Raw genomic sequence first — 72,089 nt, 5'->3', positions numbered from 1 at the left:
TTTTGAGCACTGCAGCCTCTACATGCTTCTCTCTCTTTCTTCCTGTGAATTTGACAGATCACACAGGTAACCACATTGTGATCCTACAGCAGTTGGCCAGCAGGTCGTATTTGATCTGAACACAAGGTTTCCAAACCTGTTACATAATGTGGAAACAAGTGTATTTGCACATTCAAATTCTGTGTGTGTGTGCGCATGTTTGCGTGCGTTCCTGCGTGCATGCATGTGTGTGTGTGTGTGTGCATGGTGGTGTCTGTAAGGGCATTGGAGGTGTAGTCTGCTCAAAGGTCATAGTAAATGCTGGTATCTAACCTTTACATTACACTCAAATTATACATATTAAAGAATTTAGCAAATTTGTGTTCTACAAAACAATAACAGTTATTCACAATGAATGCATCTCATCACAGATGTAATGCAGATGGCCCATAACTTCGAGGATTCTGTCTCATTTCATCACAGATACATGTTAAGAGCAGTGTGCCCACATGGGGCACCTAAAGAGCACACAGCAAACAAGTCTCATATGTGCGTATGTTATTGGTGGAAAAAGAAATAATTTCTTTACTTAAGTAAAAGTAGCAATACTAAAATAATTTAAAAATAATCAATTCCAAGTGATATTCCTGCCCTCAAAATCTTAAAAGTACTGAACAGCAAAGTGTATCACAAATGTCAAAAAAATTATAGTCTTATGCATAAATATGGCCCAACCAGAGTGTAGCATTATAAATACTGACACATTAAAGCAGCAGTTTGACATTTTGAGGAATAGCATTCTGCTGAGATTTAGACAAGAAAATTGATACCGCTCTGTCTGCACGCTAAGTATGAAGCTAGAGCCAACAGTCAGTTAACATTTTGAATAGAAAAATGTGAAACAGATAACCAGACTCTGTCCATAGGTGACAAAACTGATGATGATCACAAATTAGCATGTTATTTCTTAGAGAGGATGAATACATGTCAATGGTTACAGACTTGTTATCTAAATAGGCTCAAATTCCAATTCCTTGAGTCTCATTGTCACAAAGACTCTTGGAAGTAACCTTGTCTTGTTAAGAAATACAATATACAGTAGTCCACTCCCAGGGTGTCAAAATACGGCAGTATCCCCGTCGTTAGTACAACGACAGTGCAGGCACTCGTTAGGGTCTGTATGAGATGCACTGGGCTTTTGAAAAACTCCAATTTAAAGCCATCTGCATCTTAATTAAATGTACAGAGCAACAGACATTGCATATAGAGTGTGAAAGTCTGTCTCTCTCTGGAGGAAGGTGGATGAGCCCAACAAGCACAAGACTTTAACCAAGGAGAGCAAATTTTTTGTCCCATGTGAAACTTAAAGTTAACATAGAGTTATTTTGTCACATCAGTAGTTAATCACATGAGTGACTGACTATGTCAATTACAATCTTTTGACTCAACCAAGTAGTTTTGTTGCCTAAAGCTGACCACCAATGACCCTTTAGTCACATGAGTCAAGTCATGTGACTTAGCTGGGAGAAGTTTGCCTAAACAGCTTTTTTTTTCCCAAAAGAGATTTCTTGATTAAGATTATCTTTGGGTGGTTTTGGTAAAAATAAATAGATCTATACCAGAAAGGGTTTTCTGGTAGCCCTCTGGGCAGCCTTTGCTATGTGCTGTGACTTACTGCTGACCCCTTCTGGATCAAGATCTGCTGACCCCTTGCATCAAGATACAACACAAAAGGCTGCCCCACAGCCTTAAAAAAATATTACGAATAGGGATGAACAGGCACATTTCTTCCCCACAACATGTCGACTTAAGGCTTTGGTTTTCATTGAATAATTAAGATACAATGTGTTAATCATAGAGCTTTGCAGGGGCTGGTTTGTGGATTCAGTCACCTTCAGGCAGAGTCAGGCCAACTGTTTAACCCTTGTTATAGTCTTTATGTTATAAAACTGTTTGAGTAAATTAAGAAATTCAATTTAAAAAAAAACAAATTATTATATTCATCATTTATTATTAAGTATATAGTAGCATAAAATGAAAATACTTAGATCAAGAATCTTAAAACTTGAGTTAAGTAAAGTACTTGAGTAAATATACTTAGTTGATTTCCATCCCTGACATATGAAGAGTTTGGAAATAAAGGCTTTCTCATAACTGTCTACATTGCTAAAGACAGAAAAAAGAATTCCTTATACCATAGATACCAGTCTGACTACAAATATTATCCTGTTGCAGAAAGTGGATGAGTATAAAGGATGACAAACACACACACACCCACACCCACGCATGCACTAAGATAAATAAAGTATCATCAGATGAAAGCACACACCCATGCCCAGCAGCCACTAACATTGTCCTCCACCCTTTCATCAGCCTCCAGTCAGTCATATTAATAAAGGATCATAAAAATGCTTTTGCATATGGTATTTACATTACCAGCAGCCATTTTCCAAAGAGGTTAACATGGCAAACTTGTGAAATATAAAAGTGGCCATCATATTCATTGTAATGAGTACCCAACTCAAGCAATTCCTTTCATATTGATTTTCTTCTTGTAATCTTGTTAAAGAAATTCAGTGGTAACCTGGAAGATACAAAAAAGGGTAAATCTTAATACCACAATATACTTTGGCATACGTATTCAAGATTTGTACCAATAGGTTAAAACTAAAAACAAAAAAAAAACTGTTATGGTCCTTCAATATAAAGCCCTCCTCTCTGACATGCATTAAACTATTCTTGTCTCCACATTCTTTTCCAGTTTTCCATCTCTCCGTGATGTTATGATGATTTGTTTAATGGGTGAGCCATGCTATGCCTGCAGGAGGTTACTCTTCACCCACCCAAACCCAAACCCACACACAAACACACACACACACACGCACACACACACGCGCACGCACACACACACACACACACACACACACACACACACACACACACACACACAGAGTGTACATATGAGGACAAGGCAGTTAATTGGTAAAACTGTTTGTTATTCTCTAACGTCTCGCAAGTTCTCAAAGTTGCAGACTTTCTGTCCGAATAAGTAACTTCTTTAATCATCACACTCGTCTTTCCATGTTTGACATAAGTATCTTCTTACCTGGAACACTGTCAGTATGTTGTACAAACATTTAGAAGGGCATAAAGGGTCTGCACTTTTCATCTGCACTCTGTGATAATAAATTTTAACACACAAATAGACTACAGCAGTTGGAATGATACTGAATGGATCATTAAATATGCTTTTCAAATTCTGATTAACTGTAAGTTATGTTGCATGAATATCCATAATGTATATTATGTCATATTCTGGGGATAGGCTGACCTACTAAAAGTAATTTGTTTCTCTCGTAATTGTTGTCATTTTCTATGAAGGACTTCTTCATTGCTCATGTTCCTCTGCAGTAAGCAAATAGCCAAATTACATAGAAAAGCTAGCCTGCCATTGAAAAGTTTGACACCTTCAGTAGCTTCTTTCAGCCACTGTTATAGCAGTCTGTTAAGGGCCCCTCATAGAACTAAAGGCGCGGGCCACACAAAAGACAGAGACAGACAAAGTTATTTGTACATTATACTTTTACACCCATACTAGCTAGCTAGGTTACAGTAGAATAATGGCAAGACAAAAATAGTAGGCCTAAACTACAGGAAAGATAAAAACACTTAAATTTTGAAAATGACCCTGCTCTGTCTTCCTGGAATTATTATTTTTTCCTCAATGGAGTTCTGCAGGAATGAGTCCCAAAACCTGGAAATGAGTGTGTTTTTTGCACTTCCGGTTTCCTTGTCTCATTGTCAATGGGTTTTTTGAATGAGATTTTCGCTGGATGCCTAAAATAAGGTCTGTGGTTAAAACAAGCATAAGAGATGTAAATCTTTATGTGTTGTACAAGAAGGTGTACAATTGAGACTAGAAAGTGTCATCACACCACACAGCCTTGTTGTGGTGAGGTCACTGAAGTCATGCGACCATGGTGCTGTTGGTTCATAGCCTAACGTTAGCTTTTTACTTCTGGCGATTGCATTTACGCTTTAAAGATAATAAAAACTGTGTTCAATTGTAAAGATTATCTTGCTGGCCAAAATGTGTAGCCTAAGTAGGCCTTTCATAAACATTTGTTTGCCACAGATCTTCTGTAATAATCCAAAATCCCATCGGCAATTTGTTAAGGGAACCATAGTGACTCTATCTCCCCACGTTTTAGAGAGGTTGATACATGCCTTCATAACAGTTCCTCTGGACTGCTGTAAATCTTTATATGTTGGTTTGGACCAGTCGTCCATCCAGCATCTACAGCTGGTCCAAAATGCGACCACTCGCCTCCTAACAGGCTCTAAAAAGAAGGACCACATTACCCCTGTGCTGGGTTTACTGGCTGTCTGTTCACTATAGAATTGATTTTAAGATCTTTAAAGATCTAAATTTTAAAACACTTAATGGTTTGGCACCGCCTTATTTAAATGAACTGCTTCATGTTCATGCCCCAGCCAGAGCACTGAGGTCTGCTAAGCAGCTGCTCCTGGATGTGCCTAAAACAAGGCTCAAAACCAGGGGAGATCAAGCTTTCGCTATAGCTGCACCAAACCTGTGGAATAGCTTGCCACTTAAAATCAGATCCGCCCCGATGCTAGAGCATTTTAAATCTTTGTTGAAGACACATCTATTCTCCCCGGCTTTCGTTTAAGATAAAAATGTTTTTATCCCAACAGATTTTACTGTTTTTGTTGATATTGCAGATAATTTTGATATTGTTTTAGGTAGTGTGATGTATTATATTTGCCTTTTTACCCATGTAAAGCACTTTGATCAACCTGGTTGTTTTAAACGTGCCATATAAATAAAGTTGACTTGACTTGACTTGACTAACTTCAGTGTTGGCCAATGGTAGGGTCATCCCTACAGCCCTCTATTTTGTATTAACAAAATGGTAGACTAGGCTACTTTACCTCTTTGATTTAAATGTAATTAAAAGTGTTGTGTGTCACCATGGAGGACGATTGTTGATTGTTTATTCCTAGATTGTCGAATACAGGCACTTTGGATTGGTGGAATGATTTGATGACCCACCCAAGGTCCTCTGATAACCTGGGAATGAGACTCATTAATCAACTGTCTTTATCCAGAGTTGTATACAACAGCTTGAGAGAAAATTTCAGATGTTAAAATTATGATTATGACATAAACCAAAAAAGGACTTGACTGTGTTCCTCCAAATATATATTACATTACACCTTTCATGAATATTCATGTAAACATCTTGGTATAATGAGATTTTGAAAACTATGTTCAAGGATTCATTCAACAAAAACTTTACAGTTTTTGTTTTGTAGTTAGCACACAATTCTCTGAAACTAGAGGGAACACGTCAGATACAATGCAAATACATTTTTCATACCAAAAAGTACCGAAACAACATTGAGATTAGCAGATTAGCCTGCTAATGCTAGCATTACTACACCCCTCAGAGACATTACCTTCGGCTCGCAGATCATAACAGTCCCTTTGAGAATCTTCTGTAATTTACAGATGATATTTCCTACATATATGTTTAGGAAACTGTTTTTAGTTTTATTGACCATCTGAATGCTTGTTCTTCTGTGGCTCTGTCAGACTCAATTTTAGTGATTCTACTTTGTCTCCTTATCTGATTAGATAGTGATAGTACCCTCACTGAGGGATGTAATGACTCTCTGGAGAATAAGAATAGAAGCAAACGGTCAAACTAAGGCTTGTCGCTGTTTTCTGCTTCTCCTCTGTGTGTAGAGGAGGGAGGTTGGAGAGATGGGAGAGAGAGTGGGGGAGTGTGTTCGGTGGACAGCCATTCATCCTGAGCTGAGGGAAGGTTTCCAAATCTCCCCCTGACATTCTTCTGGGCTCAAAGAAGCCCCGGGACAGAAGTGGCCCTAAACTGGCACAGACCGCCTCAGGGTTGCCAGGGACAGCCACTCTGGCGAGGCGTTGCTGGGGCCCTGCGCTGTTTTGTCTTCCGTTCTCACCTCACTTCCTGGTTTGGAAAAAGAGGCTGTAGGATCATTAACCTCCAGAAGGACGCATACTACACTGTATGTCCTGACATAACCAGACCTCAGGACAGACTCATACATCTTCATTCAGTTAGTGATTGCTGTGTTCACTGGCACTCAGTGGCACAAGTTTTCTTTTTTTCCATTCTAAAGCAAATATCCCTCCAGTGCTGTCGTCAGGTAGAGTTCTTAACCTAAAGAAAAGATTATTCATCTGTAGTAGTTACAGAGACCTGTTGCCAAATAAGTAGAGTTACACTGTCCCATGTCCTCTCTCTGACTCTGCAGCTTACAGTGTAACTATTGGATTAAAGATGTTACATCATAGCTTCTCACTGGATGAATGTCTTACCGGCCATATGAGTTTCAACAAAAAGGAAATTATTTGACTCTGTTATTTTATCTCTCAACATCCTGTCCACAGAGAAATCGGGAATGTCCAGCCCATCATCAACTACTGCTGCTTTCACAGTGCTTTCGGCACACGATTCCAATGCCAAAAGCCCCGTTTCACGTCTGCATGATATGCCCTTGGATGGCATCAGCTGACAACATGCCCAAGTGGAACCAGTCTTGGGGTTATTTTATGTCTCAGGACATGACTAGATAGCACCTGTTGCATCCGCAAGATATGCTGCTGGATGGCATCAAGCTGAAATGCTTCTGGTAACAATATAATATAAAGAGCAAGAAGTTCCAACAAACCCAGGACTTTCATGCGGGAGACTGGTGTTTGCTTCCCACGTAAATGTGATTTTTTTTTTCACCCCTTACCATTTGCCTTCTTCTCCTAATCCTAACCATCTGTGCCAGCTGTGCATGTCTTGACATCCCAGCATTGGTTGCCATTCACTTTTGTTGCCTAAACATAACCAAGTGCTTGTGTTGACATCAAGGTAGCAAGATCCAGGAATTCAAATAGCAGGCGCAGAAGGATATCTAGAGCGAAATATGTAGATGCTGAAGTCTACTGCAAAGCAGCAATATGTGACAACTTGGAATAAGGACATGTTTGAGTGTCTCAGGTTGTTTCATGGATGTCTGAAGAGAACTGGATAAAGCATTATAGGCGGGGCCCTGTTCATTCCTATGAAGCTGGTCAGTGACGCATGAAGCCAGAAATGTTTAGCTGCCACTTATAAAATGATTGCTTTGGCACTGTGTGGTCAGCACATTGTCTTTCTAAAGTTATTAAATACTACTGCTTTGTCAGTGAGTTTGGTGTCAGACACAACACCAAGAGCCATCTCTTGCCGTGGTATGATGTGCCTATCGGGCAACGTCAGTTTCACAGTATTTTGATATATGATATGCCGCCAGTTAATTTGGAGGCACCTGTTGTTGCAGTATGATATGTGGACAAGCGGCCTCAGTTCGTAATGTGGTCAGCTGGAACCTGTCACGGGGTATGATCAGTTTGAAAAGCTGAGAAGCGAAGCTGGAAAGTCCCTACAATATTTCACCCAGGGACTCTGGTGTTTGATCCCCATATGAGTTTAGAGCCAAACCTAAATTTTACCACATGCTTTCGCTGATATCCCAGCATTGTTTGTGGTGTCCCAGAATGGCAACTACCTCTAGATTTTCAAAATGTTTTCATACCGAATGGATCAAACTCTGAGTCATTTTAGATATGTCTGTAATACAGACATCTTTTTTTACCATGTAAAGGTATGCAGGTCTTTTTGGGTCACATAGTATCACATGACGGATGGAATTACAAAAAAATAAAGACTTAAAAACCCATCGCACTTTCTGGGGGCCTGGGTTGTTCAGGTTGACATCTGCTTTTACTGTGCAGTTTAAAAGACTGAAAGATCCAGAAGACAACAAGAAGCTTGCTTTAAAAGTGGCACAAAATATCACCCTTTTAATCTGATGTTTGTGGTGGATGTGGTGTTATTTGGCCACTGGACCTCCTAAGAAATGTGGATGTGTGTTCCCAACTGAGAATTATAGTGTGTGCTGCCAACAGGACCACGACTTTTGACTTGTAGTTACTGTAGCTGAAGTTACGAGAAACATAGAAAGGGAACAAATGAAAAAATGTGAAGATCTGCCAAATCCTAGATAATCTTGAAAACACCCAAATAAATGTCCCAATTTAATCTCTCGACCAGGCAATTTCACAGTGTCTCAAGATTTTTTACAGCTCCAATACATTAAAATCTAAATTCAGACAAAGCACCAAATGCAACTAATAGATGTGCTCTTAAGCAACCTGTAAACAGTTTTATTTTTCCCAGGTTTGTAGACAGTTGTCCTGGTGGTGTCCTGGGAAATCTCTGAAAAACACTTAACCCTCTATGGTACAGCGTTGCCACATGGCAACAACACCATTTTAAGCCTTCTACACACAGATAATACATACCAAGTTATGATGCAATGCATTAAAAAAGAGATGGGGTTCTTATTAAACCAATAGCAGTGTTTAAATTTGTCACATTACTTTCTATAGGCCATTTTGAAACCCTTTTCTGCAGACATCATGGACGGGAGGAGCCTCACCATTTGACGCCTAAAAATTCAACAAAAAAAGTGTTTTTTGAAGTTTTCAATGGGAAAAAAAATATACACTCAACAATAGGTTAGTTAAGTTCATTATCATGTAGTTTCTTGCACTGTAGTCGATCAATAAATAATAGAAAATGTTAAAAATGTGTACGTTGCCATATGGCAACACCGTACCATTATGGATTGCTAGCCTGGCATGTTGATAACATTTTGTATATAGGCCTACTTTGCAATTGCATTGGTGTACACTGATCTTCTATAGTCTATAAACTATAATAATGCACTTTGTGAGTCCTTTCCACATTGCATATGATGATATTTGACACATCTTTCTTCCATTTACAGAAAGAATGCAAATTTTTTTTATGGTACATCGCGGAAAAAGGCTGAACTAGCCCTCCCACTAGATGATAGTGAAGATGACAAAGAATTCAGTGACGAGGAAAATGAGCTGCTGGAAACACAGAGTGAGAGTGATGAAGACAGTGAGACAGATGAAGATTATGAGCCAGAGAATGAGGACAGTGGGGACAGTGAGGACAGAGACAGTGAGGGCAATGGAGACAGTGAGGAGAGGGAGGACAGTGAGGATGATAGTGAAGTGACAGGTATTACCAGAAAGAGAGTGTAAAATGGGTAACACTTTACTTTATGCCTGTTCAGGCTACTGGGGATTGTTTATACTATAACATGAGTTTTAAAATAAATGTTACATACAATTTTAAACAAAACTCTCATGTTTTCATTACTTTCCATTATGGTACGGTGTTGCCATATGGCAACGAACCCTAAAAACTACTAAAAAAATAATATTTTTTGAAAATGTCTCTTAATTATGTTTATTTGGTCTATTTTAAGACAAAAAAACACCCCAAACATTTTTTTACCAACTGGGATCATAGTGCGTACCATAGAGGGTTAACTGCCCAGTATTTGTGCTTTGCACTGGAAAGGACCATTGTCCCAGGATTCTATAGCTGTTGAAAACAAAATAACTTCAGTATTCCAAGACACAGTCACAACAAAATGTGCAAGCAGTCCATAGTCCATATGTACATGCAAGCACAAGAATTACATCTTGAAGAGACTCAAAGACTAAAATTTCTTATCATTTATGGTGAACCATACTTTAGGACACATCTTTTACAATTACAATCACATTATCCAATTGTACTTACTTGCTAAAGATACAAATAATGTCTTGTTAGAAATGCTAGTAATAAGACTCATTGAAAGACATCTCATCTAGGAAATACTGTATCATGTGTACCGAATCCAAGAATGAATCCTCTTAGCTCCTGAATCCTCTTAAGGACAACCCGTGAGTTTCCAGTCTCCTTGCCTGCATTCCTGCAGAAGCACAGTCACTGTGCAGCACCAAGTCATTATAGTACCTGAAAACACATCTGCTGAAGACATCACATGGGAATACATTTGAAAATAGATCAATTTTTCATGATAATTTAGTGATTTAAAAAGATATTTTGAGTGTTTGTAAATGATACAATGAATGATGGCTGAAGTCCTTTTAGCTGCTTCAGTTTCAGGGTTCTTTAATTATGTTGGCTCAACATCAGGGTTTACTGGGACACATGAATACAGCAGAGCCATCATTTTTTAAATAATTATTTTGTAGCCTATCATTATTGATTTAGGAAAGTTACAATTCATTTGCATATTGTGTGAAATGATATGGACTTCTCTTTAATAAATGGCATCCTTTATCCCAAATTCAACCTACATTCCAATTTATACGCTTATTTACCATCCTTTGGGTTTTTGGTATCATTTAGTTTTCACTATTTTCAAGAAAACACGACTGACCTTATATTTATATGATATAACCAACAGAGGTCACTTTGACCCCAATATAAAACAATTAAAATAAACCCACAATTCTTCAAGCTTCTTTTGTCTCTCAGTGCAAAAACAGTCTAGATAGAGACTTTGATCTCAGTATGATTCTCTGTCAAAATCAAATTTTGATTTTTGATTTTACATATTGTAAAACAAATGATGTTTACATTGGCTAGAGATATGAACTCCACACGCTTCAGGGAGTTATATCAAATGCTTTGTCTCATGCTATGCTCAGGGCATACTGGCATGCAGGAAGAGGAGCAAACATTTGCTATCTTTCTGTCAGTGTTTCAGGAGCAAAGGTAACACCTTTATTTGAGCAGGCACGTTCTCATCTCAAGTTGTCACAAATTGTAGCTTTTCAGTAGACTTTTGGGTATCCTTGTACATCTACTCTTTACGCTCCAGGATGCCACTACAGTGATGTCAACATATGCACATGGTGGGATTGCGTTGCACGTGGTTATGTTTAGGCAGCAACAGTATATGACAACCAACACCAGGACCTCAACGAATGTACATTTTGGCACAGATGGTTAGGCCTAGGCATCAAAGTCTGGGTTTGTCAGACCCATCCACAGCCCCTCCTGCCCGCCATACGGGTGCCATCACACAATTATATCATTACCAGCAGCATTTTAACCTGATGCTGTGACAGGTTCCATCCGGTCGCATTTTCAACTGGCACTGCCAGTGCACGTACCAGGCAGATGTGGCAGGTAGCAGGTGCCATCCGCTGGCATTTAACAACACCGTGACCGGTTCTGTCAGGCTGCGTTCTCACCTGATGCCATCCAGCAGTGCTGCATGCACACACAAAAGGTTCCTTTTGGTGTTGCACACCAAAAGCACTGACATAATGAGAATAGGCTGAATGTTCACAGCAACAGTTGGATTTTATTTCTCAAATTACTGAATTGGATTTGATAGTTAAAAAACATTTTACCATGAAATGATGTATTTCTGACTACAAACATCATCTTTCCTTTGTGAAAAGCAGTTTCGGGTCACAACAGAGCACATTGTCTGCTGCATCTGTCTGTCTCCTTCAGAATGACAGACCTGAACTGTCGATGATGAGTGCCCCCACTCTTTTTGAATCAGAAACAAATAGACTTGGAATCTTGTGGATAACAATAGAATCACTTCAGGAAATCAGTGGCAAAATCAACCATGAATAGATTCTCTACCTTGTGTTGCCAGAAAAGTAACTTGCAAAGCAAACGTGGCCTTCCGGGTAACAGGAGTCGATTAAGCCTGATGTACTTGGGCAAGTTGTAAACTTCCCTAAATCATGGTATGAGCCTGTAATCCAAAACTTGGAAGACAATAGATGTAAGTGCGTGGACAACACCTTCTAACAGCCAGTAATGGCTAATGATGTCATCGGGTTAGCAACCCCATTCTGTAAAAACTGCTATATGCTTCGGAAATGGCATCAAAAGAAACCTCAACACCAGTAAGTGAAGGCCCACATGTGTCCTAAACAGGTATGACTGCAGCATGAAGAAGAGGGCCCTGAACACCAAGACCAAAAAAACTGTTTGGCATCTGGAACGTGGAACCATGTTTGAAGCCAGGACATTGGCACAGATCACCTTTGGAAGCATGAAACTAGATTCAGGATGAATTAAAACAAACAATAAAAGATCTATTCTTGAACATTCCTCAATCTGAAATTCAGCAAAAACCTTTCATGATCCTTTCGCAGTCAGAGTTGACCTGTACAAAGGTGGCCAACAATAAAAGCAACTGCAACCCAGCAATATGATATTCTGTCAAGTTTCTGTTAATGTGTTCCTGATTTATTTTTGAAATGTTTTCTCATTGTGTTCAGTCCTTCCTGAGTTTTTCCCGTCTTAGTTGATTTCCTCATGTGTTTCACCTGTGTCTTGATTCACTCACCTGTGTGTAGTTGGTAATCAGTCCTTGTATATTTAAAGCCCAGAGTTTCCTCCATTCAACTGCCAGATTGTGATAGAGTGTTCAAGCTGTGCAGCTTTTTCCTTGTATTCGATTCCCTTTTTTTTTTTTTGACTCTGCTTTGAGTTACGGACCCATTTCACTAATAACCGAAGCCAAAATTGCTATATGGGCATTTTATGACAACTTATTTTAGTAATTATCAAGTCTCTATTATAATGGAATAAACATCATAGTATGGATACTCTTATCCTGATGACCCACCAGCAGATGGAGACATAAAAAATAATGCTTTTCAATGTATGTAATATTCACTCATTGTGCAAAATAAGAAGAATACTTCAACTTAGTTAATGTTCTGTACATGCAGCGGTTTGTCCAGACTTTTTTCACTGGGGTCACTGACTCAAGCAGCGATGGCATAAAGTATAAGTGCTGCTGTGGGCACATGTGCCGACAAATTTTAATTTACCATTTTTGTCTCGACTACCCATTCCTACTTTAATTACTGAAATTGTTGCGTCTTACATTCCTGTTTATAGTGTAGTTAAACAGACCGACCAATCACAACACAACAGAGTGACACCACACACGTAAAATAAAGCCTCTTTACTTTATGAAAGAAATTGTTCTCCAACAGTAAATAGTTCAATAGCAAGTGTAAAATGGCAACAAAAAAGTGCCAAAAAAATCCAAATAAATAAGCCTGTGTGATGAATCTTTTTAACTGTTGTATCAGTTTATTTGAAAAATTAGTCAGGCTAGACGCTACTCTGACACACTACTGCCTCTCAGGTTTAAGACTGAACTACTCCTATAAATGAAAATTCAGTAGATTTGTTATTTGTCAAACTAAAACTATATATGCAGTAATTCACATAGTTGTTGTTACACTAATATAAAATATTAATAAGTACAGCTTTAGGTTGTTTGCCTCTATATCCTGTACATGTAAAGAGGAAATGCAAGATGTTTTCATGCAGTTTGATAGATCACGTCCATTTATGCTTTTTTCAGCTTGTGCTGCTGTTTAAAAGGAAATAAAAAAGACAGAAAACTGCTGGTGGACTGTGAATCACTGCCAGTGAATGTATGTTGTAACATTTTTGGTTAAATAATACATGTAAGCTGAAATGCTGCCAAAAACATGTCCTGTCCAATCAATGAGTTACAGAGTTGTTCAGCTCAGCTATGACTATGACTTTTCATCTACATTTGTTCAACGAGAGAGAGAGAGAGTATACATATACAACAAAAAGCAGATTTAATGAGTGGGGGAATATTTAAGCTTTACTGATCAATCAACAAAATTGTTGGATGAATAAAATATTGATATGTATCTTTCCTATTTTGAAATTCTTTCCACTAGTAGAATAGTCTGATTTTTACCTTGAAGTTGTATTATTGTATTTTCAATCTGGTTTTGAAACATGGAAAGAAATGACTGCTATTTTAAACTTAAATTAACACAATTTACGCCAGTGCATAAATGTTTTCCCATGCAGAGAATAAGTAAATGAAACACACAAATAAAACACACACATTAACATCATGTCTTGTCTCATCTCTTGTTGTATTATCCACACAACGCATGGATATCAAAACGTATTAAATGTAACGTCTTTGACCTGCTATAAACAGCCACTGGCTTCAAGTCAAATACAGCCCTTTATTCTTGGATCCTTAAAATGAATAAGGAACAACGCACCCCCTAAAAAAAACTTTAAAAAACAGGAAAAGACAACATATACCTCCACATGGCTGAATGCCTCCAAGCACTAGTCAAGTTACACTTACAGTAAAAAAACAACACTGATGTTTCACACGCACAAGATCTATTGAATCAAGACAGTTCCAAGGTGGTTCTTGAGTTATGGCCAAAAACATCTTGAATCTTGCAGTGACCTTGACCTTTGACCTTTGCCCACTAGATTCTAAGCAGTTCATTCTTGAGTCCAAGTTAACTTAATGCCAAATTTCAAGCAACTTACTCAAGGCCATCTTCAGATGTTGCGTTCACGACAATATGAGACAAATACAAGACCACAGTGACCTTGACCTTTGAACACCAAATTCTAATCAGCTTATCATTGAGTCCAATTGAATGTTTGAGTCAAATTTGGATAAATTCCCTCAAAGTGCTCTTGAGATATCGCATTTACAAGAATAAGACAGACAAGATCACAGTGACCATGAACTTTGACCTATGACCACCAAAGTCTAGGAGGGATCCCTTTTTGCAACAGAAGTTGCAATAAATGTTGTTTATAAATAAATAACAATAGTGCAAGGTGACTATGAAGAAACAAAATGACAACACCGATATTTCCTTTTCAAAATACAATTCTCAAACTCTCCTGTACAGGAGAAGTTGCCTTTCCTTTATTTTGAAATGGATGAATATGAATGGACCTCATACTCATTTGATAACCAGACAGCAGCTGCAACAGTGTGGCTGTTATTGTTTTCACTTGTGTGTCTGTGAGTCAGTGTGTCATGTATCATTATGGCAATATGTGGTTCTGGAGCCACCAGTTAGTATCGGGAACTATCCCAGAGGTGGTTTTAAGTACTTTGCCAGTTGTTTATACTGTTCTGTTGACAGACTTTGTCAATGTGCGATGTCACAACCCTGCAAGATGCAGTCACAAAACTTTACAGCTGTGTAGTTGAGGTCAGAGTGAAGTGGGAATCTGAATATGGGTATGGTCTGAGCAAAGGGGCCAGAAGTGTGAAGGTAGGAAGTAAGGAAGGCTGTCCCACTTTACACTCCTGGCCCACATATGTTTTAAGATATGGATCGCTGTATCCCAGTTTCAATCAATCATTCTCGCTCACTGATCCAGTACAATCAAGGGTATATTAAATAAATGCAGTACAGTTCACCTGTTTCACCAAACTCACCTCTCTCAGGCCGTGTGTTTTATTGCACCAACCACACCATTGTTGAACTTGCTCTTTAAAAAATCGACAAAAAAGAAAAATCACAAATTGTCCGTCTTGATGTCCATCGTGTACTCTCTATGGCCAGTAACTGCTTGGTTGACAGTGACAAGATGAATATGTAATTTGCAGTTATTAATTTCCTGTTGCACTACACTGTAAACAGAGATCTGTTCCAGGAAGCCGTTATCTGTAAATCTTTGCTTGGTGAAACCCAGAAAAAAAAAAAAAAACCTCAAATTTCACAGGGTGTTAAGTAGAAAGAGCTGTTTCAGTTTCAGCAAATTTCCCATATAATTTGAAAAAAAGCTTCCTGGAAAGGCCAGTTACATGTACACAGACAGGTTTTTCTGTCTTATGTCTAGAGACTGTAACAATAGTAAGTATTCACTTGTGGGGCATAAAATAAAAATATAAAAGATATAAAAGAATAACAAGTTTAAGTTCAGCTACGTGTCTGAAACGGATGATGATTCTTCGAAGGGTATAATCTCACACATATCCCATGTTTTAATCCAAAATATGAATGTTAAGTTTAGTTTTGTCCTTCAAGTTTTTTTCAAAGAGAGTAAAGTTCAATATTTTTTGGAAATACACTTAACATGTCAAACTATTTCTTTGATTTTTCTGATGAAAAATTAAATCTCCTTTTGGTTAGACAGAGTGTTCAGTATGCTTATTCCCTGCATCAGCAACAGGATATATCCATCAGTGTATTCATCTTCTTGAGTAAAACACTGCTCTCTTCCTTTACTCTCACTCCTCCTGGGCGATGTATGTGTGAGTCATAGAATATACCAATGATAAAAACCTATTTGCAGTATGAGTAACGCAGCCACAAAGTCACAACTTCCTGCTTACCTATGAGTTTGAGCTAAAGGCCTCAAACACATCCACCCAGACACCACAGTGTGACTGCGTCTCATTCCACTGTTATTACTGGATGTTTATGCTGTGGGCAAACCAGTTCAACTCACCACTTTGCCAGCGCAGGGCGGGTGTGGATGGATTGTGCTCTCTGGGTGATGCTGCTGGGGCTGCTGATGCTGAGCCGAGTCGAGCGGCTGTATGGCAACAGGCAAACAGCACAACAAAGCTGCAGGTCCTCTGGGGACATTGTTAGAGCTGCTGCTCTCCTAGGAACAACATTAGGAGGCTGAGGCAGCATGTAATTTATCTCTGTGATAACACACGCATGCACACCGTAATCCTTTGATGATATAAAAAGCTTCAGTATTCCTATAACACATTATGCAAATTTCACAGCTAATCAAGGACCACTGTTATAGAAACAATGTTATAGTACCAGTGGATATGTAAAATAATGATAAACTCTTTAAAAAAAAAAAAACAGAAATATTGAGAAAGAATGCCATACTAGATCAATACATGGTTGGAAAAAGTTGGAAGGAAACTAAGTACATTGACTTAAATACTGTAGAACAAATTTGACATACTTGCACTTAGAGGAAGAGTGTGTAAGATTTAGGGGGATTTAGTGGCATTGAGCAGTGCAGATTGCGGATTGCAACCAGCTGAAACTTCTCCCAGGTAAATTCCTACAATGGGGGCGCCTGGTAGTTCACCTGGAAGAACGGGAGCCCCCATGTGCAAAGGCCGAGTCCTTGTTGCAGCGGCCACAGGTTCGACTCCCTGTAGTCCTTTAATGCATGTCATCCCCTCTCTCTCCCTTTCATGCTTAACCTGCTGCTGCTGCTGCAAAAAAAATAAAAAATCTTTAAAATTCCTTCATTGTTCAAGAGGTTTTAACCGGGAGATGAATTATCCACAGAGGTCTCCTCCTCTCCAAAACAAACAAACATGGTAATTCAAACTAATAAAAACATTGTATAAAGCTGTTTTACATTTTAGAAAAATCTGTGTTCTTCTGATGCTGCTCATCGTGGAGGGGTGGCCAATACGAAAATGTGAGTGGTCCTAACTAGAGTTAATGTGTAGTTTGTCTGTTCTGGGCTACTGTAGAAACATGATAGCACAACATGGCAGTTTCCATTAACTAACTAACTAGGACCTGCTTCATATGTAGATATAAACGTCTTTTATTTTTTATGTGATTATACACTAAAGAAAGTGTGCTTATTATATTCTAATCTATTTCTGCCAATATATCCTCCTAAATAATACACACTGCACCTTTAAGTATCCATTTGTCTCCTCATTTTCAGAGGAAATATGGTATGGTAATTTATCTTAACAGCTGTAGTTATTTTTGTTTTGCAGTCCATGTAAAAGACTACATAACAGTATACTGAATAGCTAAAATCAGCCCTTATCTCGACAACATTAAAATGCTGCTTACAAAAATTCATCAGTAATAATATTCCAATTATATATGGCACTTCAACTGCCTTAAGGGTACTTTTGATACTTTAAGTACATGTTGATGCTTCTTTATTTTTACTGAGGTAACAGTTTGAATTCAGGGCCTTGACTTTATTGGACTACTTTTATACTGTGGCATGAGTACTTTTATTTGAGTAAAAGATCTTAATAGTTCTTCCATTACTGTCGCTCACTATGGGTCTTTTGGTTCAGAAACATAAGAAACCTGTAAAGTAATATTAGAGAAAAAAAATTATTTTCTATGGTTTTCTTTCTCTGTCCATGAAAACTAAACCATTTAAAAATCTCAGCTTATTTGAGGCTTAGTTGTGTTGCTGAACAATCCTACTGGGCACAGGCTCAGGGGCCCAAAGTGTCAGGGAGCCTCTGGACTTCACCTGGAAAACTATTAAATCAACACTTACTGACCAAGATAAAACTCAAAATGACCTCAAATTGACACAAAAAACAACAAATAAATAAACCAAAGAACAGCAAAGAGACACACAGAAAAAAAACCTGGGGCAAAACAACCACAAAATAACATAAAAAAGGACAAATGTTTTTTTCTCAAAGAGACACAAAACAATGATAAAGAGACTCAAAATAAGCACAAGGAGACATTAAAAATGACAACAAACAAAATTCCGAACAGAGACATAAAAAACAAAAAAAATTCTGAACAACTACAAAAAAGTCGCAAAACAACAAAAAGAGATAAAACCACTACAAAGTCTATATATTTTGCAGATATGTAGGCAAGGTGGTGGGGCCTGTTGCATATCTGTGTCCGGGGTCCCACTGTCTCCTGATCCGCCCGTAATTCGAGGCCACTGTTGTAATTTCCAAACTTGACTTATGTAAGACTTACATTTATTTATCCTCTGTGTTGATGGATCATTGACTAAAGTCCACCCCAGCTCAGTTAGACTGTACTGATATGCGTGCATTCATTCAGGAATCTACTGTTAAATTAAAACTTCTATCTCAGCTCCCTGGTAGTAAATTAGTAGGCTTGTGGAGGAGACTGGCACCGCACGGGCACAAATTTCCACACACACGAGGGTACAGGGAGGGGACGTGCGCAATGGAGACCAGGGGTGGGAGGAGGTGGGTGGTGGTGGCGGTCATAGAGGGGAGGGGAGGGGGGGTCTGTATCGTCAGCTCAGAGTGTGGAGGGAGGGCCCGCCTTGTGGCTTCCTGGCCCCCTGCACCGGACGGGTGTATTATAGATGCGCATCCAAGCAGCCGGGCGGCGGGGGCCACTGGACGGGTGCAATGTGACGGGGTCGGGAGAGACTGGGACACAGCCTTTAACCGCGCGGGGAGGGAGGGTTTAACCATTAACCACCATTAACCATTAAGGCAGCTGTGCACAGCCGGTACCGTACATAAGGCGTGCGCACCGGCGTCCACGCCTCAGCCTGAGCGCGTTACCAAGAGCTGGAGGATTCATCCAAGCAGCCAGCCACGCCAAGTGCCTGTGCTGTTCATCACTCCGGACTGTGCGCTTCTTCTCTCCGGGACACTGAAAGGTAACCGAGGAGCTTTTTTTTCTTAAATCTCACAACCTGCTGGACATTTTAGCTGCAATCTCATAGAACAGAATAAGTAACCGGCTTTTGACAGTCACGTAATCTAACGGAATGTGACACTTTGCGACTCAAACTGCACAACAGCTTCTCTCCTAGGTGTCTTTACAGTAAGTAGTGATGATAAAGATTGGAAAATTCTGGTGCACTCATTTTCAAGAGTTAAACACTCGTGGTGATAGTGGCAGTGACATGAGCTCGAGCCCGGTGTTGGAACAGAAAGCCCTCTGCCCTTGTTTAAATGAGCAGTAGAATAGAAAAGGAGGGCTCGTCTATTCAGCCCTGACCAGGGGAGCACTAATTTACGCCTTTGCCATGTTGGGTTCGGGTGGTATTGGTCCTGACTACTAAACAGAGGATTGTTTCAGCCGGGAAAGCCAAAGTCTGTGTGCGGATGTCGCAACATGCAGGCGGATGAGAGCTGCGTCAGGTCAGAGGCAGTTAGACCGGAAGCAAGTAGATTGGCCTTCAAAATAATAGTTTATTTAAGTTGGCTGCACAAATGTGCAACTTGCTCCATGTAATGTGTGTGTTGTGAAGTAAAGTACATGGGGAGTTCAGCATGCTCTACCAAATTTGATGTTTTAGCTTTCATCACACACACTAGACTTCCCCCTGTTTATTAACTGACATGTTGAGTAGTCATTGCTGATATAAGATTTGGGAGTTTTTATGGTGACCTGCTCTGGTTAGAGAACGGAAACATGGAAATGCATGAGGTAGACTTACTCTCTGTATGAGTAATACTACATGTCTTCTCACATCTGTTTCCATGACGATATTACAAAATGTTAATTCATTTGAAACCTTTTGTCACTTAAAGGGGAACTACCATTTTCAACCCTGAGCAGCGCTCTCACCATGGATGGATGTCTGTCACTGAGCTCTCAACTCAACCGTAACGTTAGGGTACGGTGTGTGCTCACTATTTGCTCATGTATGATGAAATAGTAGCTGTACATCCGTGCTTTGTAAGGTTGATGTGTGGTTTTGGTTTTGGAAACCCCACACATGTGGCTGTACGCTTTTGGCTAAATTTACTGCTTCCAAAGCTCTCAAACCCCAAACTGTTACAACTGCTGTGCAGCAGAATGTGTTTTAGCCTCCTAGATAAATATTGGTGTCATCAGTGTACGCTATGTTTGAATTTTATTTGTTTATTTTTATGGGCCCTTTCTTTAAAACTAACTAATGTAGGCAGCGTTTGTTCACCATCATTTGATTTTATGTAAATAACGTGAGTGTTTTCTACCTAGAAGTTATTGTAAATAAACATTGTAATTCATTCTATATGGCTACATTTTTCGAATGTAAGCACTACAATAAAACAAAACAAATGAGAGCACTACAATAGATAAAGCTCATCATTACGAAAACAAACATTGTGAGTCCACATAATCAGGCTCCCATTCATTGCCTATGGAACAGCTTCAGACTTTAAACCCCACGACATAACATGTTTAGGACTTATTACTCTTGTTTCTGGCTTTGAGAGAGAAGCTCACGTTCATGAGTATTGATTGAATATATTTAGGCCATGGGATTAACACTGGCATTGTTGATTTAGGTTTGGTTGAGCTTTAATTCCACTTCTAGTGGAAAATGGCCCTCACAAATATAATCAGGTATCAAATAATGTTTTTTTTTATCTAATTCTAAGAAAGCTTCTATTTAAATTCCAATTCATATTAACCACTGTTACTTACTATTATTAGATTATGCCTGTAATAGGATGGGGTGTGTACTTTGAAAAGCGTAACAGGAATTGAATCTTTGCATTGAGGTACATTGATAGTTGTGTGACACTGAGTTACAGAGGATGTACGCAGCACCTCTGTTCATGCATGGTAGCATATTTTTAGCTGCTGGGAGGAAATTAGGCGCTGAATGAAACTGTTTTTAAACTCACTGTTGGTCTCTTCTCACTTTGGCCACAATGTCAGTGGAGAGTGAAGTGGGTTTGTTTGCCTTATAATAGTCTGTTGCAAGGCCTGACAGAGCATTTGTGGTGGTCAAAGTGAGTTTAAGGAGCTTTTAATCATCCACTAACCATTCTAAATGAGGTTTCAAGCTTATAATTTACCCTTTCCCTAATTCACCCAGGACTTTCTTCAATGACGACGGAAATGCAAATTGCTCATATGTCATAAAAAATAGTATATTCCAAAGATGGAAGCTTGAGCACCAGCATAGCTTTCAGTTTTTACATGCTTCTGTCTTCTAGAGTCAAATTTAAAGTCGTTCGTGCTGTATTTTGTTGTTTTATTATGATTTGTAGTTTTTTTTGCATGGATTATTTAATCAGAATCACATTGTCAGAGAACAGCCTTGATCTATAGCTACTGATACACAGAGATAAACCTGTTTATGGAGTGTAAAAATGTTTACATTTAAGACTGAACGATCAATGAATTTGTTCTCTTCTCAGGTGACTGTCCACTCTGGTTGGAGAGGTACTTTTCCGCAGGCGGTAATTCAATCTTCATACTGCAGATCTTTAAATATCTCACTTGAAAACCTTCCAGCAGCCACGTGGTGTAAGGTGAGACATTTCCATCCCAGTACACTCACCAGTCTGAAATGATCAGTGGGCTGAGAGCATAACCAGTCTGCGCTGCAATCTGGCCACTTCAGACCTCTGATTCTATTTTTTCTTGAGGTTATATTGAACTGTAAAGGACTGCTGACAAGTGACTGGAGGGGATTTCTGTTGTGATTTCCCAAGCTTGTTGTTTTTCTTTTTTCTCCTGTTTGAACCAGTATGCTTTCTTCTTTTTTTTGCTGGCCTACCCTGAGCACCTTGCAGTGAATGGAGAACCTACTGGTTCTGCTCCCGAAGCACCGACAGGAACACGGGCTCTGCAGAAGCACGGCTGCATGTGCCTTGCTGCAGGTTTTTTCCAACAGAGCAGTTTTCTCCTGGTGTTTAGTAGCGACCCCCACTCCTTGTAAGCCTCTTTAATGGGATAAATCAATTGGACTGATCAGGTTCAAAACCAGATCAGGTGGACAGGTCCATTCTGACTTACCCAAAACTGTAAGGCCAAGGCAACCTGACCTTTTCTTGTCAAGCCCACTGTCTTCCAAAGGCTTCCGCATGGTACTTTGGTCGAAAGAACAAGACAAACTCCCTGACATCGACATGTCCTCCGGGGCCATTGAGGTGAAGAAGGAGGGAGGCCCTCCGACCCCGGCCCTCCTCAACTCCAACTGCTCCATCCACCCACTGATCCTCACCAAGGGCCCCGAGGAGGTGAGCCCAGGATCCGGGGGAGAGTTTGAGCTCACAGAGGTCACATCATTCACTGAGAGGGCCGGTGAGACCGGGGACGATGACGAGAGGTCAGAGATCGTGGTGGCATTGGACTGCCGGGCCAACGCCAAGGGTCAACGGGAGGAAGATGCTCTCTTGGAGAACGCAAGCCAGAGCAACGAGAGCGATGACACCAGCACTGACCACAGCCCAGAACCACCAGCACCCCTTAAGGAAACCTCCTTCTCCATTGGCCTGCAGGTGGTCTTCCCCTTCCTGCTGGCCGGGTTTGGGACAGTGGCGGCTGGAATGGTGCTAGACATTGTCCAGGTGAGTGATCCCAGTATATTCTATATAGTAAGCACACAGTGTATATTAATGAAAAATGTGCTTGGCTCTGATTCTAATTAGTAACTGGTAAATTCCAAGGTCTTCTCATACAAAGTTTTCATATTAGCTTTCTACAAATGGTGTTTTGTCCTTAATGCAAAGTTAAGTAATTATAGTAAATTCACATAATTCAAGTAAAGTTACTGTGGTTGGGTTTAGGAAGTTAAGTTACTCAGGTTAGGTTTAAGCAAGTGAAGTTATTGTGGTTAAGTTGTGGACAAGAAACATGGTGAAATGACTCAAAGTTCACTTAATGTTCATGCTGGTCATGAGGATAGTCCCAGGTGAAAGTCTGATGTTTTGTGACCCATCCACCACCGCAACCTGCCTCTTTACGGCCACTTCCAACTTTACTCCCATCAATGCATTGTTCATGTGATTCGAGCCTTCCAGTGTACGTGGGTTATGTCTGAATTACTGGCTCATGTTTTTGGGGGATATATTCAACACCCTGGTATCCAAGAAGACGATTCAGTGGAGTTAATTCTCCTTTTTACACACCTTCCCACATATTTTGGATACTTTGGGAAACAGTGGGGAATGAGAAACAAAACAATTTTAGGCCAGCATACTTTTACCTTTATTTGGAGAACAGTAATGCCTAGATACCTGAATTCAAATGTTCAGAAACACTCATTCAGACTTGAGTCCAGGTAGCTGACTCCACTTTATTCCTACAATCCTGTTATTTGTGACAAACAACAGGAGCCCTGTGTTATTTAAACTCCTAGTAAAGTTGATCTAAGGTGCCACGCTTGTGTCTCTAATCAGAGCCGGTGCTCAAGGCGTGTGTGTAGTGTTGCGTTGTGCAATTGGCCCCCACGGTGTTTGAATGAACTGGTTTAACAAGCCCTGCTCGCCTGGCATGTGCCTATCATTGTGCTGCTGGCCTATCTGATGGCATGTGTGCTTGGGGATGGGTGGGGCAGACATCACACAACGTGGCGGTATGTATGTAACCTTTCTCACCTCTAAGGCTGGACTGCCTGTCCTCAGTGCTGGCACATACTATACACTCTGTGTCTCATGATATATTGTCACACACCCTGCTATTTAAAATCTAACATACTTTTATAGAACAGAAACAAGAATAGAAGGTGCTAATTGTAGTGCAGTGTGTAGTTTGAGGATTTACTCTGCCTTTAAGAAAAGATATGACTGATCACTCTCTTTCCTTCTGTTCCTGTCGACTCACTCAGTATATGTCTAAGTGTCCATGTGCAGTGTAAAAATGCAGGCCTAAGTCATGCTGACAGGTCACATATTTCTCTGAAGTCAGCTTGTGATGCAGATAAAGCTGGAGGTGTCAGGCTGCCCGGAGACCAGTCCCGGCACATTGTGTACACGCATACTGATGCCAGCATGGTGGACCCCAGGAGCTCAGCACAGTGTGGAGGGGGAAGAGGCAGGGGAATGAGTGCTTTCTTTTAGCACCTGCAACGGCAGCACGCTTCAGTCGAGCTAGAGTCAGAGTGAAAACAAAATACAGTGTGGCGTCAAAAGCCTTTATTACCATGTGGTTAGGTATCCTCACTAAACCAGGAATGCAGAGGTTTGAGGTCAAAGTTTTCATGCTGCCTCAACTAAGGCACCATGCTGCTGTGGTCTCTCCAGTTTCCAAAACACTCAGCGCACCATTCCTCTGGAGGTGAGGCAGGGAAAGAGGAGACATAGATGGTACAGGGCCTTATCTTTCTTGTGCCTATGGGCAATGCTATGCCTTGAAGAAATGCTTGAAGTGAGATGTGAGGTATGACGGTCAACCTGAAATGAGTTCGGCTGAGCATCTAGCAGGGTTGTCTCACTACCTAATTCCCCCTCGATGACACTGTGAAACGCTAACTCAGCTAATCCCCCCTGTCCTTGCAGGAAGGTAATTGTCTAACTCTCTCTCAGCCTCTCTCAGCCTCTCTCTCTCTCTCTCTCTTTGGTTGGACGGCACCAGTTCTCTGCTAAAAGTAAGCTTTAAAACCATAACATGCTAGAGCATTCATTTAAAGTGTCTGCCTGGCCTGAGTTTGCAACTTGTGGTTTGGATCGGTGAATGACTTGGCTTTTTTTTTCATCACATAAAGCTTCTTTGAAATGTGACCTCTTTAGTAACTTTGACTATGGAAAGCACACCCTTACAGAGCTCATGGCCTCATTCCCACTTGGGGTTGGCCTAGAAAGGACAGTCCAGCCTGGTATAGAGGAGTGAGACGTCTGCATAGTTCTGCTTAGTGACTTGGCAGCAGAATGACCTAAAACCGTCCGTCAGTCTGTCAGAGCCAGGGCTAGAAACTTCGGCCTCTGAGGGTGATCGGCTCACTTGGGTTACACACTAAAGGTTAGATGTTGTTTGGAAAGGACATGAAGTGCTAGTTTTTCTGGGAATGCCAGTGTCAAAGGTCAAATTTGTGATTTGCTATCAGTCACAAGATTCTAAAACCAAAGGTTTCTTCCTCTGTGCAGTCCAAACAAACTGAAAAAATGCAATAAACAACCTCAGCTGAGGATTTTTCTTAATCAAATCATCTCTGTGTGTATGTCTGTCTCAGTGTCTAGCCATCTTTTCTGTGTGTGCAACACCAAATTAAAACAGAGGTGGGATGCAGTTCCAGCCTAAAAAACAAACAGTCTAAAAATACAGGGACCAGTAAACAGGAAATCGTAGTCGACACAATGATTTAACACCAGCCAAGCCCTCGCTGCCCACCAGACACCATTTTGGTCCAACCACATCCACTTGCCTGGTTTTCCACTGTGAAACCAGAGCGTGGGTTTATTCCTTCAAACTGAATCATCATTCCAACTACTTGCCTCCAATCCCAACTCCGTTCACTGGACAGAGCTGATGCTCAAATGCGTACGTCATTAGTATTCCATTCATTCCAGGATTTTCTTGAACAATGCCACCAAAATATAAAATCAAAGTTAAATAAAATAAAAGTTTTTTTTAAATTTTCCACTTAAGATGTGCTCTTCCACTTGCTTGTTTTAGACCTTCTAGTCATGTTGGTCAGTCATTTCCGTCAGCCAAAGATGTTATTTCCTGACAATCATTAACAACATATCAGCTAACAGCATTTAACACCTGACAATATCCTGGACAGCGGCTTGGTTAGGATCTGAGTGATAAAGAGTGAAAGGATTAGTAGGTTTGAATGCTTTTGTGTTGCCTAAACCCTGGCTAATCTTTCACTCTGTCCAGGATGCTCAGGAATCTTTGGAGGATACTGGGTTGCTTATTTGCACTCTCCCTTGTTATATAGTTTAGGCTTTGCCCTGACCCACATTCATCTGGTCCCTGGACACCAACAGTCCACCTCTCAGGCCTCTTTACGTCTTAGCTTAAAGCTTGATCATGCTTTTTGTGTACATGTGTGGGACCTTCAGTGCTTCTTTTGACAACTTTGTTCCTGAATGCTCATTAGCATGTGTGCCACTAGTAAAGTTACTCTTTGTTCATCCATTTAATGCCTTGCTTGGGTCCAGAACTTTGAATCTGCCCACTTCACAGAGTTAGAGTTGAGTAATTTGTCTGGTATCATGACATGAAACAGCAGTTTCTGCATTAAATAATACAGTCTATGAAGTGGTTTCACACTCGGATAAAACGACAATAATCAATTCTCTTTGCCGCTCTAAAACAGTAGCCTACGCAGCAGGTTGTGCTGTGCAGCTGCTGGCAGCTACTGTTTTAGGGCGGCGAGAAGAATTGATTTTTTTGGTAAATAGTAGAATTGTAGCCGTTAGCAAAAGTTCAGCAATTTGGGAATATTTTACACTGAAAGAAAGTTCAATGGCACTCATTTTGAATGTATTTATTTGTTTTACAAAGGGTTTACCCTTAACATTTATTATCCATAAAATGTTAATAGTAAACATTTATTAATTGACTCAATCATTCATTAGCTGTAACTGCCAGTAGTAAACAGCTGTTAGTTTTCTTTTTTTTTTAAACGCAGTGGTATCAAATTGGTGCTCACAAGTTTAAGTATTGGAATTGTTTCAGGGAGTTAAAAAAATGGTATTGGAACATCTGTAATGAGAATGTAAAAGTGTAGAGAGTTAACAATTCGGTCTAGATTTCAGGCAATTCAATGCCAATAAGATTGTATTTTATAGCTGATGTTCATCTTCCAATTGTACGGCCAGTACTTTTGACCACAGCTATGTTAATTTTACCCTTCATGGCATGTGTTTGCACACGAGGTGGGACCAAACCTGTACCACCCATGGAAACAGACACCACCTGATGTCGTTTCTCTGACGCCGCCGGAGTTGCGTTGACGTTGCATGCCATAAGGTTCAGCTTCCCACTCAAGTATAGCAAGTACAGTGATCCCAAAAAAAATTGGGCCATGTTACTCAACTGGGCAACCCGGCCCATGTGAGGCTTGCATACCAGAGCTCCTATAGGTCTGTACACAGAGGTACTGGGGTTGTCCAGTAGAGTTCCTGGAACCGAGGAGGTGGCCGTGGGGAGGGAGGGCTTGCTTGGCTCAGAGCCAGTGTTCCATGGAGACAACAACATATATCACCACAGGGGAGGCAAAGAGGGAGATAGGGGAGTGAGACAGAAGTAGAGAGAGAGGGGGAGAAAGCTTGAAAACATGCGGCTGTGAAATAAGAGAGGAGTGCTCACAGAGGTGCTCACAAGGCTGCTGGGTTGGCAGAAGGCAATGAGCCAAGCTGAGGGACTGGCTGTTGGAAAGGAGCTCTGCTTGGCCTGATGTCAGTGAAGGGATAGACGGAGGGAGTTTAACCCACACTGGAGTTTTGGTGCCACGCCTACTGATACAACACGCACTGAACTGTAGACGACACCCCCTTATCTGTGCTGTACATCTGGATGCACAGCGGGAGCAGCAAAGCAAAACAGACACACTAGCTTGCTCATATGAGAAATGCAGGCCAACAGTGTTTGTATGTAGCTTCAACGTCAGCTACTCCTCTGTTTTCTTCCCCTCGACTATTTTCGCCTTTTCTTTTCTGTGTCAGCCTCGGTGAATATTGATTCAGCTCTGGGCAGACCAGACTGTAAGTGCTGTGGGCCTGTGGGATTGGCACCAAAGATAAGCACTTTTACTGGAGATAGGTCGATAGCCTCAGCAATAGCTTTGTTTCTGGCCACAGTAGACCACAAACCTGCCATCATTTTATGGACTCTAATGGAGGCACAGCAGAGGAGGGTCACTTCGCCACAGTGACAAACCCAGAGACTCACAAGGAACCCGCTGCTGAAGTGCTGGGCAGCAGCCAGGGAGCAGGTTATCGAGAGTCATGTCTAATGGCACCAACTACACATTTCATTTAAGGCCATATACTAAGATAGGGATGCACAGCTGAGCAGACATCTTCTCTTGCAGGTGCTTAACAGGATTTGTGATACTCTCTAGCAAACCCAGCACCTGCCCAGGTTGTCCTTTAGATTTAGCTGGCCTAGCTCCTGGCTGACTTTGGTCCTGGAAATAATACATAAAGCAAAATGCAGCATTTTTATGCTGAGGTAGAAGCTGGGCAGCAAGGCCACACAGGGCAATTATTGTCCTAATGCTGGAGAGGCCTTGAAGGACTTGCCAACCTTTACTGGATTTATTATTGGCCTGCATTTCCACCATGGTGTATGGGCTATTATTGGTTCTCTGTCACCATGGTACTGTCTTGCCATTTTGTTTCATTCATTCATTGAGCCTGACATTGTGGTTATACTAGCCAAATTCAGTTTTGGAGAGGGGGTGTTCAGTCTACGTCATTTCTGTTGACAAAGGAGCTGCTGTAGCAATTGCTCAAAGTAACTTTTTTTTGTAATTCTCTTTTTATTGGTTTATATGAATAAACAACAACAAAATCCACAGTCAAATCATCATGAGGACTTTTCACACATGGAATAAAAAACAAAAAGATAAATAAATAAAAATAAATAAATATATAGCCACGGTTCTCATTTTACATGACCAATACTGGCGATTCTCCTTTATGACAGGTTACGTTTATATGTGACATAGTGTGGCGGTGTTTGGCATGGGCAGTGAGACTCCCCTGCCTGTGTGTCGAAGTACCGTAACAGGGCCCACAAGTGCCATATACACAGTAAATTGCATGCTTTTGCAAAATGTTATTAAGGTTCCTTGAAAAGTCAAGGAACAGTTCAACAATTTTGTCCATGAAAAACTATTTTCTACATATAGTGTAGTAATGGCGTCCTGAGCAGAAAATTAAGTCACTTGTGTGCATGTTACTGCATGTGAGCCCCCTGTGTGTTTATCCTACTTGTTAGCTCATCACCACTGCAACTACGCTGCACTACGCTCATATGGCAGTTACTGTTGACAGCACCTTACCACAGTGGCAGAATGGCGTTGGGGTGGATGTGTAGTGCCCACTCTCCCGTTTTCCCTCAGGTTAACACTGTTAGCTCTGCCAGCACTGTTGTTGTTAGCAGTGTTCACTCTGTTAGCACAATTAGCTGCTAGCCACCGCCTCAGCCACCTCCATGTTGAAAGCTGTGTGCAGATAATCCCGGCTCAGGCTCTAAATCATAGATATGCCCTGGATGTCATATATTGATTTGCTTGAAGTAATAACATTATTATCATAACCATTCATTTGCAAGGTACCATTGTAATGATTGGAGGCAGCCCAGTGTCCTTGTGTAAAATGAAGATTGGTGATTAAAGAGGAAAGAGGGGAATCACAAGGGAAAGGGGAGGAATGGAAGCCAGGAGAGGAGGATGATAAATCATTCCAGCATGAGGTCCTAGTGACCTTGATCTTGTTAGAGGAGAGCTGAAAACCAAAATGATACATAGTGTAAAAGGTCTGTGGAGACACACTATCTGCTCCATCATACAGGTCTGGTTTCACCACCAAATCAATATTAAAGAGCAAGGTCACACAAACCACCTGTTCCCAACTAAAGATACATTTTATATATGTAGGTGACAGCGTCTCTCTGAATCTGCTTTGTCCTGTTTCAGTATGGCAGTGTGTGCATTATATTGATGTTGTGTTACTAATATATGACCTGGTGGTCGTTGCAGCACTGGACAGTGTTTATGGAGGTGTCCGAGGTGTTCATCCTGGTTCCAGCACTGTTGGGGCTAAAAGGCAACCTGGAGATGACGCTGGCCTCCAGACTTTCCACAGCGGTAAGAAATGTGTGTGAATGTGAGTCTGTGTGAGCGTGAGGTGTATACAGTATATCCTACCAGAAGTGCCACTGGTTGTACTTTATTGTATTATTCTATATTTTTAAAAAACATACGATTCGGGAAGTAGTCATGCCTAAAATAATTTTGGATTGGCTTTGTTAGGAATGAAAACAGTTAATCGATGATCAATTAATCGGCCATTTAGAATTTAATCAAACATGAAATTTAATCTATTAATCGATAGGCTGTGCAGTGCTGTCTAATTAGAACTTTGAAGAAAAAACAAACTCGGTATTGTTTGAAATGAGCAAAGTTTTTTTTTTTGTTTTTTTTTTTACAATTTTTCAAATAATGAATCAATTAATCTATTGTTTATTTTACCAATATGTAAATCGGTTGCTGAATTGATTGCTTACAATTTGCAACCCTAGTCTGTGTATAACACGGCAAAAATGTCTAAATTCATCCAGTAGAATTGTTTTGATTGATTATGGATATGTGAAGGGTAAATTTACCCTCGCTTATCTCTCATTGCCCCGTCAGACCCATCAAAGCTGATATTTCTTGGGCTCGGAGGTCATAATGCCAATTGTTACCTTCGTTTCAGACAAAATGATTGCAGCATTACTATCCCATTCTTTTAACTTTTCTTTGTTTTTTGGCCATGCCCAGTCTGTTTACCTGAGTATACAGGTTGGTTTTGTCCAAATATGTTGTTCACAGAGAAGCAAGAAATAAACTGACCAATATGTATTTTGCATATATTATTTGGAGCTAGTATTTAAATCAGTTAACATGTTAGACTCTATGCTGGTTTAGTCAAAGTACAGACTTTAGTGTTGTGGCTAAGAGACAATATAAGACAATACATAATGCAGAGAGTTAAATCACCTAATGCTAACTAGACTTCTGCTCACATTCATGTCACAGTATCTGTTCTTATGAGAAGCTTACTGTATTTGATTAAGCCAGGTTCAAAGCCGGCCTGTAAGCTGTTTCTAGAATCAGTATTATGGTATCTTTCTTGCCTTATTATTGCTATCTATCCTGCTGGCTATTCATATTCACATTTTAGATGTTAAATGGTGTTTTGGTGCAGCTGCAGCCCCACTGAGCTCTTTGCTATAATGCTGCTCTCTGAGCTAACATGGTCCATTGTATAGTCAGAGGGTTCAATGACCTGGCAGCAGTGCTGACCAGAGGTTAGCAGCAGCACTGCAGTAATGAAGGCGCAAGAGAATTATTCCAGCATTGCTCTTAAGCGCTCCAATCCTCACATTCTTTCCACTGGCCTGTGGGAAACAGGTGACGAAGCTGATTAGCATTGCTAGAAGCAGCCCACCCAGCACGGAAAGCCGAACTCAGTCACAAAATAACTCTAACAAGTTTTCATATCTTGAATTCAGTGAACATCCCACATTGTAAATTCATGTTTTCTCAAATCAATAGCTATTCCCCTCCCGCTTTTTAAAAAAAATCTGAGCACCATCATTTCTTCCGCAAAATGATGTCATTACTCAGATGTCTATAGTGCTGCGACAAATCCACATTTCCAAATCCTAAAATTATTTACAACAAGTATATTGAGTAGTAGTAGGGTAATATGACCAACATTATATTTTTTGGTCGAAGTCATATTATACTATTGTATCATTAATTGGCAAGGTTACCTTGTCCACTTTTATGATTCTGAACTGATAATCTATCAGTCATGAGATTTCGCTAAAGTCAAGTGCCTAATCAATAAAATCTATTATTATTATTATTTATAATTATTATTATTGTAAGTCAATACAGCTAAATGTTCAGTTAAATTTTTTCATGTTAAGAACAGAACATGCACATTAGCCATGACACAACAAGCCTGCCATTAAAAGTTTCTTATTGTTGCATTTTATAGACATATACTATGAAGCTCAGATATATCAATTTCAGCTTGTTTTTCCACAACAAAAGCCAAATCCTTACTGTAGACAAAGTAAAATGTAATGACAGTTATTTTAGTTTAATATTTGACAGACCCCACTGTTGATTTTTCTGTTCCAATTGCTTTTAGTTAGTGTTTTGTTGAACTTTCCGTGATGTTTCCGTATCGAGTCAGAGTGCGGATGTGATGGTGAATCAATGTCAGATTAGGAAGCGGATTTAACAATGTTTCACCCATGCTTCAACACAGATTTAATTAAATTGTCAATGGTTGTTGGTATCTGGCTACGATATCAAATCTGGAGACTGTGTGGCTCTTTTCAAGAGAAAAGTAAAAACAATATATTGAAAGAAAAGACTGTAAGATTCAAATTCATTTTATGTACAGTTGAGACACAATGTGTTTGAAGAAACTGTGGAGTTATTGTAACTCATTCTTAAGACTTATTAGCAGACATAATGACTCTTTAATATCATTAATTTTCTTACATTGTTCCCACTTGTCAAGTTGCATAGTTTAGAGTTCAGCTTAAAAGGATTCTCACATCCATCGTCACAAAGTAGGCCAGAGTCTGGTGCCTGTCCTGAGACATTACTGTTAGCTCTCTGCTGGCTGGCCCCAGCAGGACCATGTTTCTTTCCATGCCGCCGCTAATTATGAGCAGATTAAGACCACTGTAAGTTTCCTAATGCGCTTATTACTGAAAAAAATAATGTAATCCCTGGGACTGGCTGGATGTAGGAGTTTTTACTTCACGACCGTGTTTCCTTTTTGATTTTCTTTTTCTTATCGACCTCCTTCTCTTTAGTAAAATGAGTTGTGTTTTCTACACTAGCATCTTTTTTTTATTTGACGAAAGGAAATAAGCAGTTGTTTTCTCACTTCTGTCTTATCCCCTCTCATGTACGGATTTGGATAATGATATTTTGTGGATAACTAGAACTTGGCAGCACCTGCATTGCAACTGTTTCTGAGTTGCAAGAAAATACAGCATTACCCACACTGTAATTACAACCATGACAAAAGCCTACTTTATCCTCATTTCTTACATGTTTCAACATACACTGCATTCACATTTGTTCAGGCTTCAACCTTGTCAACAACAGATTTGCTCCGACGCAAACAACTTGAAAATGATTGGGTTTTTTTTTAACAACATTTTAAAATGTAGTGGTGCCTTTGATTTGAAATGTATTTCAGCCTCTCATCTGTGAATCTGTTTCACAACATTCACCCTGCTGCATCTCTGTGATGATCCAAACACCACTAATCCAGCCGCCCACACACACACATACACACCCAAAGCTGAGGACTTGGCATCTTCATCGCACATCATCACATAACACCAGGCGATGCTTCTGCGAATTTCTGAGCTCATTTAAATCATTTGCATGCTGCTGTAAAAGAGAGTTTTGCCATGAGTTTCAAAAGCTTTTCAACTCTTTAAAATGTCTCCTTAGCTGAACTCCTGAAAGGTTTTGCAGATAAAAGTTCTGTCTGAAAGTGGCAATATGTGGAGTTCACTGCGAGTTCGTGATGCCCTCAGTGCTCTGAACAGGCTTTGGCTTTCTCTTATCTCTCTTATCTAATATTTGTGGCAGTCTGCCCCCTGTGAACGCCAACATGACTGTGGTCGTGGGTGGCGTACATGGACACGTATACATGTCGCTAATGGGCGAAGAGTATGTTGACGTGGTTGTAACACTGGCAGATACACAAGTCTCAATGACGCATGGTCCTGAACACGATTGTCATGTCAGTCAGGCTTGTGAGTGTTCCCTGTAATGGTGCCAGATATAGTCGTCAAATGGGGATGGTGCCAGATTGTGAGACATTTGAAAAGGAAGAGAGAAGCCACAGATACACACACACACACACACTTTCAGAAAATAATATTATAAACACCCACCCAGACCATTTGTAATATTTGAAACTGTCACTATATCCAGACAGTAGTACACAAGACAGATAATCTTTTTTTTAAAAAATCTTCTTCCTCCTCTACTTTGTTGTGCCTCTAATGGCATTTGTAAGAATCTACCAAACATGGAGGAAAACAACCAATCACAGCTGAGGGATCTCTAACAAAGCTGTCAGTTATTTCAATCAGTGTTCTTGAACTGTGCTCAAACTGTCCACCTAGGCAGCGCTGTATGAACGAAGAACCTGGTTCTGCATCACCATTTTCTTGCCTCAAGTGTTTTCTGAAATATATTGTAGTGTACTGTTTAGCTGTAAAAAGAGAATGTATTATCTGGCCACCAATGCGGACAACAGCTGAGCCTCAACGAAGTGTTACTGACATGATTGAAAGCTGCATTCAAGACTGTTTGGTTCTGATTGGTTGTTTTCGATACTAGCAATTGCCATTTGAAGCACTACAAGGAGGAGGATGACCATGATTTTTTCCCCAAGATTATCTGCCCCATTTACTGTCTGGATGCAGTAACAGTTTTAGAAAAGCTGACGACAGGTATTTTTTATAAAACTGACAAATAAGATTTCTTCTTATTTCAGGTGTCATAATAGCATGGCTTCTCAAATCCTCTTAACACTGTTTTAATAGTTGCACCTGTAAATCCAGTAAGATAATTTATTCAAATTTTAACTGCATAAAGGCCAAGATTTTTGGCAAGATTTAGATAGCTACAGATATGCTACAGAAGTTTGCAAATTTCAGAGAGAGCAACATTAGCATTTCTTCGGGGACATGTTTGTAGCTGCATGGCTGATAAAAGTTTACTATGTCCGTCGGTCTTCATAGTTTCAATGTTACTATGTTCCCAGGTCTGTGCAGTATTTTTCCAACATAGTTTATTTAATGAATTAACTAGAATTATTCTCGAAACATTCCACCCCTGTAGATTAAACTCATTCATAAATATTTATGGGTATAAAGTTCTCGCGCTGCTGTATTAAACCCCAGCACAAAGTGAATGTTCTTTCTGTAGACTTGTATGTGTTTTCATGCGTCCAGATGTTTCCCTTCCCTCTGCATATGTAAATGTTAGAGTAGAGGAAGGAAGAGGAGATCCTCTGTTTGTGTCCCCTAACTGTGGATGAGCATCAGGATCATTGCTCTGGATACACAGTGGCTCACTGTAGCCATAGCCACTTGACACTTGAGACCATCAGTGTGTGTGTGTGTGTTTGTGTGTGTGTGTGTGTGTGTGTGTGTGTGTGTGTGTGTGTGTGTGTGTTTGTGTTTGTGTGTGTCTGTTTGTGTGTGTGTGTGTGTGTGTGTGTGTGTGTGTGTGTGTGTGTGTGTTTGAAAGACGGGAGATGAGATAAGTGGAGTCGGCCGCAGGGTGGGGGAATCAGATCAGAGTGTCTTTGTCTAGAGAACTGACCTCTGATTGTTCTGATGGGACCAAGAGGCAACAGCATGTACGCATGCTGCACACCCCCACACACACCCCCACACACACACACACACACACACAGACACAAACACACACAGATAGATAATGTGTTGACCTTGTGCGCTCTTGTCTCTCTTTCAGGCTAATATTGGTCAGATGGACACAGCCAAGAACATGTGGAAGATGATCATGGGGAACTTGGCCCTCATCCAGGTAACTGAAACACATCTGTAGAAGTAAGGAACTGAAGTAACGTTCAGTGTCATACAGCGTTTTTGACCAGCTTACTGGGAGCAATCAGTTTAAAGATAAAGTTGGTGACTTTTCTCTAAAAAAAGAGAAAACTGGGGGGGGGGGTGTCTACATGAGACAGATAATCTGTGCTTCTAATGGCATTAAAAAAAATCCACTAAAAATAACTAATCAGAGATTCAAGATTTTGCTACTGCAATGCCTATTTCTGCTGCGGACGGTGGTTAGTGTTTAGTTTTGGCTTATCTGTTGCCAACATGGCAGTAAGGTCACAAACTTTCTAATTGTACAGCTATTTAGTACACTATTCTACACTGTGGATTCTAGCAAATGCCATTAGAAGCAATAGGAGGAGTAGGAGTAGGAATATAATTTATTTTTACAGGATATCTGTCTCATGTACTACTGTGTGGATATAATGACAGTTTCAGTAAATTTGACCAAAAAAACCCCATCTGTTTATAGAAGTTATCAACTGTAGCTTTAAGGCAATAACTTGGATAACATGTTGTGTCCATTTCATTCAGTGTTCAGATTGGTCCATTTTAATTTCAGTTTAATTGTCACTTTGCATTTAGTTATTTTGGATACCTGAGTTAGTAACAAGATTTTTGCTATCCTCGAGTAACTCTTTGATCACAGCAATATGATCTGTGTAATCTGATTCTTTATCATGCACAAAACACATTTAAACCTTAAAAACCTGATGGCAGTTTTGCATTGCCAAATAATTGGGTTTCTCTTGATCCTACAACCTGATAAAGCAAACCCAGTGTCTGCTTTACATGACATTTCAGGAATCGAATTACTGCCAAACCTGGAAACAATCTGGTTTCATAAGTGCACTGTGTGTACAGTAAACACAGCGACTGATCATTACTGGGCACACCATAACACTTGTGTGCTGTGTGACAGCCTCTGAGAACTTGCTCTGACCAGAAATAAAAACGAACATGATTGGAAGCACATACTTATAGAGCCTACACACCCATGCTACAGTTGCTAAGTGTGTTTCCTCTTATTGTCTGATCTTATCCACACCTTCAGAATAATAAAGGTCTAAGTTATACCGCCCTAACAGGTGCAACAAAATTGTCAGGAAAGTCACTGAGATGCCAGTCAGTCTGAAAATAACTTGTGTCCTGACGCAATAAGCAGGTAGGACAGGAAATATCATGGGCAGGAGACTGCAGGAGCTTTCCATCAAACACCATCATCATTACTTTCAATTAAAGTCCTTGCACTTGCTGCAAGGACAAAGAATATTCCAGAACTAGAGGTCAGTTCCTCTCTATGTCTCTATGTAGGTATCAATACTCTCCTGTGAACATTATATTATATTATAATATTTAATTTCCCAAAATGAACTATGTCCTGAGGGCAAATTAAGAGCCCATTTGAGGTGGACATGTGGTTATGTAATATTTGGTGAGTCCATAGTTCCTGGAACACTTTAAACCAGTGCTGGCCGGGTGCTGACATAACCTCCTATATACTGTCGGGTCAGGTTGCACTCACACGGGGTCACACGGGTTCACCATTAAGAGAGTTATATTAGAGACTCAGATTTATTTTGCCTGTCACTTATTTTGGTCATCAGGTAGATCGTTGCTCTGTTTGTTTTGAGAAAGTGTTGCCCTAAAATAAACAAGGTAATAACTTTGAATGCATGAGTAAGGTATTTCAAGTAACTGTAACTATGTGTAAGCTTCATAAGCTTCGAAAGTGAGCACACTCTGCAGCTCAGGTGTAACAAGATAGTCTCACATACATCTGAGTTTACATGTTTGCTGTATTTGATAGCTACATGAACTATTTGGATGTGTATATACTGTATATGTGTTTAGGTCCAGGCCACAGTGGTCGGGTTCCTGGCCTCCATAGCTGCTGTGATCTTCGGCTGGATCCCAGAGGGACACTTCAAACTGGGCCATGCAGTGCTGTTGTGTGCCTCCAGTGTGGCTACTGCCTTCATTGCTTCTCTGCTGCTAGGTGAGGCCAACACACAGGATGTTAAGAATACTAAAAGTGTTAATAACTATCCATCATCAGGCATGTCTGGGTTACATCAGACTCCCTGTGCTAAGGTTCCACTCTAAGCTGCTGTTCAGAGTAAATGTTGCCTTAACCAGTGAATGTATGAAACTTATGAACCCCTTCAACTTGCTAAGTTACCCAAACGAATTATTATAGCTGATAGAATACCTATATTACTGTTAAAGGTTTAGTTTCTGGGAATTGCAGGGTGGGTGCTACGCTTCCCGTTGTTTAGCGCTGTTTATAGAGTTAGCAACGTCAGCAGCCAATTAGATACTGTACATTCACTTGTATACACAAGCACAGTTTTTTATATTTCACCATTATTTTTGGCATTTATATTGAATGTAAAAATGGTTAAAATTGCATTTTAACAGGACTACAACCATGCCAACTAGCAGGGAACAATCTTACAACGCTGGTTCTTGTAACCTACAAGTTGCAATAATGAAACATTTTAATGTTCTAACGTTCAAAGGACATTTTAAGGATGTTTATCATTTCAAATGATGTTCCTATAAGGTTAAATCCTAACTAAGATGTAGCATTATAATTGCAACATTCTGAGGATGTTTTGGTGGCATTGTAACATTCTTATAATGTTTTTAGCACCACAGATTGCTAGCTGGGATGCCAGTGGCTAACAGCAACACCAGCAATACTAACAGGCTCACATTGATAATGCAATGTTAATATTCATCGGGTATATGCTTCTATCTTAGTTCAGCAGGTAAGCATGCTAACATATGACATATGACTGAAGCTGTTGGGAATGTCATTAGTTTTGCATGTATTTGGTCATTAAAGAGAAAATAAAACTTTGCTGGCAACGGTGTGAAGTTAGGTGATCACCAAAGCTGCTAAAGGTCATCTTGAGGGAGGTATAAATGTCAAATTTCATAGAAATCCATCCAGTAGCCTATAGCAAGGCTAAAAATTGATCCTGCAAAATGTCAGGTGAATATCTGATTATTAAAAAATGAAGCGTGGAGCATCAATATCCTTAAGCTTTGTCATGCATTGTGTTTTTAATGGCCTCGATTAACTCAGCTTTTTTTGAGCTTAGTATGTATTTCTCCCTATGCACCCTTTCTTTGAGCAATGGTTGTCTTTGCCATAGGACCCTATTTACTTTCTTGTTTCTGTAGGAAACAGAATATTTCAATTTTTTTCATGTGTGGGAGCATAAAACTGTAAACTGGCCTATGTTTTTTTTAAATATTGTAAGGCCTTCTGCCTCTCTGGTCAACAGCTCTGCATTGCTTCAGGTCCCCTCACTTTGTGTTTTTAACCATCAGGTTTTGTTTTTTTCAGCTTCAACTTTCCTGTAAAACAACAATCCTTTCTCCCACAACAGCTCTGGCTACGCCCTTAAAAACAACATTTTCTGGTCTTGTGTTTTTGTTCCTCACACTTGTTTGAGGTTAACAGTCAGTGAGACCCCAGAACCCTGATGGTTACTGAACATCATGTGTATCATAGAATATCACATATTAACATGTGCAGCTGTGTGTGGCAGTGCCCTCAGAGGTCGCCCATGTTGTGACATCTCTGCCCTAAAATCCCACAGGCCTCATCATGATCGGTGTGATCATCGCGTCCAGGAAAGTTGGCATCAACCCTGACAACGTGGCCACACCTATTGCTGCTAGCCTGGGAGACCTGATCACCCTGTCCCTGCTGGCAGGCATCTCAACTGGACTGTACAAGGAACTAGGTAATAAACACACACAGGTCACAGGATAATTGTGGTACAGTTAGTATCTAATGTTGTGCTTAGGTTGAACCTCTTATTATTCCTGTAAAATTAGCTCAAAATGCCTACCCAGGGCATACCCAAAGGTAATTCTAAATTTGTTCTTGAACCATTTAGAGTACATAAAAGTAGGACTGCCCCTTGAAAGTTGGAGATTTGACTCATCAGTCTGTGACCCTCAGTCAACTGAGATTGCTTATTTAAAAAAAGAAATGCCAGTCTTTGGAGCTGAGTACATGCAGGCAGCAGCACAAAAGAGGAGAGAGGAGAGACCTTCGTCTTAAAAGTGTTGAATTTACAGCTCACAGCTACTAAAAAACATGCTGTCATTCCCCATGGTATCTCTGCTGTTGCTTGCCGCCAGCAGTTTACTGTGCTGTTACTCCCTCCACCACCAGGTCTTTCAGCTCAGCTGCCTGTTTCACAAGTAGAGACCAGAGCTCTGATGGTGTGTGCTGTGAACTACATACAATGAGAATGACAGAAAAAGAAGTGCATGTATTTATTGTATTGAAAAACATAACTTTTGGATTTCTAAATACCCTGGTATACTGTAATTCCATGATACTGCTCAAGCCTAATCGGATGTAAAAAATATTATTTGTCTATTTTAAAGGTTTAGTGTGTTGAATATAGCAGCATCTAGTGGTGAGGTTTGCATCATCAGAAATGACTGAAACTTCTTCTGTGTGCTAAGCATGTAGGAGGACTACTGTGCGGTGGCCAACATGAAAACTCAAAAGGTCCTATTTAGAGACAGTGTTTGTTTTGTCCATTTTGGGCTACTGTAGAACAACATGGCAAACTAAGCGTAAGAGGATCCTCTCTGTATGTAGATATAAACAGCACATTCTAAAGTAACGAGAACACAACAATTCTTAGTTTCAAGTGATTGTACATTAAAGAAAAGACAGTTATGAATATGATATTACATTTCTTAGACATTGGACCTTTAAAGTAAATTAGTGCAAAGAATTTCTGCCCTTACAACTTTATTCTGATGTCAGATATATAAAAATTGTTTCGCCAGGGCAAGAAAAAGAAAAACAAAATAGCTGTTACATAACATACACAACAATAAAAAGAGAGTTATGATTTCTATAGCCAATATTTCAGAGGTAGTGTCATCACAGCTGCTAATCTCTATTATCTTTCAAGAAAAAGGAGCAGCATATGAAGAAATGTGTGACATGTGACTGCTGGGTGTGGTAAATAAGGATGAAATACCTAACCTCCTGTGCTTTATCTGGCTTTATTGTTAGCTCTACAATCTTTACCACAGATGAACCCATCGTCACTAAACTAGCCACAGTTCCACACCACAGACAGACAAATAGATGGACAAACACTGACGCACACACAAGCAATGAAAACATCCAGACCGGAGTGTGGAGTAATCCCAGAACTCCTCCCTTCGTCTCCAGACTTTACAGTCTTACTCACTTTAAAGCCATAGTCAGGGACTATTTTGATCTTATTTGGGTTATTCTGGCTGTTTTGATGTGTGCTGGTTGTACTCTCCTGTAGTGTCAAGATAATAGTTACACTGCCTCCTAGAGGCGGCATACTGTCATGGCGTGTACGTCAGAGACACTTTCTTTCCATGTGTAGTTCTGCTCAGTCCTGATAAGCCTCTCAAGGAATGTAACTAAGTACATTTACTCAAGTACTGTACTTAAGTATAAATTTTAGGTACTTACTGTGTTTGAGTCTTTTCATGCCACTTTATACTTCCACTCCACTACATTTCAGAGGGAAATGTTTTACTTTTGACTTCGGTAAATTTATCTGAAAGCTTCAGTTACTAGCTACTTTACAAATTAAGATTTTTTTCATAAAAATATAGGAAGAGTGCAAAAAATACTTTGTTTTGTTACAAATTAGACTACCCAATGGTTTTTACAAGTACAGCTGAAATGATAAGTCGATTAATCAATTACCTGATTAACAGAAAATGAATTGGCAACTATTTTTAAGTAATGTACTTTTTTTTTCTCTCAGTTTTTGGATCAATGTCAAGACAGAAAGTTTTACCTTGTACTTCAGTTTTTGCCTTTAAAATACATATGCTGTTTCAAGCACTCAAAAATCTGTTACTTTGTTATTTCTTTAATTTCATTTTCATGAAGTTTATCGCGCTGTTCAGAACAAACAACAGTTATTACTGAGCTTTTTTTTAAAGAATTTTGTGCAGTTAGTTGTAAAACTCTCACAAAATTGACTTTTTTTAATAAAATAATACATAGTGAAAAAATTGTTATAGAGGAAGATATAACATTGAAAAAAAACATAATTTAGTCAAAGATACATACAATACAATCTCAATTAGCTGATTTCTCTTTTTGTCTCATCCAGACTACAATGACTATGCCAACCCGCTGGTGTGTGCTGTGTTTGTGGCGATGTGCCCCCTATGGGTGCTGATTGCCAGGAGGATCCCATCCACCAGAGAACTCCTGTACTCCGGCTGGGAGCCCGTCATCATCGCCATGGCCATCAGCAGGTACAGCTGTTTCACCTTCATCAAATCACTAATCACAGAATACATACACATCATTTTTCTTTTACTTTGAAATCCTGTAACCTACTGATACTAAGCAAAATGACCTGCTGCATGTCCAAGATTCTTAATTGTGTGATGGATCTTCATATGTTTTGGATGCAATGATGACAGTGAAAAGCAGCGATTTCGGTTTTAGCTAATCACTCTTTCCTGTGTTTTAGTGTTGGTGGTTTGATCCTCGACAAGACTGTCACCAACCCAAACTTTGCTGGCATGGCTGTGTTCACCCCGGTCATCAACGGTGAGTGGTCACAAAAGCTTACAGAAGAAACTTTAAGGTGGAGAACAGATACAGAAGAATCTGTTCTAGCACCGAAATATGTTTGTAAAGCTGTTCATGCTTCGGTTTGCTTTAACAGACGGACAGGTTAAATGTGCAGAAATGTTTATCCTTTAAAGATGGAGGAGGCATATTGCTCTCACTAGATATAATGTTAGGTTTTTGTATATAACAAATAAGAAATGGGTAATTAATTTCATATATATTTCAATATTCTAATGAAAAACACCACAACATACATGTATCAACATCTTTTTTTTTTTATCTCATCACACTGATATTGAGGCTGTCATGTTCTGTTTCCATCTTTGTGTGTCAGGTGTGGGAGGTAACCTGGTCGCGGTTCAGGCCAGTCGAATTTCCACGTATCTGCACATGAACGGTCTTCCCATGGGGGATCCCAACCCCACCCCCAGGAAGTGCCCCACACCCTGCACCTCCTTCTTCGGCTCCTGTAAGTTGATGGGCAGCTGTGGAAACTTCCACTGTTTCCCTCCTCATTTTATCTCATGAAAATGAACCTTTCCGTGAAGCAAAGTATCCGTCATCAGTCTGAAAAAGAGCCCACCCAGAGTCAGATGAGTTACACCTCATCATGTTCTGTTATGGAAGTAAGTATTTAAAAGGAGCTCTTCTTTCTCCTCCCCAGCTGTGAACTCTCGTTCGGCCCGTGTGCTCTTCCTCCTGGTTGCCCCGGGTCACCTTGTCTTCCTGTACACCATCAACTCCCTGAGGGGGGGGCACACCACCCTGACACCTGTCTTCATTACGTTCTACCTGGCTGCTGCACTACTACAGGTACACGCAAGCACACTTTATTATTTGCTCTTTACCTGCAACTGAGGAGATAGAAATATTCAAAAAGCCCAAACTGTATTCTGTGTATGTATGCAGGATCCATACTTTCTTATTTACTGGGAGTTTTATAACATGCATCAGAAAGAAAACTTGATTATTTATTACTTGAATTGTCAGCATTAACCCTTTATTTGATATATATATGTATATATATATATATATATATATATATATATATAATGCTTTTTTTTTCTTTTCCTCACATTAATCGCAATCCCTGTCTTTAAGAGGCATTACTGGGCTGAGTTTTAAAGCTACAGTGATACTGGTATTGTCCAAAACATCATGTCATGGTATTTACTCAGTAAGGGGGCTAAATAACTCTCCAAAGTTAGTCCCATTCTTGTGAACTCAATATTAAAAGAACGCCTCAAGGGAATCTCTGCAAATTTGGCACAAATGTTCACTTGGGCTCAAGAATGACCTCGTTAAATTTTGGTGGCCAAAGGTCACAATAAATTCACAAAACATGTTTTTGGACATAACATAAGAATTATGACAAAATTTCACACACGTCTCATGGGATATAATAATAATAATAAGTGATGACATTTTATAAAAAAGTCAAAGGTCAACTTCACTGTGACATCAATGTTCTGCAAGAAACACTTTAGTGGTGATTACTTTACATCATAACTCACTAACAGAATGGGAGACATTTGGTAAGATGCCTATTGGTGACACTAATCTTGACACTGTACTGATTGTATAGATCTTCTGAGCTGCCGAGTTGAATCAAAGTAAAACACAAGAAATTTGTGCTCCAGAAAAGGATAAGCAGATGATGTGTGTGACGCATCCATGTTTTCACACACATGGATGTAAACTGTAAGAGAATTTTTACTGGTGTGCGGAGGCATACAACCACAGTTCAATAATTGTAGTTATTTAATGAAACATTAACCTCAGAAACATACTGATATTATATCATCAGGACATCTGATTAGTTAATCATAACCACAGTAATAATAACACACTTCTAATTATTTAGTGCCATTGTGTCTTCTCAAATAGTGATGATTGATACCCACCTTAAACTGTTCTGTTAATTACCCTGAATAATCATCTTGGGATCAAGATGTCATTATTGCAAGTGCACAGGTGTTCATGTAATTATATGATCCTGATCTTGTAATTATGAGATAGCTTCCGCATAATTAAGAGATGAAGAGATCATCATTACAAGATAACCCTCTATTTTTTTCTTCTTTGGTGAATTCAATGCTCTGCTGTAGTAAGTATTTTACTATAAATTGTGGTAATATTTTTTTTAAAAAACACAAGTCAGCTGTAAAGAAGTTAAGAGATAATGACAGTGTGTAAAATGCTATAGAGACATTAAAATTAGATCCTGGAGCGAAGCACTCTGTCCGCAGTTTCTTTCAGACAAAGGTACATTATAATGTTCCTAAGATATTTTCAAATCTAACCTTGTAGAACTGTATTTTTTAGCAAGAAACTTAAATAATTACAGTTGTTTTGAGGGAGAATTTAGTTGATGCTGCATACAAAAATGTATGTTTTTTTAAGTGAAAGAAAGTCATATTAAAATATGTTTAGTTGAATTTGTGCTCATTCAAAGGTAGTGTAATAACAGGCTGATTAACTTAAAAAAAAGATTTTGTTGTTGCCTGACACCAATGGAGGAACAAACAAGAGACAAAACACAAATTACAAAAAAAAAAAAAAACAACTCATTGGTATTACCTATCAGCCCCAATTTCAGATTTAGTGCACCCCTACTTTACACATGCAGTCAAATACGGCCTTCCTTGAGTTACATTCTGAGAGGAGCAAAATCTCTCTTTCTAGTGTAAAACTAGTTTGTTTCTGCTTGTGTCTCCCTTCAGGTATTAATCCTTCTCTACCTGGCAGACTGGATGGTCCATTGGATGTGGGGTCGAGGCATGGACCCTGACAACTTCTCCATCCCCTACTTGACGGCTCTGGGTGACCTGCTGGGGACTGGCTTCCTCGCCCTCTGCTTCCACATGCGCTGGTTCATTGGAGACAGAGACTCTAACGTGGGCAACTGAATGCACGCACAGATGCACGCACAGGAAAATTTTAAAAAAGGCAAAAAATCCTACTACATACTGTACGCTTGCACGCACGGACAGTGACGAACATCACCTGTATGCCTGAACATTATCTGAAAGTGGACATTGTCTGCTATAAAAGGGCTAATCTCCTTTAGGGCTCTGATCGATGGTATAGCACTAGTAGGGCAGTAGCGTTTCATCTTCAGGGTATCAGGACACTGATGCACCGCAGTGGGCAGTATCTGTGTTTCATGATAGAAATAAACAAATCTCCACCTCAACCAGTGAGCAAAAATCCATCTGATGGATCCAGCCCCACAAACTATATTTTACCTAATAACGGAGTCCTTTTACTTTTGTTAATATTATACTATTGACAATGATTATGATTGTTGGTAAATAATGCATTTGATATGAATCAATATATGTTCTATGTGCAGGGCCGGTCCTCATTATTTTCAATGGGGGCGTTAGCCCGTCCGTTTTTAAAGATCAAGTCTTAACACTTGAAACTAAGATGACAAAACATAGCAAAAAATATATCCAAACAAGCCTGGAATGCTTAATCACCAAGTGCTCTGTCATATTTACAGGATGAATATTATATGTCTCATTTCTGATTACGTAGAGTGCAAAGGGCCAGCTGTTCTCTGTTTTACCCTGGCCTTATGACTGTAGGAAACAGGATTGTTTGGGGGGGGGGGGCGTTTACTACGGGGGACTGGACCACAAACATAACAAGCTAAATCCCTTTTGGCGTCACTCCCATCAGCGGATGGCTTAATTTGAGTTAGACAGGAACAGTGAACAATGTTTCCTACAGAATTAGAGTGTATGTGTGGTGGTAGCTGATGACGGTGGGTCAGCAAACTTCCCTTGCTTTTAAATGTCCCTTAGTATCATTCTGTGTCCCCTCCTTAAATTCCGAGGCTTTTGCAGGTCCATGAATGCAGCATAGGCAAAGCTATCCATGAGTTCTTTTTTTCCTTAGCAGCAGTTTGTAACTCGCAGGATCTGTTCACCTGTTCAGAACTGATCAGATCCAATTCATGGATGAGAGAAGCAGCTGCTGTGAGTGAATGCAAATTTTTAGACCCAGCTGAATGAACGGTTTTCACTTTCACTGCTCCTGATGTTCTCCTGCTCCATCTGTGCCCAGAGTGTGCTCTGCACTCAGACAGTTTGGCACTATAAATAAACGGAAAGTATAAAGAGTATATATATATTCTAGTAGCCTTCCTAATGAACTGTTCAGCTCCAAAATTCAGAAATTTGTTTGTAGCGGGAGATGTTTTAATCACAGTGGGCAGCCACAAATAATAGATGTGTAGGCTCTGGGCTCAAGAATCAGGAATATCAGAACTTGTCCAATACAAGAAGGTATGCCTCTAGTTGCGTCAGCAGTTAAGAATCACCTAATAAATGCCTAATTTAAAAGTTCTTGTTAGTAAGGACTGTGTACTCACTTAATTCCTCTGGAGTCCACAGAGGTTACACTGTTTCCTTTTTGGCCAAATCCACTAAAAAAACGCTGTGACGAAATGTCCCAAGTAAGATTCTTTGTTTGAGCAAACACACAGAAACAGTGGGAAAAGTATGTGGAAAATGGCCAGACAAGTGTCAGTTAGGAATGTGCCGGTACACCCAAAAACACACAACTCACTGTTGGATGCAGCTTGCTGTGGGGTTTTTTGTTTTGTTTTTGTGAGTGCCAAGAGGTTTGAGAGGCTTTATTTTGCCGCGAGCTGTTCCAGGTGAGGATAGCACCAGTCCCCTTGTCCAAAGCCGTCTGCCAATTCTCTACCAGAGCAGGCTAGTAGTTATTGTGTTGTCCAAACCAGGCTTATAGTAAGTGACAAGAGGCTCAACATGCTGCAACGCACAGAAAATAACCTGCAAAGCTCAACCAACTGAACACCCTTGTGTTCTCACGTGGTACAGAGTGTGAAAGTTTAAGTTGCCTTAGCCCAGATGAGCTCACTCAGGTTCAGCTGTCCGATACCAGGTAAACAGTTATGATTGTTGATATTTTGTGTGGATATTTGATAACTTTTGATCTTTGATTTGACTTCTTTTTCTCCACAAATAAATTCAATGGTCTGAATTAGAGCACTGGTTCTTTCCAGAGAAAAAAAAGACTAATGAATTTGTTTGAGGTTGGCAGTAAAGTGAAAGTGGCTACAGGAAGTTGTTTTAAAACATTTTAGTCTTTAATTGTAGTTATTGATGCTCTCAATCTGAAACCCAGTCACCCCAGTGCTCATAAAGGTCCGGTCACACCAGGGCATAAAACAGAAGGATCTAAATTAATTCACTTCAATGGAATTACCGTGACCAGTAGATTTTCTCATGGGCTGAGAAAATACTCACAAAATTTGTGCAATTAGTTCAACTCAAGTGAAATAGATGCATAGCAAGACCTCTTGACACCTGACCTTCGTGGGAACACAGCAGAGCTCTAGAAAGTGCGGCAGACTTATTAGCCAATTTGACTTAGTGGCCAAACCATGTAAACACAACTTCTAGGCTTCTCACATGATGCCATTTAGCCCAGAAATACTTTTTTCGCATAGACTTACATTGTGAAAAAGACGTCTGAAAATCAGGGAATACATTTTTTGAGTACTCCAACCTCCACAGAATGACTCTTTTCACTATAAGGATTTGATTCATTTGATTCAACAATATTAGAAAAGTCTAGGAGATCCGCAAAATTCAATCCCCATTCAAGTTAGCAGAGCGCTAAACATAAATTGGCCACTTGGCTGGCAGGGTTAGCTGCTTTGCCACTGTAAGTCTCTAGTGCTCTTGCACTTTTGGTACAATCACACGGAGGATTCAGGTGATTTCATACCACGTAAATCAAGCTGATTTGGCTTCATGCGGAACTGAGCAACTTAGAACAGAAAGCGGTTCAAGCTACCTTATCAGCTGTGTTGCACCATCCATTTTTATCTATCCTTCCTCTGTCACAGTATATACCAAAAGTTCTCTTAGTTGACAGGCCTGCTGTCAGTTCGCAAGTCTTGTCAGCACAGAGAACTTTTATTCCCCCATAGTAACTGCATTGAATGAAATTATGTGCAAGGTTTAGAACAAAATTCCAGGGGGAGTTAAAGACACACTGCAGTGAAAATAGAAAGAAGCTTGAAGAGCTGTTGTGACTGATTAGCGCTAGCTAGTTTCTTGTTTGCTGTTTTACCTCTTTCAAGGACACACAAATTAATTTACTAGTTGCTAGTGTGACCGGGCAGTCTTTTTTATTGGGAGGTTAGAGTAAAATTCTTGGTAAACATGTTTCTTCCTGTTTTGTCACACATATAATTGATACTAGCAGTCATTTCTGTGGTCAGGAAGGGACCTGACCTTTTGCAACTGGCTGGACAATGTTTAATCAAAGAGCAAAACTGGTTTAACCCAAGTGTACTATTAGCAAATGGTACAACTTAGTTCAACACCCTCTCCAACACACAAACAAACACAAACTATCTACACTAGACTCAGCTGCCCTGAGCTGATAGTTTCTTTAAGGGCTTACAGGTGAGGAGCAGAATGAAAAAGGAAGTCATGAGCCGTCCTGACAGACTGTACCGAGTACAGATGATGGCCAGGGCCAAAGCCCAGTGTTTTAGGAGAAACCTGCATGTGATGCTTACATAATCCGGCGCTTGTCAGACTTCTGTGCTGTTTCAAAGGGGCCAGCAGAATGCATGTGCAGGGCACATAATATGAATGTGCAAAAACTTGATTATTTTATCTGTTAAAAATCTTTTGTTTTGGGTTTGACTGATTTTTTTTTTTTTTATGTTTCGATTATGTTGAAATTGTGGGGTTATTTTCTATTCCTTTCCTCCTGTCCCTAATCTTGTTAACTCTTCCTGATTATTGTTTTGTGTTGTAAAGTTCACCAACAAGCAACCACTGTAAATGATGAAGCAACTTGTCCACGCTGGTCAAAGGCACAAAGTACTGTAATCTGCAAAGCGGACACCAGAGGGCACCGCAGGGATTCTCATAACTGTACAACTTCTCAGTGCGCCTCTGTGTCCTCTGGATTCAAACCCACATGTGTCCACCCGGACTGACATTTGTTTTGTCTTCTTTTCTACAGCGTTTGACTTGTTGTAAAAGTTGCATCCTTCCATCTGTTCAGTCTGTATCCTCCACTCTCTTACCGACAAGGTGCCAGCGTTCTGCCTCTGTGTCAATGGAAAGTTGTGAATACTTCTATAAAGGGGCAAGTAATGCTTTGTCTATTTATTTTTAGATGCACACAAAGCAAATTGTACATATTATATTTATTCTATATATAAGGATGTTTATTTTGTCATTTCATTTTGGCTCTGTTTCCATGTCACCATGTTGTTGTCATTCTTCCCTTCTATGTTTTGTTTTTTTTTTCTTTGCAAAAGGCCAGTAGAGCTTCTTGGTGCTCACCGCGATAGAATGGCGGTGAGGCTAACGAATAGCACGGTGCCTAATAACCAGTCTTTACACACCTCACACACATATGCACACACACCCTGTCACGCACAGGAAAAGCGTACTTATAAGACATAGAATGGCCTTAACCTATCAGAGCCAAGCTCGATTCAGAGTAACCAATCAGGAGCTAGGTTCGCCACAGAGTAGCATCTCTTTAATTAGCTTTGATTAATAAAAAGATGTACAGTAAGTTGATTATGGTGTTATGTGATAATGATATTATTTGATGCAGTGGTAGAGAGGGAAGCTGGTAGTATCAGTGAAAAGCTTTTGTTCACGTGAATCTGCAGACTGAGAAACCTCAAGAGGTCTACAGGGCATCTGAAACGTAGGGTTTTAATCTGCAGTCGTGCCAGAAAGATCTGAGTCCAACATGATGAAAAGGCTCAAGGAAATGATGGGGGGGGGGTTGGCAAAAGTGTATCTCCTACATACAAAATGTTATCATCTTTGTATGAGAGACAACATCCTGTACGTTGTAGATAATATTTCTTGGGTTTTAACCCACAAACACACCAGAAAAACCTGTTTGTAACAAGACAAAATGTCACTTATTATGATTCCAGAAGTTTCCTCCTTTAATTAAATTACCCAGCCTTTAAAAACCCTTTACCCACCTACTGCCTTGTTAACCTCAATGCTTCAAACCCTCGAGCCCCTGAACTCACAGGGAACCACACTGATCCTCAGGCTGCCACCATCAAGATGGAGCCTATGATTCAGACTCTAAACTTCTACCTGTCTTTCTGGGGTCGGGGTCTTTGCATTCTCTGTGTGTTCTTCGTGTAAAAGCCCTCCCTCTGCCAGGCTGGAGGAACGCTCTCTCCCTGCAGGACTTTGTAAATTGCTGGAAATAAAGGATTATATTATTTCATACCATTCCTCTACCACAGTGTCTGTTTTTGTCAGCTTTTACTGCAAATTTGTCGGTGTCACTGACTAAGACTATCCTACTCAATATTTACAGCTGGATGTGTACAGCACCTTTGTATTTTTAGTAGTATCAAACTTATGACAATTATACTGTATAATAAGAAGCGTTTTCTGAGAACAAAGCTACATGTTTACTCTATGATTAATTAATCCCTAACTATTACTAGTCTGGAAGTGAAAGTTAACTCCATTCCACAAGGACACATCCACACAGTCTCTTCGCAGCTTGTTTTCCTCAAGAGATAAACTGAAGTCCCATTGCTATCTCATTGGTGCGGAAGCCCTGAGAGGCAAGGTGAAAAAATTGGTCAAATGTAAGTTTATCTCCTATGTATGAAATACTTTCTCCAAAGTTTGACTCCTTTGTTGTCCTCGAAGGAGTTAACATCACACATGTATGAGAAAATATCTGGTAGGTAGGATGTAGACTTAGTTTTGGCCAACACTGCCAGCAAAAAAAAAAACAAAGTTGGCTCTTAGGGCTTAAAAACTTAATTTTTGTCTTCTTTTTGCAACTTTGAGTCTTTACCATTATGTTAAAGTGGTGCAATGCAACTTAGAAATTTCTTTTTTTGTTAAAGCATCTTACAATACAACAATTTTTCCTATGTGCCTGTCTGATATGGAGAGTGAATGAAGATAATAATAAAATCTTGCATCTTGAATCACAAACTTACTAACTCTAACCCTTTCATGTAAAACCTTTAAGCTGATCCACTTGTATGAATTTCTATAAGAGTGCATCCAGATTCAAAATTAAATGGCCAACATGAGCGACTCTCTGGTCTAATGTTTGGATTCCACAGTGAGATGTATAATGTTGACCTCTCGCAGTGGTGCTGAACACACGATTGTGTCTCATCATGCCAGAGCTCTTAGAAACAAATCTTATACTGTGGAACATTTGGATAAAAAATATTTAATCACTGATATTAAATACATACAAAATACAACACAAAGAGATTGAAAAAAAAGGAAATAAAATTAATATTTAAATACACTGGACCATTTTTAAACACACAACCGGGAAATGTACATAGGTGCAAACAAGGCAAATATAAAAGAGAGGAAAGGGGTAAGAATGACTGCAGTAGCTTATTCAACAGGAGATGAGCAGCGGGTTGACATTGCTGGTTTGACACCCTGAAGATGGAACCAGGGGTTTCTCTCTGCTCTCTTCTCCTTCATCATCCTCTCCATTTCCAAGGAGATCACTGGAGGACAGCCGGACACAGAGGGCGTCAGCAACCTGCATGACCTGAGATTGGCCTGGATGGGGAAGGACCAAAGATAATTTTAGCCACACTATGAATGAATTATGAACAATGCATACTGGGACAACTGGAAAATGTTGAACACACCTACCATCTCCACTCCTACTGCACACATCCAGAGTATCCATCACAATCTTCCCCAGGGCTCTGCGGGACACGTTCTACAGATAGAAAGAGAGGCATTTGTCATTGTAGTTTTATTTATTTAAGCCCAATAATAATATTGATTAAACAAAGACAAAGATAGATACATTATGTAAAATATATACATACAGTTATTATTTTAAATTGTTTAATTGTTTTCATAGTTTATGGGATCTCATTTTTATTTTATACTAGCTGTTCCTTAAAAGGCCAGTTAAGTGTTCCAGTCTGTGCAGAAAGATTTGATGCTCAATGGTGTCAAATGCAGCACAGAGATCTATTAGGATTAAGAGAGAGACCAGACAGAGACCCCCGGCTGGCCCTGATCGTGGTCTTGGTTTTGCCATTGCTGTGGTCCTGTCTGAAGCTGCGTCTGTGTTGTGGGTCCTGGTTGCGTCGATGCCGTGATCGTTCTTGACGCATCTTTCTACTGTCATTATTATGCGTCGTGCCTCCACTATCAGTATACGCATGGACTTTTATCAACACCCACAACATTTGCACGTAACATCACATGCCACTATAGAGTGCCTTTAGTAATTTTACACCTATAATTATTGTAATATGTTGTGCTTTTGTTACCATTATTGTTGTGCATCTCCCCCCTCTCTCACTCTCTCTCCCCGTCTTTCTCTTTCCTTTTTGTCATAATTGTAATTTAATTGCTATTTACGACAGCTATTGCACGTCTGTCCGTCCTGGAAGAGGGATCCCTCATCATCCTCTGCCGCTCTTCCTGAGGTTTCTTCCATTTTTTTTCCCTCCATTACAGGGTTTTTTTTCAGTAGTTTTTCCTTAGGTGAGGGTCTAGAGACAGAGGGATGTCGTATGCTTTAAAGCCCTCTGAGGCAAACCATGTTTTGTGATAATGGGCTTTATGAATAAAATTGACTTGGCTTGACTTTACCCAACAAAACTGTTATATCATGTCTCCTTTCCTTTTCACCTTTTATTTCATAATGTCAGCGGACAGTGATATGCACAGTGACATAATAAAATAAATATATTGACATAAAATAAAATGTTATTGGAAAAAAATGGGTGTTATAGACATTTCTATCAAGCTCTTGTAATTTCCCATTTTTTGGTGGGTCATGTGAATGCATCACCTGACCTGGTTGATTTTGCAGGTTTGTCTCATTAACGGCAGGTGTGCGAAATGACTCGAGCAGGGAAGACGCCTAAGAGGATACAGTCTTCAGTCGCCTTGTTTTTGGTTAAATCTCAGTTTTATTTTTTGGTTTTGTTTGTTTGTTTTATTCCGATTGAACGCGACAGTCAGACAAATCAGTTCAGTGTCACACAGCAACTCTCCACATCCTGCAAATCAATCCACACCCGAATGACCCCAATTCATCAGACAAAACAGTGAGTACAACCAAATACAGTGAGCTGAGCTGGCCATGTGACGTCTGTGGGCAGATATTTCATGCTTATTTAGAAACTGCAATAATGATAATTTGAAACAAAAGTTTAAAATGAGCTCAACGGTCAGTGTACTTTTTGGTCTTTTAACTTTTTTAATTTATTACTATTACTATTATTATCATCATTATTTTGGATTGGCGAAAAAGAAAATTAAGTGGCATTTCTATTTCTGTATATTTCATATCTGACCCCCAAAACATTTTTTTTAAATAACATGGAATAATCAAGTAATAATTTTCATTTCTGTTTCTAAAATTCTTCGACCAAAAAATACACAATCACAATTGCTTGATTTGTATATTTTACAGACTGTGGCCTATTTGTGCGCCTATTTCATTTATAAGTGTATGTTATTTATTACAAATAATTAATTAATTAAAATACAATTCTCATTTTTTTTAAAAAAAAAAAAAAAAAGCTTAAAATAATATTCTTGCATGACAATTTGCCCCTCCAAAATACAGATTAAACAAATCCGCCTCAGTAGCGCTCAACCTCTATGCACTTGGGTGAGACACTAGATGGCAGTGAAGAGGTGTGTGTGTGTGTGTGTGTGTGTGTGTGTCTGTGTGTGTGTGTATCTGTGTGTAGCTGAGGTAAATAGTGTGTGTTGTATGAACCTTGTTGCGACGCTGCAGCAGGAGTGTGAGGCCATCTGTGAGTTTCTCCTCCAGCAGCGACAGACGTCTCTTCTCTTTCTCTTCCAATCTTGTCTTGTCCTCCTCTTCCTCAGGCCTCTGGGAAACAGGAACAAAGGAGGAACAAATGAATGCAAACTGTTGTTAAACTGTGTCAACAGGATTAATTGTCAGATGAGTTAATATTAACCCGTTTCCTGCAAATTTTTTACATGTCCTGCAAATATCGATTTCTGGAGCTTTATTGGAACACTGGGCACTTTTACTTATATGTTGACAAATCGCTACTAAGAAAAGAAATTTGGTTCGGTAATTTAGCCATAGTGTAAGCCCAGATTCACATAAAGGACCCTTTAAGTGTTATATAAAAAGACCCTAGAGAAACCAGATGTTTTTTTGTTTTTTCTGGAAGTACTTTTTCTTTCACTAATTTTAAGTTTGATCTTTACCAGCAAAAATTAGTATTAGTATTGGCACAGTTAACCATTACTGTAAATGCTTCGTGCTAACCAAGTTAGCAGCTAGAATTAGGATTATTACCTTCACCCTGTTGTCCAAATATGGTTAATTCTGGCTTCAAAAATCCAAGATGGCGTCCGCCAAAATGTGAAACTTGGGGTTTCCACTTCAGGGTGGCATGATATGAGTGATTATTAAATTAAATTTCTCAGCTCTGGGAAAGTTTTACAAAGATAAAAACCAACATGGATCAAAAATTCAGAATAGAAATAGTCATAATTGACCTTGTAGCGTATGCAGTTTTAGGTGTCCTCTCAACAGTTTAACTTAGACTTAGACTTAGACTTAGACGACTTTATTGATCCCCGGAGGGAAATTTAGTTGTCACAGCAGCTTGGCACGTAAGACATACAGAGACATACATAGAAAAATAAGAAGAATAATAGAAGATAGAAATAGACATAAATATATAAAAACAGAATAAATAGAATGCTGAGGTAGTGCAAAAGAATACTGAGGTAGTGCACAGACGTCTCCTTTACAATAGTTGTCGATGAGGAAAATGATTTCAGGGCTAAAGGGTATTTTTACACTGCAATACCACTAGTGGTCATTGGGGAAAACTGCTGCAAGGCTGAGCAACTTTCCTGAAAGCCTAGTCCACAAAAAAGAGGGTGACATCATTTTGGCAACAACATTTTTTTTCATACAGTCTGTTTTCTTTAAGTCAAGTCAATTTTATTTATAGAGCCCATTATCACAAAACATGGTTTGCCTCAGAGGGCTTTACAGTGTATGACATCCCTCTGCCCTTAGACCCTCACATCACCCAAGGTCTCAAAAAAGAACCCCTGTAACGGGGCAGAAACATGATTATGGCTGAATTAAATTTCAAAGGTTGAAGGCAAATAGACTGACAACTAGCAAAGGCGTGTAGAAGCATCTTTCTCTTTGACCTCTCTAGACCTTTTTATCAGACAACAACCTAACTCAAAGTTATCCAGCTAAATGAACCAGCTAAATTAGTCTATTGGAAATATATAATATGAAAAGCATTCTATCCTACATTTGTCTTTGATTTGGCCAATAGCCACACTTGTCCACAGTTAATTCTTTGTCATTGTTTTTTTCTCCACCTAATCTGACATTAAGGGGCTGTTCACATAGCAATGGTTCTGGTATAAAATGTTAAACTTTTGTTACTATTTGGCCTTTTGTTCACATGACAATGGTGTTTTGGGGGCCTGAAAACACAAACTTTTGAAACCAGGTTCCAGGGTTTAATTATGAATGCGCCACACTTTCTGTCGCTGTGTAAACTGGCAATGCACAGACTTGGTTAGAACGGTGACGTCGCGGCCAAATTTTGCATATGCGCATTACATTTCAGACAAATAGCCATGTGGGAGTAGAAGGACCACAATAATAACAATGGCAGACTACTGAGCTTTGCTTGTGCTGCTTAAACGTTCCTTCAGCAAAGTGTAGAAGTGTTGAACCACTACTGTGATCAGCGAAGACGCATCATGCCCATCATACCCCATTATGAGCAGGCGTGTGTTCTTCCATGCTACTGGTCTGGCATGCATACTACAGCATTTTTGGTTGTTTTTGTGGATCTGTGTACACAAGGAACGTTGTCACAATGTTATGTGAACACAGATTTTTTTCAAAAACAAAGAAAGTCTGTTTTTATCAGGGCCGTTCTTATCTAAACATGGCCTAAGACACCAGATCTTCAAAACTGTCTGCACTTTCATCCCTTTGGCCTCCTAACCAAGTTTCTCTCTCCTACCTTTTCTCTGCTTCCCTCTGGCTGCTCTTGGTTTTGTTCCTTCCAGCTATTGCACCTGCTGCTGTCCTTAAAAGTGCGGATGAGGTTTTTGTCATGCAGGTGACTCTGAGAGACAAGTTGTTGGACCACATGGTTCTGACATCTGTTGCAAGAAAAAGAGAAAGGATATGTGACATTTGGAATAGAAAACCACGTCCTCAGTGGTGGTGTGTTGGATGTTAGCTAACCCTTTGCCACAGCTCTGCAGTCGATGCTTCTTCGCCACCAAAAGGCAGCACTGTCCCTCCTCTCTCATCCCTCCATTCTCCTCCTCTTCGTCAGAGGCAGCTCTCCCTTCCACTGCTCTCTGCAGACACTCTGCCTCTGCAAGCAATACAAGCAATCACTTTTCTTGCTCAATGACATTTCAGTAGTTAGCATTCTGCACCTTTTTACTGGTATAGATTGTTTTTGGTGTTAACTTCATAGTCCTGTTGCAAATTATTTGTTAATGAATGATGTTTTCTTTATAGACCTTTTTCACAGCAGGCATTTGGTATGTCACAGCAGGAAAACCACAGGTGTAACTGATAACAAGCATATTATATTTGGGTCCTATTCCAGGGTCCTGGTGCTGTGCATGCTGGCTCACTGGCGTAACTTACCGGGACACTTGAAGATAATGAGAAATTGTTAATTTCTTCTACCTGTGCTTCTCCTGCTGTTATGAGTAAAAATGTCTGTCATGAAGAAGGAAAGCCCATAAACATATCATAGCAGTCACCAGAAGAAAAAGGTGGCATTGTACATTCCTGCAAACCAACAATATGTTACATACGAATCGTATCAACATTCCTAAAGTGATGTAGTGTGTGAGCTAACGTTTGTCATCAGGATGTGGATGCCGTGACACGGACGCCTGGAAAGCTGCAGGTCAATGTTCAAGACTGACAAACAACAAACCTAGTTATTGCTGCATTTCCAGCAGTTTTTTAGCTTTTTGTAGTGACCCATTGCCAGTTTTTCCAGTGGGGATAGTCCTTCGAAAATCATATTTTTTTATCGAGCCGTAACTGCGTTTCCTTTTGGGATAGTGGAACGTAAAGTGGTGGGGATTTTTACTGATACACTCCTGTCTTTCCGGTTGGATGTGCCACAAAAAAACGGTTTTATGTTAAATTGTTTTAAGCTTTTTCTAACCATAACCAAGTGTGTTTTGTGCCTAAACCTACATGTTGCCACAGCATTGGTTCAATGTAAAGTTTTAAAGTATCCACATACATATAACATAATAACATACAAATGTAATGCATGGTTTGCAAAACTTACTTACTTTTTTTTTTGGTGATTGGGACGCATATCAACAACCTCTGACAATTGCACGGCAATCATTCAGTTTTCCAGTCTCTCACCTGTCTTGCTGCAAGCGTCTTCTGCTCCGATTGGGTACATGTCTTGATGGGCTGGGTCAGGGATACAGGTGCAGCACGATCTGAATGTTGTAAAAGCAGAGAACATACATAAAATGTATTGCCAATGAGCTAACAATGTGGACAGACGCATTTGTATGTGAGTTACTGAACCTGGTGTATGTTTCCTTCATTGACTTGGAACTGTCTAATGAAGGCTTTCCTCTTTCCACTCTGCTAGTACAGACTAAAGCTGCCACCTACTGACAGCACACACATAGCCACAGTTCTGTGGCATCAGGCCATTTTCAGGCTGATATTGTGTCTGATCCCAGATTTAAAAGAGAGAGACAATCTCGTGTAGAAGTAGAGGTCTTCATGGGTCCAAATAATGGACCAGGATGCAAATCAACTTGGGAAAGTCATTCTGAGTTTGACTGGATAAATTAAAAATGTTCATAACCCAACCTGTTTGTGCCCAAGATAAAATCTGGTGCATGTTCGAGGCGACAGAATTGTAGGACCTGGGATCTGGTCATTAGAATTGTTATTTTTTGTTGTTCTTGTTGTTGTGAGCTGCACCTGCTTGTGAGTACTTTATTATAGTTCTAAGTGCCTTTGATTGTACATACAAATACAAATGTTTACACTTTTGTAAATATGGACCAGTTACACATAGTGAGCTCCATTAGATTCTCTACAGTTCAATAGTTGAGTAGATTTTCAAGAAACCAGGAGCACCAAAGTGTAATTCATATAGATTTACCTGCACAGTAAACAGAAAACAGACGGAAAAAGTAGCAACCTTTGAAGCAGCAGTAAAATCCAAATTTCTTTCTTTATCAGTGCTGATCAGGAATCTTGTCGGACCCACTCGGTCATTACCCATAATGATAAACAGACCCTGGAGATACAATAATAGAATTGGAACAGACACGATTGACCATAATAAAATGTGGACCCAAAGCCAAACAGGTCTCAGGTCCTAGAGTCTGTGTAGACCTGTGAGGACCTCTAAGGGAAGGGTCCCAGGTTTACACCTCGAAACAAGTGCTGATGAAATGTCCCTGAGACAGATGCTGAGCTGTGATTTGCTCACCCAACATAAACAGTTTTACTAACTCAGGCTGCTGAAGCATCATATTAACTTCAGATAAACTTTGCCGTTTGCTGCTTGAATCGAGGTTGGCAAGAACAGTGACAGCAAGAGTGTGACTTGTTTGTAACTTAAGCTGCTGAGTTTAGCGCATTGAATTTCAAATGAGTTAGCATGCAAGCAAATGATGTGTAAATGGATGCACAAACATGCCCGTGCGCACACAGTGTTTGCACCTGTACTGGTGTAGTTCAGTCTCCAGTTGAGTGATCCTTGACTGAAGCTGCGGCACTGACTGAGCCTGCTCCTGGATCGTCCGCACCCTCTGAAGCCCCAAGCTCAGAGCCTCCCTGGCCTCCTCTGCCCGCCTCCTAATGGAGATCATCCAAGATCATCACTTCATTGCACTTCTTTCCATTCTTTCATCAAACATCATTCAGTTAACTTGACAGAGCTCCAACCTGATCTGGGCATTCTCCTTCCTCAGGGCAGACTCCACCCCTTGAAGCTTGCGTACCTCCTGGTATGCCCATCTCAGCTCCTCCTCCAGGCGCTCATTGAATTTCATGGCCTCCTCCAGCTGCCCGTCACGTGAGGAGCGGATCATCTTCAACTCCCTAACAAGGGGGTCCTTGATGTCCCGTCTCCTAGCCACCCTCCTTGCCGCATCACCACTGCATTGTCCTTTGATTCTCTGCGTCGGTACCAGTTTACCCTGAATGAGGGTGATGGAAGTTGTTGGAGATGAAACTGGGGAGCTGAAGCTGGATGGAGAAGGCAGGGTGCGGCTCCTCTCCCGTCGAAGTGCTACTTCCAGGGCCAGGCAGCGTGCGTCGCTCCCCTGCAGCGCTGAGCGAAGGTCCTCCACCAGCTCCCTCAGAGCTGCTACCTCATCTGGAGGAGAAGAAGAAGAGAGGAAAGTTAAATATTGATCAAACTACAGGGGCACAAAATTACATTTTTTACAATGCAAATAAATTATTGAAGTTGATGTCATCATTACAATATTTCGGTCTTCTCAGCTTTTGCAACACTACTAAAACACACAATTATAATATAGAATACTGTTGTACTTTGGGGTTGACAGATTATTGGCCTGACCAACTATTGGGGCCGATATTTGGCATTTTCTCGATTATCTTTATGTGCATTTTATTGTAATGATCGCTGAAAAAATTAATTAATTAAAAAGTGTGCGTATTAAACTCAACCACCACCATTGAAGGCAGTCTGCAATACATGCAAAGAAATTGTCAGCATGGAGGAAATTGTATTTTGTAAAACCTCAGGGAGATATTTTTATATTTTCATTTAAATTTTTACAGAACTTTATATTAAAAAAAAGAAGTTGCTGGGAACTTGCTGTACTTGATAGTGAAAAGTTAAATGCATATCAGTTCCAAATATCGGTTAACGGCCCCATAAACTACTAATAATTGTTATCTGCCCTAAAAAAAATATATCTCGGTCGACCTCTAGGAGTACTTAATAACACTCACAAATACACTCATAGTACTTCTACTTCTGATGATAATACGTACTTTCACTTTAGTGACCTTTTGAATGCATGAATTTTACTGCACATGAACTTTCTTCAACAAGGTAATATTACTTTTTCTAATGTAAAGTATCTGAATACATTTGTAAGGCAGTAGTGGCAGGTGACTATTGATTCAAAAACTGTGCCTAGATACAATTTTGAGGTACTTGTACTTTATTTTGGTATTTTCATTTTATGCTGCTTTATACCTTTGCTCCACATTTAGCAGCTTTAGTTACTAGTCAGGCTACTTATCAATTTACATTAACAAACGTGATAAGCGTACATGGTTAAAGATTAAATAAGTGGAAAAAACTGTTGTTTCATCTTGTTGTGTTTTACATATCTTTAAAAAAAGTAAGCAAGTTTAGAGAAAAGCCTAGAAAATACAAAAGTAGCATCAGTACTTTGTGTTTTTTTCCTCTCTCCTGTCACATTAATCACTTCACAACCCCTCAGGTTTAGGAGTTGACCCTCAGGTTCAAAGAGCTTAAAACCAGCTCCACCTCAGCCTGTTACAGCAGCACAGTGCCGCTTACACATTTAAGCATCAGTATGAACAATCTGATAATGTCACATACACTGTAATAATTCATCAGTCACAGGGAATTCTATTTACATTGCTGTATTGGTATTTGCTTCAGTGAAGGGTGTGAGTGCCTCAGGGAACAAGAGAATGAGAGAGCAGAGATGGAAAAGGTGAAAAACAAATCAGGTGGTAATCACAGTAAACTATTGGTAATAAAGGTTACATAGGTTTAAGTAATTGGTGCTTGATTGCTCACTTCCTTTCTTACCACGCACTGTCTCAAGACTGTCTTTACTGCTCCGTGCATCTCTATTCAGTAAATATTGAGCAGATTAAGCAATGAAGTTGTGTGTGCGCACTATAGTTCCCCAGACACAGCAATAGGCTTTAAGAAACAAGTTATCAAATACCCCCTCAGTGATCACAGGGGACATTTAAACACAGTGCCACATGTAACAAACGTCCTACCTGACTCGCGTTCTTCTGCGTTTCGAACTTTACTCAGTCTGTTACCGGGTCCATTCTGATCCTTGGTCAGATCAAAACTTACACATTTCCTCCGTCTGACACGCGGCCACCGGAGCCGGATCTGTCTCTCCACCAGCTCCGTGTCCTCGGTAACGGGCAGGCGCCAGGCGCACTCCCCGGTGCCTCTGCCCGCACTGCGCACACGAAAATATCCACAGAGACGCGAGTGGAAATCTTTAAAGGACAGTTGACAGGGGAGCACAGAACATACATCCTTAAACTCTTCATCTTCCTCATCTCTTTCTCGATCTACATTTCCTCCTTTCATTGTCCTCTTTCCTTTCTCCGCTCCCGTGAGCCCCAGTACTGCGCACAGTGCCGTGAAATCCTCCGCCGTCACCGTATCTTCCCGGTTGGGGTAGGCGAGGTGGTGGAAGACCTCCTGCAAGTATTGGTCTATTCCAGTGGCCAGGACGACGATTTCGTTATCCACGCCGGGATCGGGGCAGTGGTGGTGGGCCAGGGCGCTCCGGAGCCACTCGCTTTTACGCGATGGCTGCACGCGCGGCAGGGCCGATGCGGTGCGCTTCATGGCTGCACATAAACTGAGTTTTTAAGATATTTTAAGAGTCTTTCAGATCTTACCAAATAAAAATCAGATCACGGGGACTGGTATCGGATTAGATTTCAGACCAGACTGAGGCTAAAATACCGACACTCCCACTCCCGGTGTGTTGTGACTCTGCGTAATTCCCTGGAAACCTCACTCTGAATTCCTTCCGGCCACATCAAGTCAAGATCTGATCCCCTCAGGCAAGAAAAAGGTCTCACTGTACCGGCCCCACCCTTTTGTGTGCATACTATGGCCGTGCGCGGGCGCGTGTGACTCCCGCAAGGTGCTTTTCACTGCTCGGTGCTTACAGTAAAGAATGTAAGAAAGCGAAGCCAACTTTGGCTGTTTGATCTCCATTACATAAGTGGATCACATATCAAGTTTTGCCCAAACAAATGCAATCTATTTATCTCAAAATATTCCTTTATAGTGAGCACTTCTTTGTTTGGCTGATAAATGATCAGATTTATCTCATACTGGTGGGTTTTTGAGGTAAATGATATCATTTTCAGGGACTAAGGTGCATTTTGTGGCACCTGTCATCCAGCAACAAAAACAAAACCACAACAATCCAGAGTGAGTCATGTCGGGTTTCAGTTTGCACCTTTACCAGAATGCATTTTCAGTGGACCTGACTCACTGCTTGTGTGGCAGCCAAAACAAAAACAAGTCAAATGACTTTGGATACTCCACACCTTCTGTTCTTACAAACATTGGACATAGATCTTTACTTGGAGTTAAGTTGTTTTTGTTTCCAGGCAACTGTCAGCGGAAATACCTTTCCCCTCCCTGACCACCATTTGTCACACGCCTAACAAAGAGAGCATCTTCATTACACTCACCTAGGCATGACTGGACCATACCACACAAATTACACATAAATTACACTCCACTGCTCAGTGCCCTAACTTATGGGAGAAATACGCGGCTCCCTCAGGTGCTGAAATTGCCATGAAAAAAATAAAATAAAATTTTCACATACCATTTTTCTCATTGTATGATTTTTGTTATCATCATTTATTAAGTTCTTTGTTTTTGTTTATTTATTTGTTTGTTTATTTTTTTACTAGCTCCTGTTCTTGTAAGTAATAAATAGCCTAAAAGTAATATTAAATAATGTTGAGGGGCAGGGAAGCATGCCAAGGGTATCATATGTGCTGGAATGGTCACTGACACTGCTGCACCTAAACGTAGCTTGCATGCTGTATTCAGGGCTGTAGTAAATCACGGCACGGCAGTTTGTCATTATTATATCAATATCATGATATGAGGGGTTTTTTTTATATTGCATCATTAATGCTGTCTTGTTTGAAAGGCTTCATTACAGTGTTCTTCTATTCTTTACCCACTTAATCATTATATCTTCATTACTGATGATTATTCATCAAAAATCTCATAGTGTAAATATTTTGTGAACACACCAATAGTCAATCTTACAATGTTGTAATTGGTAAAAAAAAAACAAACAAAAAAACAGTTATCTTTAATTTTCTCCATATTGCCCAGCCCCATAATGAATAAGAATTATGCATATATACTTTATTTAATAAGGGAAATATGCATTGCATAGATTTTTTTAACCTCACTTAACAAACTTTAAGAAGTAAACGGAATAATTCAACACAAATCATGAACACTACTGAAGGGTGTGAGTGGAGGACCATACTTTATCACCTTTGCATACCACACACTAACAGGCTAACAGATGAGTCATCTCAGGTCCCATGAGCTCACAGAGGGAAATCTGAGATATTGTTTAGTCTTTGATTTGGTTTCTACCACTAATCTGAATATGGTTGAGCTGCAGCGCTTGCAGGGACTCATCTGAGGCTTTTACCTTTGCAAAGGTATACAGTAGAAAAGATGATGTATTCTCTCAAACACATCAATTGTCCTGAAGTTATAAAAAAGCACTTATCGCCTGTGGCCTGTTTCATGAACATGTGGGGGCAGGCAGAGCTTAGTTCAGGTCTTGGAAACTATGTTTTTTTTCCTTCTAAGCTGCCAGGGGGAAATCTGTGATAACAGTCAAGGTCAAGATAGCTACAGATACACACACACATTTTTTTATTTAGTGCATCAATGTACTGAAATAAAACTACTGTGTACCTGTTAGTTGGTTCATACATTAATCACTTGCTGTTTTTTGTAGAAATCCTCTGCAGGTCTTGAAAATATTTTCATTCATTTATTTCATTAAAGATTTCAGCTGAAAAACTATTCTTTAAAGCAAAGTAGAGGTTTAAGGGATTTTATAATGTTCTAAACTGCAAACCAGCACATAAACATATTTTCCAATGTTTACCTTTTACAAGGGAGTGAGTCAGTGACCTCTGGTGCTGCTTTTACAGTGAAGCTACAGTTAATAACTTTTATTTTTTTTAAAAATGTCACTATATCAACACAGCAGTATGTGAGACTGATACTCTGGAAAAAAACCTGCTCCTCTGTCTCCTTGTAATGCTTCTGCACATGCAAGAATCTACCACAGCTGAACAAAACCAACCAATCAGAGCTGAGGAATTTCTAACTCAGCTGTCAATCCCTGTGAACTGTCAAACTTTCAATCAAGATTCTGTTACTGCCTTTTTCTTGTGTCTGATGTTTTCAGGAACACATTTTAGTGTACTGTTTAGCTGTAAAACAAGAAACTGTGACTCAACAGGTGCTTTGTTTTGGCTCAGCTTTTTCAACATGGCAGCTAGATCATAAATGTTCTCATTTTACAGCTAAACAGTACACTAAAACATGTTTCCGAAAAACAATGGGTGCAAGAAATAGACAAGTAGCAGTAACACAATCTTGATTCATATTTGATCAGCACTGCCAAGTTTGACAATTTGACCACAGTGGATTGATGGAATGATTGACATCTGTGTTAGAGACTTCTTAGCTTTGATTGGCTGTTTTTACAGACTGCAATGTGTTCTTACAAATGCCATTAGATGCAACACAATGAGCAACATGAATTTTGTCACAGATTATCTGCCTCATGTACTACTATATTAAGTTACCAACTACAGCTTGAATTGTTAACTCTCAGAGGGCCAGGCAAACCTGTGGCTGTCCCATTCCCAGCGGCAGCAAAAAACAAAACTTTGTTGTGCAGATCTGTCGTTAACTAGAGGTAAGGATAATTTAAATGCATTACATGAGACTCTCCCTCAGTCTTGACTGCCATATATTTAGAATCTAAGCTCTTGTTTCTCCATCAAGATGCATCCAAAAAGAGCACAGGCTTACATTAATCACATAATAGGTGTTTTGGTGAGGGTAAATGTACTCTGTATTTGTCGCTCCTATGTATGTATGTATGTGTGTGTGTGTGTGTGTGTGTGTGTGTGTGTGTGTGTGTGTGTGTGTGTGTGTGTGTGTGTGTGTGTGTGTGTGTGTGCATGTGTGTGTGTGCACCCGCACGTCTGTGTGTTTGTCTGGGGTAACTAGAAGTTAATGTGTGGCTCAGCACTTGTCCCCTCAGTCCTGCTGTCATGCCACCTCCCTCTGAGAGTCAGTCCTCCAGCTGCTGCTTGCTCTGGGTGAAAGGACCTGATCTGAAAATGAAAGGACGGGCAGCAAGAAGAGGGGCTGTAAATAAAGGAGGTGGGGGTCTGCAGCCAGTGTGTGTGTGTGTGTGTGTGTGTGTGTGTGTGTGTGTGTGTGTGTGTGTGTGTGTGTGTGTGTAAGGGTGCTCATGCATGCATGCCTTAGTGTCCTGTTGTTCACCTTTGAGAGGAGGAGTAAGGCAGTATCAGTAATGATAGGAGCTGGGTGAAGGCTTTGTGTTGGTTGCCATATGCTCCTCTGAGGGTCAACGAAAAGACAAATACAGCCATACACTCCCTCTACACACACACACACACACACACACACACGCACGCACGCACTACCTCTTTGAAGTGGTGACACTGACAGATATGCTTTGTCAGTTCACTGAGGGCTCGTTCCAGTTTAACCCTGCATGTGAAGGTCTTCAAATGTGAGGTCACACATGTTAACCTATTTGTCAGCTTTTGGTTGTCCTCTTACTTTATTGATGTGACCATTTCCTGTCATGTTTCAGCAGTGAGCCACATGTCAAGGACAAGAGGAGCGTTGCACATTTAAGTATCACATGGCTGTGACACAGATGCTGTCTAGTGTGTACAAAGTATTTGTCTCTTTTGGCTCATTGTGTATTGTCTTATGTTTCCAAATACAAGAAGAATCCAAGCAATTTTCTTCTTAGTTTTCTGTCTCATTTGGCTGTATTTACTCTGTGGCAAATCTTTTCGTCAACTGTAGCATAATGTTGTGGTCAAATTAAAGTAGATTAAAAGGAACTCTGCAGCAAGCAATATTTTCTTCTGAACTGTAAGAAAAACTCACTTAAACCTGTAATAGCTCACTTTATGGCCACTTTGGGGTAGCAGAAACAAATCTGACTGATTATCACCTCTTAAATTGATTTAGCAAACATCTAGTGTATACAAAGCAATATAAGCATTCATTTTTCTGTCCACCTCACAAATTTATATCCAGCATTCATAGCCAACTTTTTTTCTTTTTCTTTTCTTTTTTTTTTTTTAAGCTCTGTTTTGGTCTCTACCAAGCAGCAATCCTGGGGCTGAAAAATTAAGCCAATGCAGAAGTGTGAAAAACTGCAGTTCCTCAAATGGCCACATGAGGCCACTCAAAAATAAGTGAGTCAATCCCCATAGGGCCCATAAAAATAAATTGATAAATAAAGTGAAGTTGGCCATTTTAATAATACCCAACTTTATAGCAGAAATAAACATGATTATACTGTGGTACAAAAATGGTTTTAGTCTATGTCTGTAATTTCACGGTTCCCCCATGACAACTGTAGCCTACAGGGGTAAATATTTTATTTAATTCACTTGTTTGAATGTTATTAAAGCTTAAAGTTACCTATACAAAGGTGTGTCCACTTTTAGTGACAGGTACGAGTTGCTACAATGGTGACACTGCTGGTCAACACAACAATGGCATATCCCCAAGACTTTAGGTTTAGCCGTCGCTATCACTATTTAAGTATTTTCACTTAATGAAAGTAAATTACGTTTTGGTCACCTAAAAATGTTTAAGTCAGAATATGAGAGTACAAGTACAAGTTGCCCACATTTGGTTTAAATAGTTTTAAGCTCGTCTTTTGTTAGCAGAAATTAGAATTAGCATTATCACAGCTGTAAATGCACTGTGCTACCCAATCTAGCAGCCAGCTTAGTGGTTAGCTCAACCCTCTCATCCAAATATGGTCACTTCTGGCACCAAAAATCCAAGATGGCAACAGCCAAAATGTCAGCAAGGAGCTACAGAATAGGAGTTCACGGTGGCTACGTAAGTTATTTTATACAGTCTATGGTCTCTGCAACTGCTGAGGGAAATATCGGTCTCTTTAGCTGCTTAATGCTCCATTATGTTCACCAGCTGGTCTCTATTGTATCTGTCTTATGTTTGCTGAGTAGGTAGTGTTCAGTGGGTAGCCTATTAGCTTTTTTGCTAAAACAAGTGCCTGCTGTGGTCAAGAACAGTGGTAATGACTGTGAGAGTGAAAAACAGTAAGGTTGCAGGCTGGGAAACCCAAACAATGATGTTAACACAGTTGGTAGCACTGATGTGAACTGTAGAGTTGGTCGATAAGTCACTGTGGGTTTGTCACTATCAAAATGCAAAGTGGAACTTAAATAAAGAGCATGAGTAAATATTGGTTATTTTAATACTGTTTGAATTATCTAAGCCCTAATCTTATGTCATGAGATATACCAGTTATTCTATGAAAGGACAAACCATCTTTTGTCAGCCATGCATTAGCTTTGAGTGCTTTAGTGATCTTGTGTGCCCAGGTGTGACAATCAAAGTATCTGGAAAGGGACAATCGCTGACCTAAATCTCAGACAAACTCTGACACTGAAATGTCAGTGAGACTTTAAATAGGGAAGCCAACATGAGGGAGGCGTGGAAAGAGAAAGGGGAGAATGAAGAAAGTTGTGTAAAAGAAAAAGGGAAAGGTTATAATAAAAAAAAAGAAACACTGGCTAAAGAGCAAAAAAAAAACAGAGAGGAGGACAAGTTTATACAATGTAACAAGTTTGGAGGACACAAAACTTTTACATTATACATTTTGCTCAGTGCAAACTTCTGACCCACAGTGAACTCTAAAGAGCCTAATATCAGAGCAACTTTGAGTCATTGATTTAAAAAAGCCAAACAGTAATATAGTTTTGTGCTTGTCTTGCAAGAGTAAAATGCTGGACAATTATAGAAAATAAGATAATAATTTATTTGTGCTGTGCATAAAACTGACATCATAACGATGTCAGTCTTAGACTGTAAAATCTTACAGGTTGAGCACACTTAAAATAATATTGGAAACTGAGTAAATATAACCATGTCTAATTGCTTTATGTCTAATTGTTAACTCTAACTCTTTAGCTGAATTTTGTGAAGTTATCGCAACTTAAAAATGACAAGTGAAATTACCATGTTCTTTCTAAGTGTTTCGCAACTTCAGTAAACCAAGTAAGTCTGACTTAACCTGATCACCACAAAGAGGATTTTGCCAATGATGAAGTTGGGAGAACTTTTTTGTTAACATGTTTAAGAAAACAAACATTATTGACCTGTTTGCAACCAGCAGAATACATATATTTTAAACTTGGTTTACTGAAGTTGCTAAAATTTAGAAAGATTGACTTCATTAAACTACTAAAATCAAGTAATAAATATAACCAGAAACATACATTCAGACTAATAGTTATATTTACAAGCACTTTTCAAGGCAATTGGTTTCTGAGATACCAAACGGGAGTCCACAAACTAATGAGTGACATTACAGTAGCAATGTCCAATTAAAGCATTTAGATGAAGTGATTTGGCTGATCTGGAACTAAATCACGCTTCTTTACAACGTATTTAACACGATTAAGGCCTCGCCACAGGATCAAGTCATCTATTGGACAACTGCCACTCTGGACAGTGGTTAAAGATTGCAACAAAGTCAATCCAGCGAGCTCTAAACTGTCCATATGGTCAAACGTCCTTAATGACCTCCCATTCACTTACTTTGTTGTAGATCTTAAGCACATTGTTCAGCCACGTCTGTCAACTTTGAACCCCAACCTATATCCTCTGAGTGGGTTTGTGTAAATGTTATGAAGTTGTGTGTGAAAATAAACACCCCAATTCATTCTAATCCGGCAATCTGTGATAGATGAAGAGTGTGTCAACATCAGCCTTGACATGAGAAATTGGGTTAGAAAGGAAGCGAGCTATGAGTTCACCCTTTCAATGGAGTTGTGATTTATGAAGTGTGTGTGTGTGTGTGTGTGTGTGTGTGTGTGTGTGTGTGTGTGTGTGTGTGTGTGTGTGTGCGCGTGCATCTGTGCATGTGTGTGTCACATTGCAAACAGCACTCCACAGGTTGACAATGTAAACATTTCCTCATTCCTGAGATATCCACGTAGCATTGGTGTACCTTTGAGCTGTCCCACCTGTGTACAAGGTCATGGCCGAGACACATGCATGTACATTCAAATCCAGCCACCTACCCACTCTTACAAACACACACACATGCACACACACACACAAACACACACACGTGCACGCACAATTTGTCAACTGCATTCCTAAGAGCCAGTGAAGAGCCTTGATGAAGTTTAGGGAGAGCAGATGAGACGTGTGGCTACAGGTAGAGCCGTGGCTCTGAGCTGCTACATTCACACACAGTGTCTGGGCGTGACTGCACACACAAACACATCCCTCCGTGTCCTGAGAGTAGCCATTGATCATTTGCAAAACATGTTGAAAGTTTAGTGGCTCAAAATTTTGTCTGAGAACAAAACGAAGCATTCCTTGCTTGTATGCACATCTTCATTCTAGTTCCTGACGTCATGTCCCTGGCTCAAAAAACAAAACCATCTCATACATGCACGCAGATACAAACATACATCACATTCACATTTATGCTTTCCCTTAATGTCTCTCCTATTATTTCAACCCAAAGAAGCTAATTAAAAAGGACAGTGTATGGAGTGGTACAGCAGACAAGCATAGTCTAAAACCTCAGTTTTTGATAAGAACAAAAAACATTATTTTTCTGTAAGGCACCGAACCCATAAGTCAGCTGCTCATTTTAACAGGTGCAGAGGATAGATGGGGCTTCTTGGAGTACACAACACCGACTTCAGACTGCTACTTATTGTCTTTAAAAACCCTTAAATAAAAATGTATATTTGGCACAACCATAGACTATAAAATAATGGACGTGGCCACTGTATAGTTTAAAGCCCCAATTTCTGCATTTTGGCCATCACCATCCTGTTTTTTAGAGCCAGTAGCAACCACATTTGGATAAGAGGGTAGAGCTGTGGAGGAGTCAGGTGTATGTAACAATCACAATATGCACAGTAAAAGAAGAAACGCTTGATAACGCTTAAAGTATTCCAAGGTTTAATTTGTGATCTAGTTGGTTGTAACTGTCTTTTCTTTTAGGTTTGTTCATTTATTTGTATTTTTATATACTGTAAAAGCCTTGTATTTTTCTGTTTTGATAATTGTTGTTGTATGTACCTCGGCACCATTAAAAATGAGGGTTCACCCTCAGTGTTTTTTCCAAGGCTTTAAGTAGAATAAATGACATACACAACGTAATGAATTCAGTGAGCTTTACACTGAAATGCAAATAGTAAGTAACAATGTAGAATATAATAAATATAATACCATGCAATGAGAAATGAAAAAAAAACAAGAAAAAACACCCATCTCTGAAATGTAGTGATGTACCTCATAGACACAAACAACAGACTCAGTTACTAATCATGTCATTTAAGCCTGAGAAAACTCAATGTTAGAAAACCACCACTTGCTTGAGTGGATTATAGTCAGTAGATCAGAAAAGGGGGAGCCTAAATCATAAACGCATCAAAAGCCAATGACGGGTTTTGAGCTCTGGAGTCACATGTTGAGCACTACGTTAATGCATCAGGACTCCAGCTGCTGCAATAAGAATGTTATGGAAAGATTAAACAGATTTATCTGTGTAGGCCTAATCATGGCTCTCTGCTCCTAAACAGTAAACACTGCAGATGAAAATCCCCCAAACTTCCTGTGGACTTGTTTATATATTCTGGTTTAAAGCACATATACACCAGTGATGTGAAGTGGTTGCCTCTAGCTATAGGCGACATGTTTGAGCAGATTCAATGTGGCTGGATATCCGTGGTTGTTTATGTCACTGTCCGACAGCTGTTTGGCTCTTTGAGATTTTAGTAACAGACAACAGAGTCATGATGAGCATGAAGCCAGGGTAGGAAACCCATGAGTGAGTGAGTGAGTACAAGATCTTGGAGGAAGTTAAGATTCTGACATATTGAGTATAAAAGATTTGACAAACTAAATGTCTGTGGCCGAAGTCAAAAAAAATTATTCAGAGCTGACAACCATGCTTATTTATACTCAACACTAATTCAGTCATATGTAGTAATAATCATGTGGAAATACATAAAAGTTGCTTTTTAATATAAGACCTTGCACCATCTTTTCTATAACCTGCCTGACTGACGACAAAAGAGTCCAAACTTGTAACAAATAGGGGTGTTCAGTCTAAAATGCATCTTTAGTAGCAACAGGAAACATTGATATTGCTTAGTTTAGTTTAGTTTAATTTGCACACAGTTAGAAACGGCATTAAATCCAGTTGAATAAAAGAAAACAAAAAACAAACAAAAAAATGTGTCACAAGAGGTCAAGAAGCCAGAGTCTCATACAAAAAAAAAAACGGTAAAAAAAGTAAAATGGAGAGTGAAGCTGATCGACCTGTCTAGTATTATATGAATGAATCTGTGATATAAATAGAAAGAAATTGCTAAAGTATGATGGTGTAGAGGAGGGTAAAAACATTTATTTAAAAATAAATACATATCTGATGAATATTTATGTCATACTGAGAGAAAATAAAGTTTATGACAATAAGTAAAAGACTATTTTTTTCATACAGGTGATAGAAGCTTATTACTACGGTATTCTCTAATGTACTCACTAACTTGCAATAATCCTTCTTAAAAATTGTCCCTAAGGGTCAAGCAGTGTCTCAGCTTTTACCTCTTGGCAAAGACATTTTTGTTACTATACTGCCCTCACTTGATTGAATGTTGGTACTGCCTTGGAGGTTGCTGGTGGCTGCAGGTCGTGGTCACTTCTTATAATATCATTGGCTGTTTGTGTGCCCATTTGTGCCTTTAACTTGTCTATTTTAGCAT

At 39.8% G+C, this 72,089-nt stretch overlaps 2 protein-coding genes across 3 annotated transcripts; one reads left to right on the top strand and one right to left on the bottom strand.

The window, feature by feature from the left end:
• Nucleotides 1-18,868: 18,868 nt before the first annotated feature.
• On the top strand, nt 18,869-50,407 carry slc41a1 (solute carrier family 41 member 1). The gene is made up of 11 exons (XM_042499510.2): nt 18,869-19,127; nt 21,613-22,767; nt 29,856-29,963; nt 35,397-35,468; nt 37,355-37,499; nt 39,115-39,261; nt 41,656-41,803; nt 42,025-42,104; nt 42,463-42,597; nt 42,793-42,941; nt 44,852-50,407. Exons 2-11 carry the CDS (start codon nt 22,282-22,284, stop codon nt 45,035-45,037), a joined length of 1,656 nt encoding a protein of 551 aa, XP_042355444.1. The 5' UTR covers nt 18,869-19,127; nt 21,613-22,281; the 3' UTR covers nt 45,038-50,407.
• Nucleotides 50,408-51,340: 933 nt separating this feature from the next.
• LOC121951642 (EF-hand and coiled-coil domain-containing protein 1) lies at nt 51,341-62,001 on the bottom strand. Of its 2 annotated transcripts, none has more exons than XM_042498054.2 (9): nt 61,221-62,001; nt 59,145-59,577; nt 58,920-59,054; nt 57,591-57,670; nt 56,427-56,562; nt 56,200-56,341; nt 53,928-54,044; nt 51,827-51,896; nt 51,341-51,730 (listed from the first exon to the last, which is right to left on the bottom strand). In XM_042498054.2, the coding sequence occupies exons 1-9, from the start codon at nt 61,810-61,812 to the stop codon at nt 51,561-51,563; spliced, it is 1,875 nt and encodes a 624-aa protein (XP_042353988.1). In that variant the 5' UTR covers nt 61,813-62,001; the 3' UTR covers nt 51,341-51,560. The 2 variants fall into 2 exon arrangements, with proteins under 2 accessions (XP_042353988.1, XP_042353996.1); XM_042498062.2 differs by having other exon boundaries at nt 51,558-51,730; nt 51,823-51,896.
• Between the last annotated feature and the right edge of the window lie 10,088 nt (nt 62,002-72,089).

The sequence above is a fragment of the Plectropomus leopardus genome, chromosome 2 (assembly GCF_026936395.1).
Source record: "Plectropomus leopardus strain MGB_pleo_1.0 chromosome 2, ASM2693639v1, whole genome shotgun sequence".
Classification (NCBI taxonomy): domain Eukaryota; kingdom Metazoa; phylum Chordata; class Actinopteri; order Perciformes; family Serranidae; genus Plectropomus; species Plectropomus leopardus.
Note: the sequence above shows the minus strand (reverse complement) of the source record. Positions and strands in the feature narration are given on the sequence as shown.

Bases quoted from the DNA above. Each gene is read 5' to 3' on its own strand.
- slc41a1 (XM_042499510.2), top strand. From the start codon at position 22,282: ATGGTACTTTGGTCGAAAGAACAAGACAAACTCCCTGACATCGACATG. The intron at 39,262-41,655 runs GTAATAAACACA...TGTCTCATCCAG, and splicing joins TGGACTGTACAAGGAACTAG to ACTACAATGACTATGCCAAC. The intron at 41,804-42,024 runs GTACAGCTGTTT...CCTGTGTTTTAG, and splicing joins ATCGCCATGGCCATCAGCAG to TGTTGGTGGTTTGATCCTCG.
- LOC121951642 (XM_042498054.2), bottom strand. From the start codon at position 61,812: ATGAAGCGCACCGCATCGGCCCTGCCGCGCGTGCAGCCATCGCGTAAA. The intron at 59,578-61,220 runs GTAGGACGTTTG...CTTCTCCTCCAG, and splicing joins CGCAGAAGAACGCGAGTCAG to ATGAGGTAGCAGCTCTGAGG. The intron at 54,045-56,199 runs GTAGGAGAGAGA...CCTGTTTCCCAG, and splicing joins CAGAGGGAAGCAGAGAAAAG to AGGCCTGAGGAAGAGGAGGA.